Source organism: Heliconius melpomene, chromosome 4, assembly GCF_056956725.1.
Source record: "Heliconius melpomene rosina isolate 202511_hmr_F chromosome 4, ASM5695672v1, whole genome shotgun sequence".
NCBI lineage: Eukaryota > Metazoa > Arthropoda > Insecta > Lepidoptera > Nymphalidae > Heliconius > Heliconius melpomene.
In genome coordinates this window covers 5,466,707-5,538,795 of record NC_140392.1, presented here as the reverse complement: position 1 = coordinate 5,538,795, position 72,089 = coordinate 5,466,707, and the positions used below count along the sequence as shown (strand labels likewise).

At 30.9% G+C, this 72,089-nt stretch overlaps 1 protein-coding gene across 2 annotated transcripts; it reads right to left on the bottom strand.

Moving 5' to 3' along the window:
• Positions 1 to 34,363: 34,363 nt before the first annotated feature.
• Positions 34,364 to 66,359, bottom strand: dpr18 (defective proboscis extension response 18). 2 transcript variants are annotated; one of them, XM_085208192.1, is made up of 8 exons: positions 66,207 to 66,359; positions 49,515 to 49,618; positions 45,699 to 45,869; positions 39,593 to 39,756; positions 38,930 to 39,143; positions 37,044 to 37,479; positions 36,141 to 36,244; positions 34,364 to 35,768 (listed from the first exon to the last, which is right to left on the bottom strand). In XM_085208192.1, exons 2-8 carry the CDS (start codon positions 49,573 to 49,575, stop codon positions 35,656 to 35,658), a joined length of 1,263 nt encoding a protein of 420 aa, XP_085064318.1. In that variant the 5' UTR covers positions 49,576 to 49,618; positions 66,207 to 66,359; the 3' UTR covers positions 34,364 to 35,655. The 2 variants fall into 2 exon arrangements, with proteins under 2 accessions (XP_085064318.1, XP_085064319.1); XM_085208193.1 differs by lacking the exon at positions 45,699 to 45,869.
• Positions 66,360 to 72,089: the final 5,730 nt, after the last annotated feature.

The following is a 72,089-nucleotide window of genomic DNA, read 5'->3' as shown; positions in this document are numbered from 1 at the left end:
TCATTTAAAAATATTTTAATAAGTACTTGAAAAGATTAGTAGCACAGATTTAAAATTATGGTACCTACTAAAAAATCCTTGCTGTGTAAAACAATTGGAAAATTCTTATTGAAACTACGAAAATGCGGGTTACATTAGGGTTTAATTAATTTTCACATTATCTTAAGTGCTTTGCAAACATACATTATATGAATAATCCAGTAGTAAAAGCGGGCGAAGCCGCAAGGGGGTCGCTAGTTTTATATAAAAAGAAACTAATATAAGTACCTACATGCTCAGTAACATTATAAAGGACGGAGACCTTTCGATTCATTTCAATTCTTATTCATCCAATCCCTATTGATTTGTCTCAGCTACGTTCGGATGAATAAGTGACGGCCGTAATAGAAAAGTGTGATGGCACCAATCATTTCTCGAAGTGCTATTATTTTCTGTCAAAAGTGAGAAATTACACGACTTTTCTCTTACTTAGTTACAGTTATTTATAGATCCTTAGGGTATACTTAAAGATTTATACTTACTCATTATTTCAGTTGTTTTGAATTGTGTAAATCATATTTTACTGAATTGGTAATTTTCATAAACAACCAATGAATCAACAAGAAGTAATTTTCATATCCATGATCTATGAAAATAGGAGTTATATTTATTTATTTGAGTTTTTGTATTAGACAATTATATATTTACACATTAGAAATTAAATTAAATCAGCGGGAAGGGGGAGGGACGGGGTAGGCAGAGGGAATCTAGTGTTAAGACACTCCGTTCCCCACATTAGATAAGATAAATAAAATATCACATTTTTTTTCTTAAGGCAACTAGACTTCTAATATCCTTATCATTTAATATCCTTAGAAAATGTGCGTAACGTTCAACAACGTTTACAAAGGTGTTATATAGTCATATCTTAAGGCTTAGCTAGGTTGCTAGGGTTCTATATAAAAATTTTATATTTTTATGTCATGAGAAAATGCTTATCATGGTACCAGCTTTTGCTTAAAAGCTATATTAATACCTCATATAGATTAGACGGGCTGCTAGAATTTACATTGGGTTTTAGGTTTTATATCGGGAATTCAGAACTTCGAGATAAATTACAGCCTATTTGTTTCCGAGGACATAGATAGACACACTAAAATTGAATAATATTCGAATTATATGTATAGAATTAATCACTGTTACAGTATTATTATATTTATAAATAACTAGCGGCCCGCTCGCGGTTTCACCCGCGTGAACTATGTTATTATTAATTTCTGTCTCCATGACTACGTCATGATGACGTCTATGCAAAATTTGAGACTCCTAGCATTTGTAGTAACGAAACTTCATACAAACTTTCGACCCCAAAAACAACCCCTTAGACACACAAACAAATTCCCGTCTTAGCGACCACCTACGTCCTATAAGTAACTCCTATGCAAAATTTCAGATTCCTAGCACTTGTAGTTTCTGAGATTTCGTGATGAATGAATGACCTTTCGATTTTATATATATATAGATAATAACTATGCTTAACTACATATTACTCATAAACTTATAAAGTGGATTGGTAATAATTCAGTTAAAATACTTAATCCAATTCAGGTCAAACTTTCAAAGAAAAGAGTAAAATTTTAATGTGAATGACTAAAATTCGTTATAATATGCTACCGCCTTACGGTGAACAAAATTTTGTTCACTCCTAATTGCTGGCGCCGTTTATAAAATTAAGAGCTCCAAAGTCAAACGCGTGTTTGAGATTATAAATTCGTGTTCCACTTTCACAAGAAAGTTCGTTTAAATATATATATATGTATATATGTACATACATAAATGTGAGAACCTTTGCTGTGATATGACTTTAACATATTGGGCCATGACGAAGTTAGAACGGAGAAGTTAATAAATTTATTTTGTAAAGACTGATTTAGTAAACACCTAAAGAAAATATTGTAGGGGGTAATTAACAAGTCCTCCATTTATTAGTACGGTAGTAAGTATCTAATAGTTCATATTTTTTTATTTATTTATTTGTCTGCTTGAACATAATTATTGAGATCTACATTACTTTCGTTTTCCAATAATAATATCATGTTAAAAACAATTCTTATATCCATATTGAAAAGTAAAGCTTCCGTGAATTCCATAAAATAGTTATTAATAACTTTTTTTATTTATCAACCGGTTGGAACTAAAAATTGCAATTAAATCGGTTAAGCTATCAATTACCGTGAACAAACACACAAACAAACAAGCAAACAAACCAAAAACATTTTTTCTCTTATATATCTTTTATGTACAAACACCGATCCGTTACGATTTTATTATAAGTATAAATATAGATTGGTAAATATATAATAACATACATATATGTATATACAACGAGTATATACCAAAACAAGTATATACATTGTAGCAGCGGACCGATTTACCCGATGAACTCCCAAGTGGTTTAACCATCATTTACGTTCCGTCGTAACAGCTTGCATTATTTATTTCATTGCATATGTTATCTTTGACGTTCAAAACTCGAATAGATTTTATGAACAAATATTTTTATTCTAAAGCTAGCGAAAAACGAATTAAAAGTGGTATTTAATTTAGTTACCGTAATGTATTGAACTACAACTTCGCCTTTGCCGTGCGTTTCAATACTTTAAAGTAAAAAAATGATATTTTTATCTATTTTCTCCATAGAAAGCAATTGGATTCTATATATCTCTCTATCGATCTTTATTTTACCGGTAGTGCTAGTCCACTAGATCTTGTGTAATCCATCTAAAGCGGTGATAATCACAGGATTTTCAAATCGTTTAATGTGTCGAGACCATTTTTTGGTTCACTGCCAATGTTCTTTGATTGCGTAACACGAATCTTAGTCGACCAAATATTCTAATTCATCAATTAAAAAAAAAGATTTTCCATCACATCTCTCTCTCTCTCTCTCTCTCTCTCTCTCTCTCTCTCTCAACTTTGAAACTACTGATGATACGTTCTTTTACTCGTAATAATCTTAATAATCTATTTTTTTATATAAAACCAATAATAGTGCTGTTATATTATGTTAACAAGATACTAAGATATATTATAAGCAGCTTACAATGTCAAGAAGTCTACTTGTGTTTAGAGGTACAATAGGAAAAAGATAAAAGTAATGAAATAATTTTATATTAAATTGTTAAAGAAAATAGAGAAAATAAATTAATACAATATTTCATCCCCTCTTTTAATATTTAAAGAGGGGATGAAATATTGAACACAGGGTGGTGAAAAGGTTCCTTCAAGAAGAATTTAACCAACTCTAACATCACGCCCATAGCTATTTGCCTTTTAAATAACGTCAAGTTTATATATTAACAAGAAATTTATAGCTAGCCATTGTTAGTAGACAATCGTTTTAACCAATTTACCATAAATTGAATAGAGAGGAACAGTTACCGAATCCCTCGGTGATAGTTTGCTGGCCTTTATCTTATCGGTTTGAAAGATGTCTCAATAGTCTAGTAAATTTGGATCGAATATAGCTACAAGATAATACCCTCTTTTAGTCGTGTTATGTCGATTATAATATAAATTGTGAACCCTAAAACAATTCTTAGAATATGTCTAAACCTTAAAAGGTTTACATATAGGCTTTAGTCTATGAACGTAATATCAAAACTAAAATGTTTACTTAAAAACAGTAATAATACGCATTGGTTATAAGATAAAATATTTTTTTTCATCAGCTTCTGTAGCTCGTGCTGTATCTCGCATGTGGCAACTAAGGCAGAGGGAGACTAGTGTTACGACACTCCGCTCCCCACTGTCCGCCGAGTGCTGGAGATCTTTAAGTGGCGCAACTCAACGCTTTACGACACAAGAGCGAATAAATGATAAAATGAAATATTTCATTTCCTTGAATGGGAATCGAACTCACAACCTGTTCTTTTTACAGTCACATTTTGTGCCCCCGCACATCGACTTTTCTTAACACTAGAAGTGCCGAAGATTGAGACCCCCCTAGAACCGCCGTCGTGACAAATTTGTCCCATTCTACTTATTATGTTGATTGTTGGTATAATACAAAAAAAATATTATTAAAATAAATCGTAAAGTATGTAAACCATCTTTAATAATCAATTCTTATTATTTAACAAACATAAAAGTACCAAAAAACAAAACACAAAGAAAGAATCAAATATTTCAAATACGTTCTAAGGTCGTGACAACTAACTGAATAACTCTTACAAAATTATAAGTTATTGAAATTAGTTAATATTATTATTAGGCCAAGTAATGCATTAATATATTCTTCATCAGTGATACATCACAGATGATGATGATGATGATGAACATTGCGTGGTAATGCCTCCAGAATTTGGCGGAAAATGCCAGCGGAGTGCATAGCACTAGGTTCCCAGGTTCCCTCTACCTACCCTACAATTGTCCACATATGGTATCGAGTGTTTTTTCTGAAATTCAAGCCTAGCTTAGTTATCCTTTCATCTGATACCTCACTTGAACTAGCGGCAAAATTTAGTATTGACACCAATTTTACCCCACTTTTCAGGCTATTATTTTTTAAGATTTATACATAAATGTATAGTTTTCAGATTTTTTCCTGTACTTGTACTACATGTAGATGCTAGCTGCCAAATTTCATAATTCTAAGTTCACTGAAAGTACCTTATTAATTTAATTCCCTTTATAGTGTCAAAATACACGTTTTTTACTATGTAAATGGTCATATCTTTTTTTAAGGGCGCTTTTTCAGGAAATTAAGGGACTGTAGATCGTCATATAGTTGATATTCATATACTCATATGAATATCAACTCGATTTCTCCAAGCATTCCTGAAATAAAGGCACAGACAGACGGATGGACAAAAAAATGATCTTATAAGGGTTTTTTTTTCCTTAAAAGCTACAGAACCCTAAAAACTTAGGCATTCACTGCTAAACCTACTATTCAATTTTTTTCCGCCCCCGCATCGCCCTTTCACCTCCACCTCGTCCCCGAGGCATGAAAATATGTCAAATTATACCCTCAAATAACAAAATAATAATGGCGGGACAAAAATGACCCAGCGGCAGTTCTAGGTAAATCTAATTTTTTTTCAAAAAGTATGACTGCTATAAAATTATTTATATCTTTAATTAAATAAAGGTGTAAAATTGGTAATAGTAAAAAAATTTCATCTACATAAATTAACAAATAAAAAAGTTATATACAATCAAACTTGCGTTTGGGTCAAAAATGGGACGGGGGCGCTTCTAGTGTTAATAGAATATCATAGTTTATTTATTACTCGATTGTGTGAAAAGATATCGTGATTGGCTTCTACTTACTCGATACGCCCATCTCCGGAACAATGAGAAACCTCTGTTAACCTAAGAAAAGAATAAGAAAGAATGATTATTGGCAAGATTGATCGCTTATTAGAAATAATACCACAAGAATGTAAAAGTAATATGGGATACTGTTCCATATTCATTAATCAGTCCCTTTTTGTTCTACAAACTTTTATATTCTCAGCTTCACGCTGTATCACGTGTAGCGGGTTAGGCAAAGGGGGCGGAGTGATAAGACACTCCGCTGCCCAGTGGCGATACTCAACGCTGTGTTTTGTGTACGTGAGCACACAAAATACCTTTTAGTTTTAAAATTGAAGCGTAAATAAAAATTTTTACTTTTATTTAAATTCCCTTTTTTTAAATAAATACAATCTTGTTATATTTACATTGTATATTTTTTGGGCAGTTTTATATTTTTTTCAATACAATATAGTTCCTGATATAACGATATATGTAAATATGTGTTATTTATAAAAAAAATGTGTTTATATAATAAATACTCCCTAATATTAGTAAGTGAAATTGTATTTTATACTTCAGTTAAAATAACCTTATTTTTACAACCTACAAGTAAAACAGCTCGCTCGATAAAGAACCTCAACAGTTTTTTGAGTGCTTTGTGCTATCATCTACGCGTTTTAAACTCGTAATCTCCTTATTTTAATTCTGCGATAAAACTTAATACTTAGCTAAGTAACAAAAGTCCTTAATTAAATCCTCAACTTCTCAACCTACTTATTATATAAAAAACCATTCTACATTTTTAAAATTGTTAAATATTTTAGTTATAGTCTGAGATTTTTGTTTCCCTGGTTTGTTTAAACAAATAGTTTTGTAAGAAGTAGAAAATTGAGTAATCCTTTTCTATATTATTGGCCGTCGTGGCCCAGCGGCACAAGGGTGTGACTGTAACGTGACGGTTGTGGGTTCGATCCCCACTCGAGGAACGTTTATATTTCCATTTTTCGCTCTGTTGTTGAGGCAAAGTACGGCGTTGAGTTCTGCCACTCAACACGCAATGCCTTCAGAATTCGGCAGAAGGTGGGGAACGGAGTGTCTTAACACTAGGTACCTGCCTACCCTGCTGTTTGCGGGATACAGCGTGGAGCTGATTTTTTTCTATATTTTCACTGACACTACTACTACTGACTTACTTTATGTTTTGAATTGAAAATAAATATAATTAGCAATCATCACAAAATCAATTCGAAATCAAGCTTTGAATTTCTTACCAAAATATGTATAACAAAATAAGGTTATGTAAATTGTCCTTATGCTCTATATCTAATGTAACAAACGTACGGCACAGCCACACGCTGTATATACAAGTACGTATATACGTACATATACATATATATTCTACGTTTATTATTCGACCGTACTGCCTATTCCGTGTCGGTGTAGGAAATCGGCATTTTCTTGCCTATATTTCCATTACATATAAATATATTATTTTCATTTTTTTTTTCATTTTCACACTGTATCCCGCATATAGCAGGGTAGGCAGAGGGAACATAGAGTGAGGACACACCATTCCCCATTTCGAAGGTTCGAAACTCAACGCTGTGTTTTTGCATTACTGTCAGAGCGAAGAAATGAAAATATTCATAAATAGTAATTCATTTCCTTCTAGTGGGAATCGAACTCTCGATCGTCGCGTTACAGTCACACTCTTGTACCTCTACGCTACATCTTATAAATAATAAACAATCAGTTTCACGCTAGATAGAGGGATCCTAGTGTTGAGACACCGTTCCCCACTTTCTGCCGAATTCTGGAGGATTCTGTTGAGTGCCAAAACCCAACGCCAGAGCGAAGAAATGAAAATTTAAATGTAAATAAATATTTCACTTCTTCGAGTGGGGATCGAATCCACAACCGTCGTTACAGTCACACAACGGCCTCGAAACTCGAAACCTCGACGTCTCACAAAAATATATTATTCCTAGTTCCAAACCAAAGATAGTTTTATTTACAAACAAAGTTGTGTTTATAAAATTTACGTTTCAAGCTTGCAATAACTAATTAATTGACAACACTAACATTTACCATTTATTTTGTCGAAGAAATGCTTTGAGAGCGAAAAGTAAGAATTTTATTTCTTTCTGAATCTAGTTTGCCTTTTAAGTAAGTATAAAGGGAAAAATATAAATAGAAATCTTTTTATTTGAAACTTTTACAGTCAAAGTAATGTTGCCAACATAAAGCATTGAAGAGACATTTAGGCTTTTAACGTAATGACGCATACCTTTCTCTATTTAATCCTTGTGTATAATAAATTCGTATTAAACGGACGTTACCTAATTTAACATAATATCGTGGTTATGAAGCAAATATATTTTTGTTATTTTATTTAGTACTGAGGCCAGTCATGGCGCAGGGCCAGTGTGACTGTAAACAGACTGGTTGTGAGTTCGATCCCCACTCGAAGAAATGAAATATTTACTTAAATTTATATTTCGACTTCTTAAAATGTAATTTTCGTGATGTGATTTGTGCTCTATTGATCTTCAAATTAGGTCAAATTATATTTTTTATTATTTAAAAGTCGATAATTCTATTCTTTTAATAGTCGATATTCGTAAATATGTATTGAAAAATTGTTAGTCCCTCTGTCTTTCCTGTTACATTCGGTATACAGCGTGGAATTGGAAGAAAAAGGATTAGATCTGAAATTAAGATTACCTAAATCTCTATAATATTAGAAATAGAACGAAGGTGATAAAACTAAAAACATTCTATAGCTATTTTAACAAGAATACTAGACTATTCTAGATAATATTAAAAAAATTAAGTAACCTAAGCTTATATAATCTTACAGCACTCTGGACTCAAATTATCATATTAAACAACTGCTTATTGTTATGAAAGTGCTGGGAAATGGCCGCGTAATTATTGTTATAATAATGCGGGTTTCCGTGAAACAATGTCCAATTGTCCTTAGTTGTGCTTGTACGAGTATGTGCGTATAAGATGTAATGAATCAACACTAGTGTTGACATTTTGGATATATATGGTCATAAAATATTAATAACATCTTGTATTACGTAAGAGGTTTGAATAAGCGTTAATTTTGGGTTCAAATTGTATTAGAAAAATGTTTGTATTACTTTTGTTTCTTATTTTTTATGGTAAGATGTATTCTGATTGAACGAGTTATTTTTAGGTTCAAATTTCACTCGAAAATATTTTTTTAATTGGTTTTTTATTATTTCTACCTGAGGTAGTGTTTCCTTAAAGGCCGGCAGGTGTATATCTTAAAGGCCGGCAGCGCACTTGTAGCTCCTCTGGTGTTACACGGGGTCGTTGGTGATCACTTACCATCAGGTGACCTGTACGCTCGTTTGCCTTGTCTTATTCCATAAAAAAAAGTTTAATTTTATACGTTTAAAACAAATTAAAATAACAAGGGACGATAAAACTTCCCAAAGATATTTAGCACTTCAGAACTGGGATAGAGTAGAACAAGTATTTGCTCGCTGGTCCCTAAGTTTACTTTAAGTTCCGCAGTAGTGCTTTAACAGACAGAGAACCTAATGTTCTAGTTCTATTTCTACGGTTTCGTACTATTGTTGGATGAATTGTATAAAAATTACATGGAATTTTAAGTTAGAATTATATATAAGCTATTGTACGTATTTTAAATTATTTTATGATATAATGGTAGCAAAATATTTATTTAAATCTATATACATAAAATCGAAAGGTCACTCACTCATCACGAAATCTCAGAAACTACAAGTGCTAGGAATCTGAAATTTTGCATAGGAGTTACTTATAGGACGTAGGTGCTCACTAAGACGGGAATTTTCAATATTCGACTTCTAAGGGGTTGTTTTTGGGGTCGAAAGTTTGTATGAAACTTCGTTACTACAAATGCTAAGAGTCTCAAATTTTGCATAGACGTCACTAGGACGTAGTCATGGAGACAGAAATTAATAATAACATAGTTCACGCGGGTGTAACCGCGAGCTGGCCGCTAGTAATAGAATAGAATAAAGTAATGCAAAAGTAAGTAAGATATAAAATACATACAGAAGAGATTATATTCTTTAAATTCCATATAAATTGAACTCAATTACATGGTTCAAGGTTCAATCCCAACAATAAAAAGTTTTTGAGTCATTGCAACTCAAAATGGACTTTTTACACAAATAAAAATATTATTAACAACATAATATAATATTTTTATACATTTAACATATGAAAATATAAGAAAATATTTGACACCTAGATAGTAGGTTTCTCTAAGGTAAACCTGTTTAGCGTTTGTATCTTGTTTAAACTGAAAAGCAATATGAGGCCTAATCAGTATTTGTTTGTGTAGGCGCCTCCAGTGGGCTTTGCGAGATTCGCTGCAATCCAAAGATATAGTAAAGCTTGGGGCGAGCTCAGGGATTCCTAGAAAATCCAACCAGTTCATATTCATTTTATTCCTGCTTGAAATAAACGTTGGCTTTTCTTTAGATAAAATAAATAATTTACATTGAAGGAGATATTCTTTTTCGTCGATTTTCAGTATATATAAATATTTTACAAGCACAATTCGAGAATATAGGTATGAAGGGAACCTTATTATGCAAATTAATATATTATCGATACCCACCACTAACATTCCCACTGCTATAAAACAATCGTTAAGTCGTTTACTAGCCTGTCCTACAGGAGACGCCTTTGCCGCTGTCGACACCCTCTCAAGCAGTCATATAATGCTTGCAATTTCTCAAGGACAGAGAATCACCTAACTCACCTACCCGGAGTCGATGTAAAGGCAAATGGGGCTAATATCATTCAGCTCATGTGAAAAACAAAAGAGCGTCGTTCGGAACAGTGATTGCAGTCTAATTTCTAACAATACAACAAAAAAAATAACACTATACCTACTGCAGAGACATTAGATACTCTTATCCGATCAAATCCCAAAAAATGATGCAGAATGGAGAACTGAGTGTCATACCACTAGGTCCTATATAAAGTTGCATAAAAATGTAAAGAGTTGCTCATTTAATACGAAAATATTATTCAAACACATCGTTTGGATCGTAAATATAATACAAATATTTACATTAAGAAAATATGAGACGATCCAAGTTTTCCGCAAATCTGAATAAATTTACACGCCCAACGCAAAGGAAACTAAAAAGTGCAATTACGATTTAAGGATTGGCATTGGTCGATATCGAAATTCCATTTAGCTTACATTCATTTTTATTTTATAAGAAATTTTATTATTATTTTGTTGAGTAATTAATGCTACTAATATGAAAGTTAACAAGGATGGATATTTGTTCCAGTTTCATGGAAAAAATATTCAACGGACTAGGATAAGCTATAATATTACAAATATTATAATATTGCTTATAAATATAGATATAGTCGCCAGTATTTTGTATATATTTTTATAGCAAGCAACAAATTTTAATATTACGTAAGTGTGATGGATGGAGGAACCTAAACTTGCACTTTGTATTATGAGACTGAAAAAAATACAAAAGATAAGTATATAACAAAAAGAGAAAAATGACATTTAAAACGCGCGGAGCGCGTGCCAAGTTTCTGGGTTTCAGAACTGGCGAGCAGCACCGTGTGTTATTTTACACGAACCATTTGAAGCCACTTTTTACCTATTCGTAACTCAAAAACTATTCCACCTAAAGCTGTCATATTTGGCTCAAATATTTAGACCCCCTACCTGTATACGTCCATAAAATTTCATAAATACAGCTCAAACAGTTATTTAGATAATGACGTCCAAAAATCGTAAATTTTTAGGGGGGTGACTGACCTATAGACCTTAATGTTAACCAAGTTCCAGATGATCTAGAATGGTGAAATTTAGCATCCGGTTAAGTAATTGGGTGTATGTCAAGGGAAAAATCCGAAACTAGTATTTTTTTAAATATTTTCTTATAATTTTTCAATAAATAGATTCAATTAGGAACATTTACTTATAGCACCTGTAATGAAAGCATAGCAATCAAAGTTAATGATAACTGATTTTTAGGCATAGCGCCTGCCAACAAAATAAGAGCAATGCATTATTTATATATATTTGCTTTTATTTATGTCACACGTTAGTAAATATTTTATTTGTTTTGTAGACTAACTTCACTATTACTTACGTAAGCCATCTCAAACAACACGATGCTTTCAAGTATATTTTAAGATAAGATATGTCTCCATTTGTAGCTGAAAATGACTCTAATTTATGTCCTGAGAAAGCCTGTCATCATGTGGACTTCAAGGGCTTCACGTAAAAATATAAAAATATAATAAATGGATTAACATCCTTCATTATTATTTATTACTAGCGGACGCGCGCAGCTTCGCTTGCCTATTTAAGGGTGAATTCTAATAACCCATAAAACATGTGTTCAATGAAATATTTTTAAGTCTAAATTTCAAATTTTATAATAATCGGTGGCGTTTTAAAAATTTTTCTATATAAACTTTCAACCCCTTATTTGCACCCTTAGGGGGTTATTTCTAGAAAACCATACAACATATGTTTAATTATATACGTTTAAGAGTCTGAATTTCAAATTTTATGAATATTTATGAATATTTGCACCCCTAAAGGTTCTCTCTAGGGGGGGAATAATAAGAGGGGAGAATTCTAGAAAACGATGAAACACGTGTTCAATTAAATACCTTTAAAAATCTAAATTTCAAATTTTATAAAAATCGGTGCCGATTTAAATTTTTTTCCATAAATACTTTGAACCGCTATTTCATCTCTTTAAGGTTAAAATTTTTCGAAATCCCTTCTTAGTGGATGTCCAGATTACGAAAGTAAACTTTTGTCCAAATTTAACGTTTCTACCATCAGCGGTTACGGCTGTGCGTGCGTCTTATCTCAGTCAGTGAGGACAAGTCCTTTTATATATATAGATAATTTAAACATTTTAGTACTTATTATACTAAGAGCATTTGCATAGTCGATTAACGTATTTGATATTAAATACCTGAAGAACTTTTATTAAATTAGTGAATCACTTTTACATTTTTAAATATAAATTATTATAAAAAAGATACATTTAAAAATATAAAAAAACCACTCTTCCGAGGGCGGGACAAGGGTCCAAGCCATCGGTGACTAGGGCTCCAGAGAGAGGAACCGCCGCACAATACGTGCCGTCTCAAGTAACACTGCCTTCTGTATCCGGTTCTTGATCCAACAGCTAAGCGATAGCCTCTTAAGGTGTTGGTCGAGGCTTTTCGCTATTAAACCGTTAACCGAAACCACTATCGGCACAATGATAACAAATAACAAATTATTATAACAAATTATTATTACAATATTTAAGTACTAAGTCCTATAAGGGTTCTGTTTTATTGCTTTCGAGGTACAGAATCCTAAAACAGAAAAAAATACACTAAAAAATAAATATAAATAAAAGCTTTTAAAAAGTAATTATATTGATAGAAATATATATAAAATTTAATAATAATATACTATCTGTAAGGTCAGTCGTGGCACAGGGGCATAAAGTGTGACTGTAAAACCTGACTGGTTACTGGTTACTAGTTACTGAGTGTTTTAACACTAGGTTCTCTCTGTCTACTCTTCTGTGTGCGGGATACAGAGTGAAGCTGATTTGATTTTTATTTTGAAACATTGTCAGCCTACCAGCTATCTTAACAGAAGTAATTATAAAGTAATTATTAACAGTAAAAATTTAAGTAATTGTTAATAAAAAAATAAGAGAAAAAAAGAGAAAATTAAAAATTACTTAAACAAAATAATAAAAAAAACCAAAATGTGGTGTCGTGGGACACCAGTTAGGAACGAAGTTCGACGAACGACGAGTCCTTCGGCTAATATAGAATCGACACAAATTGCAAAAAAAGTCGTGCTCAATTTTATGTAGGTTTTCTTGATTTTTCTCTTAAATTATGCTGATTTGTTTTTATTTAAGTACAAGAAAGTATTTAGAAAATTCAGTATTTTAGGAAATAATAAATTACTTAAAATAAAAAAACATCGTAATTCAAATTATCAACTAAAAAAAGAAAGAGGGAGAAAGAGAAAGGTATTATACATTACTCGTCTGTGTATGCGACTGTCGCGCCTGCGCACGTCTCATTTAACGGTTTTATTCCACGCATTTTTCTTACGGTTTTACTATCACATTTTTTTCAGTTCGTTCACGCAGCGAAATCCCTATCCCTTCCAAGCCTGCCGTAAGAAACTTCGTTCCAATAAATAAATCCGCTTTACGGTGTATCCCACACATAGCGGGGTAGACAGAGGGAACCTAGTGTTAAGACACTCAATTCCCCTCTTTCCATCGAACTCTGGAGGCATTGCGTGTTGAGTTATTCCAACAAAATAATAAAATTAGAAAAAAATAATAATAAATTTATCAGATTTCTAAACGCAGCATACATTAATTACTTTATAATCTGACAACTGTCATTTAATCAACAAAATAAAAACTATAGTCGAGATTCATAGATAAATATAATCTAAATTCATATATAATTAAATATCATCTTAAGAGTAATAAAACATAATATTATTGACTATAATAAAAAAAGTAAATACCTAATTATATTAGATACATTTTATTGTACGAAGGCGCTCATATTTTAATGGTTTTTTTGGCCTGGGTTTCATGATTTTACTGGTTTTAGGAACACTTGTGAAAACGGCAGAGAACGAAGTTAACCTTGGGATCATATCAATCAGATTGGTACCGTCAGCACTTAATAAACTTATTGTTTATATTTTTTCCAAGACATGTTGAACAATGAATCGTTCAATAGAATTGCTTGTGGGTGAAACAAGAACCTTACACCGAATTGTTCCAATGCCTCCCGATGGGAGCTGTCTCTTCCATGCTATTGCATATTCTTTGTTTGAGTGTATTGATATACAACAAACTAATAAATTGCGCGAGACTATAGTAGAGTACGTATGTCGTAACTGGAATGATTTAAGTATCTACACTAGCGCTCGAAACGGGAATCCTTACTCTTCTAAAGAAGACATGCTTTGCTTAACTACGTACGGAGCTACTTCCGAAATAAAGGCTGCAGTAGATTTGTACAATATTAAGATAGAAGTGTATTATCACAATGGTGTCCTACTTGGTTTATTCGGCGAAGAGAAATGTCCTATGAAGCGCTTACTCTAAACTATGTTTTAAAAAGAACAACTCTTGAGTTTCTTGCTATAGTAGCTTCCTATAGGAAAAGTACTTGTAATGGCCAAATTGAATAAAGAATATTTTGATTTTGATAACATTATGAACCTTCCTACTTATAATTTCTGTACAAAAAGTAATGATATCCCATCAAAAACATAAATGTAAAAAGAAAGCCAAGTTCTGTAATAAAACGTATGCTTTCAGCGATAAAAGAAGTGAGATGTAAACGTATGCCAAGTTCAATGGTCAGTCCTGAAATTTATTTTTAACAATATAAAATATTTTATAACAACTGAAAATGCCCATTCTTCTTACAACTTGGAGACTTCATTTATGTGTAATATCTGACTTGGCTAGTTTTCAAATTAATTTACATCGATATTAATGAATGTATTCAAATTCTATTCTATTCTATTCAGATTCTATTGTTAATTCATATGAAAACTAGCCAAGTCAGATATTACACATAAATGAAGTCTCCAAGTTGTAAGAAGAATGGGCATTTTCAGTTGTTATAAAATATTTTATATTGTTAAAAATAAATTTCAGGACTGACCATTGAACTTGGCATACATTTACATCTCACTTCTTTTATCGCTGAAAGCATACGTTTTATTACAGAACTTGGCTTTCTTTTTACATTTATGTTTTTGATGGGATCTTTCTTTTTTACTAAACTTCACATATTTTAAGTTTAAATTTAAAACGATTCATACGAGGTGTTCTTTTAGAGTGTTTGAACCACTAATGGCAGGTGTATCTAGATCTAGATCAATGTTGTATTGAGATAAAATTGGTAAAACAAAATGGAATTATATAAACCTATCAATTTTATTTATTTACAATGTTTTTCTATCTGCGCCAACATATCCAGATATAACGCTCGCACTTTTGTATAAATGTACTATTATATTTGCAATAACATTCATATTAAAAAAATATCGTTAGCTGCTCGCTATATACCTAATATATATTAATATAGTTTTTTTTATTACATTTAAAACTCCCTAACCATTAGAGCACGTTCTTTTTTAGACTTACAATCCATACAGCCAGCCGTTGTACTCTTTCTTTCTTTTGTCTCCTATACTTTTATTTCCTTTTTTCTTTCCTTTACTTTTACGCAGTTCCCAATGCTGCATTTCTCACCATTCATTACACGCTACTCTGGGGGACGCTCAAATATTATGATTGATTATGGTGCCTGTCGTTTTATCTATGAAGTATCGCAGTTTTAATATTATAAGGACCAAGAGGAAGTTTAATATTGAAGAAATGTATAATGAGCCAATAAGGATTTTAAAATTGAAAAATAGTATAATGTAAAAGAATATTTATTTTTAATACTATACTTCAATCAAGGTTCGAAAATATGCACAGCATCCAATAACAAGTTCGGGAAGCAAACAGCTGCTGGAGTGGAAAATTCGCGAGAAAAATCTTGCCGCGCCTTTAATAAAATAACTGCAAAACAGGCAACGCCCGAGGCTAGTCTACATTTCAATTATTATATTTTGATTAAACTTTAAGGAGAAAAATTTCAATAATATTGTTCAGTTATGGTATTTTCTCATATCTCAATTTGAATTTTTGCGATATTTACGAGTATATTTAATACTTTTCATAATCCTTAAAAAAATGTTCCTTTGTTGTCTAGAATTAAGTGAATTTGAAGAAATATGAACTTGTTTATTTAGATTTTATTATTACGTTACGTAACGGCTTAGATTATTATATCTTGGTATATATTATATTATTTTTTAACCCATCGATCGTATTACTACGGCGGCTTAGTAAGAGATAGGTCCTATGTACTCGTATATAATTATTGAGAGAACAAAGAAGAGCTTATTGGATTCATTTAAGTGGAAATTGAACTCATAATAGATTCAAATTAAAAATACAATTTTATACATATTAGATACAAAAAAAAAACGATCAAATGCGAGTCGGACGGTTGCGTCGGGTTGCGTGGAAATTTGCAGCATAAATGACTGTATCTTTTAATTGCGTTGGATTAGAAGTTTAATATTTTCACAGCTCCAAGGGATAGTAGACTTGAGTACTTAATAGAAATTCAATTTGATACCTCCGGGCGTTCCTGAGAAAAAGAGTCTTGACAGACGGACGGACAAAAAAGATTTAGTTTTTCGTAACCCTAAAAATAACGAAAAATGGCCTAAAACACCCTATGAGAAAAAAAAAGCAACATACGGGAATAAGTTAGTCGTTGTCGGCATTTTAAACATCGTTTTTATAAATGTGCCTATAATTTACAGAAACGTTTATGTAATCCTCCGCAGGGTATGCGAGTGGCCTCCCCTAATTGTTTAGCGGTCACATGATACATTTTACCGTGTCATTTTACCCTTATCACGTTACCCGCAGTTAAAAATATACCTGTATTATTACGTCATTGTCAAGTAAATATGACGTGATAATTTCAAAACAATGCATTTGAAGCTACAGATTAAGAAAATTAATAATAATTAGCTTCACGCTGCATCCCGCACACATTAGGGTAGGCAAAGGGAATCTAGTGTTAAGATTCTGTTCCCCACTTTCTGCGGAATTCTGGAGGCATTGCCTGTTGAGTGGCAGATATCAACGCCGCGCTCTACTTCGACACTAGAGCGAACAATTGGAAGTACAAATTTAATTAAATAAACTAATCGCAAAAATAAACAACATCCCATCGAATAGGAATCGAATCTACAATCGTTGCGTTTACATTTACCCCTAGTATCCTACCGCCACCACTTTTAAATGTAACAACACAAAATTATTTGATATCTAACCAGTGGGTCATTAGTAAACATTTGTCATTTTCAACTCAGTTTGACATTTCATCCAACTGATGAGCAGATGCCGGCGCGTAATCAATTGTCAGATAAGAATAATTTGTGTTTCCCGAGTAGGGGAGTACCTACCTACTTCATAATATTATAATATTTATTCTGTAGATAATTTGGGAAATGAGTGTATTTTACGTAACAATCTAAGAATTTATTCTAAACATATTATATTATGTTCAGTAGGATTTCAAACTAACCTTTACATAAAGTTAAGGCGGCTAGTGTGACTGTAACGCGACGGTTGTAGATTCGATCCTCACTCGAGGAAGTGAAATATTTATTTACATTTATATTTTCATTTCTTCGCTTTGGTGTCGAGGCGAAGAGCGGCGTTGAGTTCCGCCAATCAACACGCAATGCTTCCAGAACTCGGCGAAAAGTGGAGAACATAGAGTATTTTGCAATACCTCTTTTTATTTGTAGTACTCTTGTTTGTAACGATAACATATCTTGCCATATATAAATGTATAGAGTTATGACCTCAGTGCAGTACCTGGAACGTATATATTACTTTGTAAATACGTGTGTATATATGTCATGCCTAATTTGACCTTAGTGCCTGGAACTATGATGCTTTTAGTTTCATCTTATATTCCGTACATAGCGGGGTAGGCAGAAGGAACCTGGGAACATAGTATCAAGATACTTTGTTTTCATTAGGAAACTTCTGTTTTCCATTTTCCGCCGAATTCTTACGCCCCGTTGCGAGCGAGCAAATAAAAAATATGAAGTATTTAATTTTCTCGAGTGGGAATCAAACCTATATCCGTTCCACGATTGGCTTGAAAAATAAATAAAAAAAGAAACTAAAAAAGAATTTTATGTTAACTAACGTAATAGAATCTATCAACCATAATATATATGTAAATTTTAATTGAAATAATTTTGATCACTTTAAAATGTAACAGCATTAAAGCTGTGAAATAATAACAGGCAAACGTGAGTTCTGGTATTAGCAACTCAACACAATTATGTTGATTACACCGAACTGAGGTAAATTGTTGATTGCGGAAGTGGTTCATCATTATCTAATTAGTGATGTGTATTGAAACGTAAATATATAATCGTAGTAATTGAATATAATGTCATTAGGGCTTTTGAACTAGATTATAACAAATATTTTTGTGCTATGTTACATAATATTTTGGTTTAGATATTGAAGAAAAAATCGTCTTTGACCATTTTTTTTAATAAATTCCAAAATAAATTCCATTTCAGTCCTCTAAGACTGATTGAATATACTAAGATTAGAAAAAAATGGTATAAAATCGTACGTATCTAATAAAATAGCTGCTATAATAGTGGCCATTTATTGGACGACGACAGAAAAATATTAGTTTTTAGTTCATTCCAATTGTAAAAAAATAATGTACGTAATTTGAATCAGGTCTTACTTAATTATATATTGCCTATATTAAATATATATTGCCTTAAGTGGGGACAGGGGCCCCTTAAATCTATGGTGCTATCTATCCCTGCTCAAAAACTAGAACTCTAATATCGAACGGATCTACAAGCTATTTCAACTGAAGTAAATCAAAATTGAAGGAAAATTTCAAGGTTTTTTTTTTATTTAGCTGCAACCTTCATAATTTACGGAAAATCCACTAATACTTAAATATGTATGTTATATATATGTATGTTTTCACAAAGTTACATGAATTTCCAAATTTATAATGTTTGATTAACAAAAGCTTGTGTAATTTCATTTACTATAAAATTTTAATATGCTGTCCCAAATTTCCATAGTACAACAAAATGTTTAATAAATGAGGTTAAATATATACTTGTGCTTGTAAATTTAAACTATTATATTAATATGGATCGATAACATAAGAATTATGACAGTTTATGTAAGGATTTTTTTCTAGCTTCACGTTATATCCCGCTTAGCAGGATAGGGAACCTAGTATTTCGACATTCGCGACATTCCGCCATGTAAATATATTTTTATTTTTTTAACTCGTATTCGTAAACTATTGTTACTTAATTTAAATATTATAAGGAAGTTTAAATTAAGCTCATAGTGAAATTATAACGAAATGTGTAATTATAACAAAAAGCGAACTTTCCTGGCATATTTAAAACTTGCAGCACTAGTAGGTACGTGTATCTAGCGCCACCTGTAAAATTTGAAGTTTCACTACATTTACATACTTTGTACGTCTATTAAATTCAAAAACTATAACTTTTAAAATAAATTACACATCATTATCAAAATCTAGAGCAATTTTGTTTAATTTAGATTTTTTTAATTATGTTTTTATTCTTGGCAGAGAATTCACTTCATCTAAATATGTTAAATAATTATTAGAGCTACGATAATATTTTAGTGAAATTAATGGTCCCAATTAGCTTAATGGAAAATGTTTGTATCAAAACAAAAATTATTACAAAAACCAAAATAAATCAAAAACAACAATTAAGTTTATTCATCAAGGATTTCGAACATTCTTTTGATTTTAGTAGGAAAAAAAAATTGCGAACGAGATTAACATAAAAAGACATCTTCGATATTAATGAATGCTTTTATCACAAAACGTCGTTCAGTTCAATTTTCTTTGAAGATTTGAGTAAATTGACTATAATCCATACCTATATTATAAATTCGAAAGTAACTCTGTCTGTCTGTCTGTCTGTCTTTTCCGCAATCAGGGCCAAACCGCTAATTTAATTGTGATAAAATACTCATATAGAGATACTTGAGGGTCCCGGGATGAACATAGGATACTTTTTTTTTCTCATATTTGTAATATTTTCGTTATATACCAATATATTAAAATAATTAATTTGACAAGGAATTTATTCCGCCATGTTAATAACAATCGTCGCTACGCGTTGCTAAGCAACGGCTTGCAAAGTTTGCTGTTTTAAGAAAACGTCACCCAAAGTGAGTTTGCTTAATGCATACATGGCGCGCGCCGATATAGATTTGTATACATTAACAAAAATTAGATGATTTCTATAATTTGATATTCATCCTTATGAAAATAAATATAATAGTCACTTTTAGCATTTCATCTAGATGGAAATTATAATTTACTGTATAACATTCTAATAAATAATTAAGATGTGACTGATTCCAAATGACCTAGCCTTCGGGCGGCATAATATGAGTATGACCGACGCGAACGGGCGGATGACTTTGATGATTTTGTAAATTTTTATAGATTTTCGAATTACTATTATTTTTTATGTAATTATTTGCTGCTTATAATTAATTTATCTCAGTTCGGTTATCTATACCGATGTTATACACTTAAAATATCGTAATTTTAATCATTTGAGATTTTATTTAATATTGTTCGCAAAAATTAATAATTATTTAATATAGAAAAATGTTTAGTACGCGCGCACAGCAAACTTTAGGTTTTTTTTCTAATATTAAGAATTTCCTTTAGTTACTTTTACTTCTTTGGTTTGTTCATTTCGGTTACTCAGATATTTTTTCTAATAATAATTTCTAATCTCCACTTATTATTATTTTTTAACTTATTTTAATGATTTAGGCTTATATTTTCGCGGGCGTAGCCGCGTCCGGGCCCACCAGTTTATATATAAATGTTATTTTAAACTGATTTAGAAATGGTGAGTTCTCTTTTAGTTGCGTGGATGGATGGATTATAATATCTCTGTTTCTACTCGAGGAAGTGAAATATTTAATGGACACTTTAAATAGCGAAACAAAATCCAAAAACCACTTAAAAACCCTACTTTCACCAATAATAATCACACATATTCCAATATTGTAGAATACCAGATATAGCCATATAACATGTAAATATTTTTCCTCATATAACAATTTCCAGAGTAAACAACGTATATTATAACCTGCATTGTTTACTCTGGCGTCCACACCGCACTGGAACACTGTAAAGCAATTAGAAAGGTTAAGCTAAATAAATTTGAAAGCACGTCCCTAGGTAACGCCAGAGGCGATGCAAGTGTTTTATACCTCACTAACTGAATACCGGTATACTGTCTGAACTGTTGGCTAAATGTAAATTGAGGCTGGTCTTTTACTGGATGTACTACGAGTACAATAGAATTTCAAATTGGTTATTTTGGTTATGTATACCGTTTATTAGCATAATATGTATGTGACGTTGAGGTCGTTTGGGGGGGTAGGGGCACAAATTGTCAATGTAAAAGCTAAAGGTTTGGGTGGGTTTGATTTCCACTTGAACAAATTAAATATTTAATATTTTCATTTCTTGGCTCTAGTGACGAGGCAAAGCACATAGAGGCAAATTACGTTATACTAGCAAACCTCAATTTTAAACATTATTTACAGGACTATTTCAAGACCCCTAATAAGCACCCAGATCAATCCATAGGCTCAATCATCCTCCCAGACAGAGACATACATTTAGCTGGCGTTACCTGTCTAGGGCTTCACTTCCAAGTTAGTAAGTACTCATACTATCTTAACTAGATTTTTAACTAATAATCCTCAAAATATCAGCTTTGTTAAAATGATGTAGGTCTGGGAGGCCTGGGATCTTGGGCTAATAAAAAGTTTTTAATAGTTTTTAAAGGGCTCATACGCGACCATTACTACTATATGTAAATTTAATTAATGTAAAATTTTAAAGCTTTATACAAATTTTAGATTTTATAGTTTTACAATTTCCCCATATAGGTTTCGAATGGCGCAAACCAATATAACGAAGAAACGTAATTAATGCAAAATCTCTAGTAATAAAATTTTATATTAACTGTTGAGCTCTGCTACAGATTTTAATACCTTTCCAATTTTACATCGTAATATGTATTTCTAACAACCACTTACATAAGATACGTAGCTGCCGTACCGCATATTAAGTTAAGAGCACAAGCGACGAAATTAAAGAGCGTCTCCATTCAAAACTAACGTCGCGGAAGAAGCTGAAATATTATTTTTATGGAAATTATCGTTATAATTTTATTCAATTAGATCTATTCTTGAATCAAAATATTACATGTTGGGAATTTTTTTGAAATAATGTTAATCGATGGATATTTTTTTTTCAATTTCACTCTGTATTCCGTATTTAGAAGGTAGAAGGAACCTAGTTTTGCGACACTCCGCTCTCCACTTTCCTCCTGATTGTTCTTCAAATTCTTCAAAAAAGCGTGTTGAGTGGCCGTTATCAACGCCGCGTTTTGACACTAGAGCGAATAAATATTAAATTATAATATATATATATTAAATTTCATTTCCTCGAGTGGAAATCGAATCCACAACATGTCGAATCTACAGTCACAATACACGTTTATAGTGTACATTTTACACTATATACATACAGACGCTATAGTGACAACGATTTTCCTCTTATCGATATATATAAACTATAGCTTTAACTATTTTTACCTAACAAGCAAAATCTCAATAATTTTTTTTCCACCTAAAACGCAGGAATTATATGAAGATAAAAGAATATTTTTCAGAATAGTTACAAAAGTGTACTTTAAATTCGAAACCACAGAGAGTCGTAAAAATCTGGCTATTATTTGTCCACTCCACAGTATCCTAAAATCCTACCACTCTTAATTTAGAGGCTGCTATAAATGACCGGGGTAAAGTAAGTAAAAATACAGTTTTTATAGCAAAATATACAACTGTGAAAATATTCTGTGAGACACTAAAATTAAGTGAAGTTCAGATTTTGAAACGGATATAATATTTCTATTTATGTTTATTTATCTCTAACCTAGAGTTTTACGTTATCTTTCAAAACAACTGCTGTAGTGATAGCATCATGCCAGGCAGAGACCTAGTGTTGAGGCACTCCATTTTTTACCGCTTTTCGTCTATAAGAACAGAAAAATTATAATGATGTCGAATTTGAATCAATCAATAAAGGCCACTTATATTTTTTTAGCATTTTCATGTAAAATAATGATCAAAGGCAGTATTTTCAACAAAAAAAACATACATTTACAACCTACGCAACACTTGAGTTCGTACCGTGTTTTGAAAACATGTTAATTTCCTCCAATCTCACAGTAAATTTATGCTGAAGAAGTATTTAGCGACGACAAAATTATTACAAGACAAAGATCAAAGGCGGTAGGATTAATCAGAGTTTTATGGTGCGAATAAAATATCAGGGACCTTTGAAGAAAGTCTCGTTAGCACGCCCCTGTGTACTTGGGATAAGTATCTAATCAATTCACAACAAAAGGAATGAGATCGCGCTTAAAATAAGCTATGAAATTTCTAATTAGCTTATTATGTTGTAAATATTTCTTATTAAAGGTTCTGTTTGTGGAATAGCAACTGGTGGTGAACAAATTTAGTGTAAAATTGATGGTAGTTGGTTCGATTCCCATGCGTTTGTATTGAAATAGTTTTAGTCTCTCCGTATTTTGTAAGTAAAGTTGAGAATAGATTGTTTAACATTAAATTTTCCTCCTTTAAGGAAATTTATGGAACTAAAAAATAAATTACAAATAGTAATGCAAATACCACGCACTTTTTACATATAGATAAAGAGAACGTAGTGTCACTGCACTCCATTATCGGTCTAAACTTTGAATTTTCGAACTTTCTTTAATAACAGTGCTTAAAGACAAAATTAACTTAATAATAATTAAATATTTAGGCTCTCAATACACAATGCTTCCAGAATTCGGTGAAATGTGAGGGGCGGAGTGTCTTAACAACTAAGCTCATTTTGTATCAAAATATAAGGCAATATATGTAAGCACAAACATAATATCAACTTTTAAAATATCACAGGTCACAGAATATATTCATATTAAAACATTTTAAGCGGGAATTCGAGCTATAAATAGTATGTAATTCATACCTGAAATAATGAGAGTGCTACTTTCTTTCCGGCCTTTACTCTTTAACAAAGACTTATTTCTTGCTACGGAAGTCTAAAAGCTGAATTGAAAAAAGGAAGCTATTATATCATATAGTATACTCACATTTTAGTTGAAATAGTAAACGCCATAACAAAATTATATGCTTTTCAGATACGCTTTTGTGAAAAATGTATGCTCTAATTTTATATAAAGCATTTTTCATGTTATCTTTGTACTATATTTTATAATATTATCATGTGATATTCTTTTACTCAGTAGACAAAGAGGACGTAGAGATATGGCTCTCTGTTATGAAGTGCAGTGTAAAGATAGCTAAAAATATACACTAACTATAACGTTATATTAAAAACGTATTAAAACGGTTGAAGCCAGTCATGGTGTAGAAGCACAAGCATGCGACAGGCTGTAGGTTCGATTCTCATTCGAGGAATTGAAATATTTATTATATTTTCATTTTCTTCGCTCTGGTGTCAAGACAGATCAACATGCAATGCTTCTAGAATTCACTTGAAAGTAAGGAACGGAGTGTCTTAACACTAGGCTCCTTCTGCTACATGCGAAATACAACTTGAAACTGAAAAAAGGAAATTAAAACAATTAAATGAACCTGAAAATTGTAAATTCTCATCAAAAGAATAGAGCAACTATTCACAAATTCAAATGAACACTTTCTTGAATTTAACTGTACAACCGAAATGTAACATTTATTCATGGAATTTAAAATTTTCTCTGTTGTTAAAAAAAACGATTAGACGCCACACAATTACCAACTAGACTTTTCTTTATCATGAAATTAAAGATAGGTAGTACATAATTTATTTCGTATAAATGTTTGTAAAGAGGGTAGTTGTGTATTTTAATGCAAGACTTTATAAAATTGTTTGTTAAACTATTATTATCATATTGGTTTGGCATAAGAAAAAAATGTAGCAATGAAATACATTGTTTTTCAGTTCACCCAATAAAAATAGCAAATAAACCCGTATTACAAAATATAGATATCAAAATAGATAAAGTGATAGTCAAATTTCATTTTCAACGAAATTGGGCATTTCTCACGTGAAAAACTACGTGATGCTACTGTAGAATGTTTCGCTTTTGGCAACTTCATAATTTACCACTTACACGAGTAAACTTATGTATATTAAATTATGTTAACGATCCTTGGTGTCAAGTTGGTGTTGAAATTTTAGTTAGCAGTATTTTTTTCACGTTCATGTCGTGATAGGAATATGAAAAACGATAAAAATAGAACAGTGATTATCCAACTTTATTGCGAGCGATATATCCGAGTAAGCTGAAGAAAGCTTTAACTTTTTATTGTTATGATAACACCAAGATTCTAGAAATCTTACACCAATGTGAAAAGTGACTAGATGAGACTCACACTGGTTATCTCATTATACTTACAGTCATGTAGGGAAAGAGTGCGCAGCGGGTATGCAAAATATTTCCAAAACAACTTCTAGCTAAATGATGGCATCTAACCTCTTCAGTACTCCTACGATTTCCAGACAAGTCCTATAAACAAGTATCATTTTATTTTATATAATATCTGGCGCGTGTTATCGAGTGCTACATATATTATCTCGTTAGATAACTTCCAGTTTTTGAATTTTTATAAAAACGATATTTAAAATACTTGTAAGCATTTTGAAATCATAACGTCGGATATTATATAGTTTAAATAATTATCATACTTTTCAATCATTAAATATTATTCTATTTTATGACGTTACAAAGTTTAAGCGCGCACACTTGCCCCACATGACTCTTAAGTTTTTAATTTAAACTGAACATACCAAGAAAATAAAGTAATATTATCATTTACTATTTAACATCAGTTTTTAAAGTAAGTTAGTTTAAACAACGGAAACGTAATAAATAACAACTTTTCCGAAGAAAAGTCAATATAACATGTCTCGTTCCTGTTATAAAAGATACATTATGAGTATATAAAATTTTTGTTCACGTACAATACTGAAACAATGAAACGTCTATTTCTACAAAGCAATATTTTTCAACAAAAACAAACAACACATACATAGGTCTAAACAAAAAAGAAAACATTTAGTACCATTTACTGTAAGGTTGTTATTTTTCTGTTTAAGTTTCTATTTATTATGTTATATTCAACAAAAGCTTTTTTTCATAAGAAAAACATATATCAACAATTTCATAAATATTATATTTATGAGGAATTAACAAAAAGTAAAGTGATATAGCTCTCAAACAACTCAAAATGCAGATTTTTTTTTATTATTTCATTTTTTATTTTATTATATTTTATTATTTCATTTACCTGATATGTGGTTTTGAGTGGTTTACTCATTTCATTATTATATTTTAAGAACATAAGTTTTTTATCTTATTACAAATCTCACCTCGAAAATATTTGTTTAATTTCGCATAGAAATATTGTCTGTATAGCTATAATAATTAACCTATAAAAATGTTTTTATCTAAAACGAAAATTGTGTTTAGATTTTAACTAAAAAATATTATGCGAGTGGAATTAGAGTCCACGACTATACAATACTCTTTCCACAATCACGTTAGTCAATTATATTGAATTCTTCAATATAATAATTTTGTACTACAAAAACAGTTTCAACCGAAATAATATTTTTCAAAACTAAATCTAGCTTTTGTGGAGTTCCCGAAAAGAATTTTTCGTTGAACTATTTTTCTTGTATACACCTGCATTCATTTCCGCCCAACTCATACGAATTTCTATGAAATGTAACAGTTCTTTTTAAATTTGTTTCATTTATGCAGGTGTGTGAACTTTATTGGAATAAATATTTATAATCTTATTTTATTGGGACTAATTGATTAATATAAATATGTTTTACAATTCTCAAGGTTAAATTTATTCTGTACAATAAATAACGTCAATAGGTTGCACTAAATACACAAATAATATAGAATGTGAAAAATAAAGAAAAATAATTATAAAACATTTATTGCCATGAAATATACATTTAACAATTAACAATTTAACAATAGGACATTATGGCAAAAGGTGTAACTTAGCTAAATGATGCTTGAGTTTTGACTCTCAAGCATCGTTGTTTTACAGTTACAATAACTTAAATATTTAATAACTTTACTTTACTTTACTTCGTCACTCTTGTGTCGAGACAAAGTACGGTGTTGAGTTCGGCCACTGCAGTTCCAGAATTGGGCGGAAAATGGAGAACGGAGTGTCTTAGCACTAGGTTCTCTCTGCGTACTGTGGTGTGTGCGGGATAACCGTGGGTGAGGGTGGTGTAACCATTACCTACATTATATGAGTTATGTAAAAACATTGCAGTCCATCATTTTACAACCATATTGATTGTATGTAATTTCATTATCATCGGAACTGAAATCGTAATCCAAATTTCACCTCAATTAAACACTGGGAAGTAGGCCAAGATTTCACATTCACTAAGCACACTACCTCGGCAGCTTAAATAAAAGCTTGTAAAAAGAGGTAACTGCTATAACATTATAAGCAAAGGTACATTATAGTACTGAAAGAATGGATAGAATATTCATTGTTTCTGGTTATCTGGTTATTTAGTGTTGTATCTCTCCAGGTCTAGCTTTAGATTATGGTCATTTTGTGCAATCTGATATGAGAACCGAGCGTTTTAATAAAACTTTAACGTTTATATTTCCATTTCTTCGCTCTGGTGTCGAGGCTAAAGCGGGGCGTTAAATTCTGCCACTCGATATTCAATACCTCCAGAATTCGGCAGAAACTGGGGGACGGATCTTAACACTGGGTTCCCTCTGCCTACTCTGCTGCGTGTGGGATACAGCGTGAAGCTGATTTTAATTTAATTTCTACCAAGTGAAGTTTGAACTTACAAACAGTACTCTCGTAGGTGAAATTAAGTACGCTTCGATCAGGCTTTAAAAGATTAAAAGTTTTATATTTAAATCTTAAAATTATTTGTATTAATATAGGTAATAATAGGTAATAACATAGATAATAAATATAGAAAAAATATATATAATATAACTACCTTTATATATAACAATATCATGGCAACACCGAATAATCCTTATGACCTCTTGCTCTACCTTGCAATTAACTAACCTAATTTCTATTATACTTTTTAATACAGCACTATAAATGTGCCAGGGCCGTCCGTAGAGAATACATGACCTGGCTTCGTATTTTTCGTAAACACACTATAGAATATGATATTAAAAGCTGTAATTCTATAATTACGATATTTGTTCGTTCACGTATAGGTGTAGTGATAGGAAGATTTGATTGTAATGTCAGAAAGCGTGGGTTTGATTTTTACCTCTAGAAAATTTAGGGTGAAATTGAATTTATTGATTTACAGATAATGATTTTTTGGATAAAGTATATAAAAATCTGGAAAAGTTGCTTAATTTTTTTTTGTAATATTATTTTTGTTCAAATTCAAAGTAAAGTGAGTTTAAATAATGATTAATTATTGATAATTAATTAAATAATTCATTAATGTTTTAAAAGTTGTATTTAAAATCTTAAGCTATAATTATTATGTATACCTATAATAAAAATATTTATAAAAGAAAAGTATTTATAAAATATAATTTACCCAGACGAGATCGGTCGGTCATTTCGTAATTAATTGATATACTATTAAGGTTCTATATTAAAATATTATGACCAAGCAGCTGTGTAAGCAAAAAGTATAGAAAGAAATTGATGAGTCGGTCGTAAAACGTCCATTCATCTTGTTTATTCATTAACTTCTTAATAGTGTTAAATTTAATTATCTATTTGGAAAACTCTAAAATTTATAGAAGTAAAACTTGTGAATAATTTTAAGAAAAATAAAAATTTTAGTTTGTAGCAATAAACTATAAATTAATTTTAATTTTTTGGCACCGACTTCAAAATTATAAAATCTTTATATAATTATTTTTCACTTTTTAGTTCGTTGTTAGAAGTCGGTTTTTGTTTTTGTTAAAAATTAATTTATTTTACGATTTTTAGTGATGGGTAGATCTTAAAATGATGCTTCTTGAACGAGTGGTGATGGTGGTGGTAGTGGTTGTCAACGAGTGGTTGTGATTGTTCTATGTAAAACTTCATTTAATTAGCTATTATTTTTGTGCAAAGTTACATTTTGGTATATTGACAAGAACAAACATAAAAAGTATTCGGGTGAATCGGAATCTCCCTTTTTTGAAGTTGGTTGAAAATGAGAACATCCTCTTTTTTGAGATTGGTTGAAAAGAAATGCAACGATCAGGAATCTCACTTCTGACATCAATTTAACAAGTTTTTGCTTGTAACTATTACAGTATAATTAATTTTTGACCAAAAAAAACAAACTTTCTCAATTTTCTCCGGATTCCATAATCGAAACCTAACCAAACTTTCACCAAATTATCCTTGAAGTGTATCCTTTCAAATAAAAAAAGAATCATCAAAATCGGTTGGCGCGACATTGAGTTATTCGGTTATTAGTCGCGCACATGCATAATGCAAATTTAAGACTTATGTGATTTTCTCATGGATACCATTGTCAGACATAGACCAAAAAAAAATGGGACCATTCGGGAAGCTATACCTTTCAAATAAAAAAAAAATTATCAAAATCGGTCCACCCAGTTAAAAGTTATGAGGTAACAAACATAAAAAAAAAAAAAATACAGTCGAATTGATAACCTCCTTTTCTTAAAGAAGTCGGTTAAAAAGAGCATACCCCAGAGGTCGATCTATTCTTTATATCTAAGTAGTATTAAATCGGCGCTGCTTTACTTTGAAATTTTGAAAAATCTATAAGCGAAAATTTCAAAAAATACACCCGTAGGTACTTAAAATTACTTAGGTATAATTCCCAATAGGTCGTGGGTTTAATTCCCATTCGAAATATTAAATCAATCTTTTGAATTCAGAATGGAAACGGAATAATGGAGAACGTAGTGTCTAGGTGTCCTCTGCCTTTCCTATGTGTGGAAAATAACGTGAAGCAAAAAAAATATTATAAAATGTAAAACGAAATCCTTAAACGAGGCCTCGTTACCGAAATTGTGCGGCGGCTTTGGGATAAATAATCAACTCATAACAAAAGTAATGAAACCAGCTATTTCTTAGCTTTAAAAGTTTTGAATTGGAACTGAAATATTTGTTATTGTTGTTTCTCGACATTTACTAACTTTAACTTTACATTGGGGAAAGATTACATTTTTTTGTTTTTTTTTTTTGCAGAAAAAGTTTATTTTGCTACAATTATATAAACCTAGAATGTTTGATACATAAATATGGGTATATTTTATAAATTTTACGTTAAAGAAATCGACGCAGTCTGACACCACTAGAGGTAGTGAATTATTTTAATTTTATATTCTCCGTTTTGGATATTCAAATTCAGACAGAAAGCGAAGATAAGACATGGAACTCAAAAAAATAATAGAATAATTTAGAAAAGAAATAATCATTCTAAGTCATCCTGGCAATAGAGGACAAAATGTTGATTCAAAATATTTGGTCGAAAAATATATTTCAGTTATTTGTATCAGTTTGTCTATCGATGTGCAAATCATCCTCTATTTATCCTATCCTATATCTTATAAAACAAAGTCGCTTTTCGTGTCTGTCTGTTGTTTCTAACTCTTCTTCTTCTAAACCACCCAACGGATTTTTATGCGGTTTTCACCATTAGGTCGAGTATTTTTCGTAGAAGGTTTATATATAGTTTATTATTTGTACATTCTTATGTAAATTAACATAAATACGATAAATGTGTCTAAAGTCCTACCCGTTGAGACACTTTCGCGCATGCGCTGCTTTAATGGTAAGTACTACATGAAAAAAATGTACTGGAGTATTGTTCCTCTTAATAAGATCTACAAAAAAATCCGCGACGGCATATTCGTATCTTTTAAGAATAACGTGTAGTGATCATATTTCTGTCTAAAAATAATAATTTCAATATATTTTTTATTGTGAGTCATATTTTTCCATAATGGTATTAATCCTTATGCTTTAAAATACTTTATTAATTTTCTACGTTACACGAAGATAAAATTAGCTTTTTACACTATTTCGAAATTGCGAATAGTTTTACAGAAAAACGCATTTAATTGTTGACACATCAGCTGTATGTTACTCAAGTTTCACTTATCCCTTACTCTCAGCATATAAATAAGTACATTAGTTACGTTGGCCATTTAATGTAGATCAAAACTGTCTTTTACTGTTTTTCATTTTAATAAGTACTTTAGAAGTTGTTGCAATATCAAAAAAATCGAAATCGAAACGGCTCGCCACTCGCCATGCATCCGCCGCGCCCGCTTGCCTTACACGCATCGGTGGTTCAGTGGTAGAATGCTGGTCTGCCCCGCGGTCGGCCCGGGTTCGATTCCCGGCCGATGCATTCTATTTAATTTTCCTCACAGGCAGCCACGTCGTGCTTGCTTTTCATCAGGGACAGAATACCCCCTTCAGCATTAACCACAAGCTCAAAAAAAAACCCGGCTGCCTCTAAAGCAACGAAGATTTAGTTAGATGCGTTTGCACGTATTGGATAATTGGAGTTGAATGTATTATTTATGCGCGATATATTTGGTTTCACATTTTTTGTAGTAGTTATTAGTAGGTAAGTTTTTGTTTATAATTTCTACCGTTTAAAAATAGTCATTTAACTATCTAAAAATAGTCATTTAAATATATTTTAATAAGTACTTGAAAAGATTAGTAGCACAGATTTAAAATTACGGTACCTACTAAAAAATCCTTGCTGTGTAATACAATTGGAAAATTCTTATTGAAACTACAAAAATGCGGGTTGCATTAGGGTTTAATTAATTTTCACATTATCTTAAGTGCTTTGCAAACATACATTACATGAATAATCCAGTAGTTAAAGCGGGCGAAGCCGCAAGAGGGTCGCTAGTCTATTACTAAATAACTCAAAACTAAATCCTATCTAAAACTACAAGTCACTAAAAAATTAAACAATATGTTTTTTAAAAGATTTTTTGTAAAAATTATGCTTAAAGCCTGACATCTAATACTTTTTTAAAATATTACATAACACTTGATGAAAAACCTTCACTGGCTTCAATTTCAAAATGAAGACTAGAAACTGAACAGTCGAACAGCGGATTTCTTTTATCCCGATTAAAACCAATATTTGATTTATGTGAGGATGGGAATCAACTAACGAATCGACTACCATACAAGAGAATAGAGTTAGTTCTAAAAAATATACATCAAATCTTCTCTGTAGGTATATTGTGATATTTTTCATACAGAAAAATAACAATGACACTAAATTAATGTTTTCGTTTCACCCCGTAACGTAAATTTCAATATTATAACAGCTTCACGCCGTATCCCGCACACAGCAGGATAGGCAGAGAACCTAGTGTTAAGACATTCCGTTCCTGACTTTTTTATATAAATAAAAATATTCATAATTTTTTTTAAGCTCTATTGAGTAAGCAATTGTAATTAAGTTAAGCTATATTGTAATGTATATTTAAGCAGACATTACATTTTGAAATATTAACACATAGAATTTTATTGTTTCATATTTTTACAAAAAAAATAGCTATTGGAATTTAGCGCATTGCACAAAAAAACTGCAAGTAAATATTCGGTTAGATATTTTCTACGTGCATTTTTATATATATTTCATTTTCCTATTATCCATCCACGTCCATAGTTATCCAGCTTAGCTTTGTGTTTCCGGAATTTTCATATCAAATGATAGAACGTCATCCTTTTCAAAACTGTTACGTTTTCAGTAGCTTTATCCAAGTCTCTTTAAATATTTAACTTTAGGTCCGTCCAGATTCAAGCTTGGTATTTCGTAAGCTTGGTATTTCACATGAACACGTGATTTACCTTTTGTAATTTTAATTCAATTGAAAATAAATAAATAATAATTTGACTAATATATTTTTAATTTATTCTACATAATAATATACAAGAAAAATATGAACATATACATTCTTTTTATATTAAAAATCCATCAACATTTTACACATAAGCCTGTTATATGATCAAAATATTTCTCGTCTAAACTGGCACATTTTAGGCGCTGAACTAAATGAAATACGGTACACCGCAAAGTAAATCCAAAATTTTCTTGTGCCCTCACGTGCGGGCTTAGAACAAAATTTATATATAGAAAATCGTTCATATATTTGATACTATATTTTTTATAAGCATACAGTACGATCGTTGTCTGTTTGTTAACTATTAATTCAAATGAGTGCTATCCTAATATAAAGATATATAACTCTTATTTTTTAACTCAAAATTTATCCTTTTAGATATGAAATTAACTATTTTTTACTTCAAATTAATCATTTTACACTCAAAATTCGCCGTTGAAAAGTTTAAATTCATTTTTTTTACTTTAATTTTTTATTTTTCCACTTAAAATTCACATTTTGCTTTTTATTTGAATAAATAAAAAAAAATGAGTCTCATATTGATATCAATTTAATATGTCTAAAAAAAATATACGATATATAAAATATTTAATTTAAAGATGTTAATGTCAACAACATCGATTACAACGCTTATTTGAAAATTCTATGATAAATTAAAGCTTATTTTCAGTTACAAGCGCCTTTTATTAGTATATTTGTATTTTCAACATGACAGACAATTAAGGCCTTTTGAATTCGTGTTTTCTATGAAACATTTTATTTGCTAATATTTTATATTATACTTATATAATTAATTTATTACTTTTCATGTTTGTGACGGCTTTCATTTTAGTTTGTCCTCTATATTTCTATTATGGAACGCTATATAGACGTTTGAGATATTAGTTTCGAGCGAATTCCATAGGTAGGTAGGTATGTAAGAGGTAAATTAATTATTGGTGAAATTATGTATACATTTGAATCAAATTTTGTAATAGAACCTATTTCAATAGGTACATTATATTTTGTTATAGAACTTATTATAGACAGACTAGGTCTAGTGTTAAGATATTCCGCTTCCCACTTTCCGCCCAATTCTGAAGCCATTACGTATTGAATGGTAGAAGTTAACAGATCGAAGAAACGAAAATGCTAAATATTTAATTTCCATGAGTGGGAGTTGAAACCACAACCACAAGCCTGTCATGACGCTCGTGCCACTACGCCACGACTGGCCTCAACTACTGCTATGTACAACATTGATACTTCGTCTAAAGCGGGCAAAGCCGCGTGTTGATTACTAGTATATTATAAGGAAATTATGAAAATAAAACAAAATTAGATTATATTATTTATATATTAGCTTGTTTGTTATTTGACAATAAACAATCAAATTACTCTGTTCATTGGTTACAAATAAAATTGTTGAATCAACAAACATAAGACATTACAATAAGACATTACCATGAGACATTTTGATGCAACGGCCATGGTTTATACTTAATTAATATTCCATAATATAGATAATGATAAGAACTGTCTGTACATTTATTTGTATTAAATACAGTATAGTACGTAAATACATCTAATATTGTATGAATATTTTATCTTACTTCACTAACGTTGAATAAACAATAATATCTATTATGTACAACTTGTAGCCTAAATGATTAACACTTAGAAATTTATTACTAGATCTTATAAATATTATATTATTTTATATTGAAAGGATGCTAGCCAAATATTAAATTATTTTTGTGGTTTCCACATATATAATTTATAGGGTAGATTAAAAATTAAATCAGCTTCACGCTATATCCCGCATACAGCGGGATAGGCAGAGGGAACCTAGAATTAAGACTCCCCACTATTCACCGAATTTTTGAGTGGCGGAACTCAATGCTGGACTTTATTGCCAGAGCGAACGAATGAAAGTATTAATAAATAATTATTAATTTCCTCGAGTGGGGATCGAACCCACAACCATCGTGTTACAGTCAAGCCTTTGTGCCTGCCTGTAGCGTGGATTTTTACTATTAATGTCTTAATATCGGTTTTATATATTATGTATGGAAAATGTACTTTAAATTCAAATAGTAAATATTTGATATTTAATACTCTTTAATAAATACCACTTGATTTTTGGTCCTTGTGGCGTATTTGTCTGTGGCAATGGTTGTTTTATATATATGAAATTATTATATTGTACTAAAAAGTTATATTTTATTTTTATTTAGATATAGAATAACATAAATAACTAATAGACCAAAAAACAGAATTGAAAAAATGAACGTAGCTTCTGAAGTTATTATAACTTAAATTCTATTTATTTTTGGCAGGAAATCAAAAACAAAGTGTTTTTTTTTAAATAAAGTATTGTTTATGAATAAAATTTGGAAATGCAAATATATTTTCATAGTATTTTTGTTTGGTTATTAAAAACAATATTTGATTGCGAACGAGTTACTATTGAAAACATAACGAATATTAAATCATTTATGAAAGATTCAATCATTCTCAACGTACAAATTACATAATTTTTGTACAAAATATATCCTTAATAAAATTAATAATTATTAATTAATTAATTATAATAAACTAAAAATATCAGGTACAAGATTTGTATTAATTCAGATAAATAACAGTAATAATATTATAAAGATAAATAAATTTAAGCTGTGAATATTCAAGAACATGGATCCCTTATTCCAGGTGTCATGGTGGACAGCGGCTTGATTTTCACCTACGAAACAGTAAATGCAATGAATTTGTGTTAAAACACTCCGTAAACAGTTCGTTCTCCACTTTCTGCCGATTTTTTCAAGGCTTGTTACCCGAGCGAGGAAATGATAATATTAAATTGCAAATCCCACTTGGAAGTTTCAGAATTACTACTAAATTAATGAAAAAACAAATAAAATAAACGCTAATATTAATAGCTAATGTTATAACAGCATACATGGGCAGATTTGACAATGAAAATGAGGAATGAAAGTGTTCAGGTTCCCTCTGCCTAACCTGGAGCAGGATAGAGCATGAAGCTAAAAAAAAGAGTAGAAATAGGACACTATTATTTAGATAAGTAATCACTTTCCCACGAAAGACCTTTACGTACCTATTAAAACGTGCACGTTGACAGTAACTTGAGAATGATTCCGCAAATAGCACGTGTAAGTGCCGCTATCATTTTGGGACGCCGAACTAACACTGATTGTGGCACTGGAATAGAATTATTAATTAAATTTCTAAATAAACAACAAAAATGTCCTTTTTAGAAAACGTATAATAGTTTTAACGTAGCGAGATTTGTACTCGCGCCTCTTTGGAAACTGTCTAAGCGCTTTGACCACTACGCTATACGTTCAAATCCAGCTACGTCGAAATTTTGCAAGTGTGGAATAAAACTTTAGAATGATAACTATTTCCCTATTAAAAATCCTTGTAATATTTGCCGAGAATTATCTAAATATTAATAAAATACATTTATTCATATTAATAATGAAATTTTAACAAAAAGAGCGATTACAATAAAATATTATCCGTTCATAAGACTGCTATTGTTGTGCCTTATTGATTTCAGCGGCCTCTCTCTCGCTTCCATATCGAATGACTTTCACAACCTAGATTCCTTTGATATTATTCATCGATTCCTTTATCTTCAAGTCAGAGCGTGATTCTTGTGTTTATTACAGGATCCAACAATTGTTATCACTTAGCTGTTATTATGCTAAAAATATGTATATAATCTATTATTGAAAAAATCGAAAATGATGGCTGGAGGAAATTATGGATGAATTTCTATGTTATAAGCATTTTCTTGAGCAGTCCCAGGAACTGGATACTGAACTGAACTGAACTGGAACTGATAATATTTTACTATCAAATATTTTACCGTGTAGAATTTGAATTCACAACCACTATCAAATGGCATCTACATTTCTAAACACATCCCTTATACTAAAGTTAATTATAAATATGCAAAAGTTAGACTAAACTATTAACTTAAAGTAAAATTTACCTCATATTACGCCAAGAAATAGATTCATTAAATTCAACTCCTTGTTTCTTCCAAGAAATACCGTAAACGTTGTTAAGAACAATTTTCTCAGCAGGTTTTACAGTAGACGCTTCTGTTGTACTTTTCCACTCCTTACTTTTTGTTGTCGTACTTATACTAACTGTTGATGTGATGGTCGTAGTTTCAACACTCCAACTCTTATTTAACATTAAATCTATTCTATTGAATATCGTACTCATTTTGGTGGTTAATTCTGTGGTAGTGGTCAAAGGAGTGGTGGTAGTTGGGGTCGGTGTGGCAGTTACTGTTGCTTTAGTGGGCAAAGATGACACGTATTCATCAGATATGACACAGGAAAGCTTTATGGAACTTCCAGCTTTATAGAATCTATCTTTTACGTCGTGTGTTTTATCGCCATTTATTGTTAATACGGGAGCTGTAAAAAATTATAGCATAAATATAAAATGAACCTAAATAAGTCGTATAAACTGGTTTAACCGCATTATCTGTTTTTTATTACTTTAAAAGTAGGTTATAGCTAAGTATTATATAGGAAAGCACATTATAGAAAACGTCCTTGTATGGAAGTGGAGTGGGATGTGAAGTGTGAAGATTATCATTCAATACACTCTTTTAACACCTGGTGCTCTCTTCACATGTAAGTTCTTGATGTTTAGAAACCATATAATATTATGTATTTTAAAATAACACTTTAGGATGAATTGTTTCTTATTAATATTTACATTTCTGAACTCTGGTAACAAGGTAAACCGCGGCGTTAAGTTCCGATACTCAATACGCAACTCAATGACTCGATAATTCGGTGGAAAGCGGAGAACGGAGTGTCTTATTATTAGGTCATCTGTTTTAAACGAGACATATAATTTAAAACAATTTTATATACACATCAATTAAAAATTAACACAAATATACGAGTAGATGTACTATGTACATACATATCAAGAATATATGTTGCTGTACTACATACAACTATAATTAATTATATAATTTAAATTATTTTAAATATTAATTTAATAAAACAAGGCCATTTAACATACATCATGTTTAAGCCTTTGTATATAACCTCAACCTAATTAAAAATGTTTTACAGGAGAAGACCAAAAGCAATATCGGTATTTAACGTTCGTTCCTTTGCAATATTATTTGGCTTTAGCAGTATTAATCATTTTCTTTTTCATTTTGTATTACGCAATCCTCTTGTATCGATTGCCAGTCCATTTAACCTCAATAAAAAGCGAATAAGCGCTCAGCAAACGCTTAAAACGCTTAAAAGTCAATCTACTTTCTGTGATATTTTCATATGCCGTAACTACCTGTTGCCCATAGAAATCGGATTTTGTCTAAAGTAAAAGGGCGGAAAAAAATGAGATTAGTTCCTTTTTCATCAAAGCCAACTTTGATATTGAATTTTTGTTTTCTAGTTTAAAAAGAAATTAAATATTTAGCTTCGTGGAAAGAATTCGATTTGTATGAAAATATTATTTTTCTGTAAAGACTAATTCGAAACTAGTATTAAAAAAATGTTTACTTTACTGAAGTGGGAAAGAAAAAATCTTTGTATATGAATATTTAAATCGTGTAAAAAAAAACTTAGTGTTTCACGCTGTGTTCTGGATGTTGAGTGGTGGAACCCAACGCCGCACTTTGCCTCGACACCAGAGCTAAATTATGAAAATATAAAATATTTCATTATTACTATAGTTATGACTTAGTAAATAGAACCCAAAATACATAACCACATTTAGAAAATGAATATGAACAACATTTCCTAAACGTACAGAAGAGAATTCGAAAATTTGCATTAATTTCGTCCCGAGTTTGGAGAACACAGTATTATAATCTAAGATCTACATTAATCTACTTACGAAGTACTGAGAAATTTGCATATATGGTTCTCGGGGGGTGTGTGGATATTTGGCACATATACAATCCAGCGTCAGACCACTTTACTGGATTGATGCTGAGCCTCCAGTTGTTTGGATATTGAAACTTCACAGCGACTCGGTTATCACCGGCGTAGGGTGCTGGTCCTACGGTCAGCAGTTGGGCCGTGTCTGTCGTGTTTCTGAGCCACATGACCTGTTCCAATAAGAAATTACTGTATGGAAAATTATTGTGATTTTTTAAATTATAAAGTAGATTGTGAAAGATTGTGAAATTTTTAATTTTAAAGTAGATTTTAAACTAGATGTGTTTAAATGCTATAAAATAATTTTATAGTAAAAACAAATGTTAGGTTAGTATGACAAATGTTAGTAATGTAATGTATGTCCAACTTGTATAGGTAATTAACATGACTGAGAAATATTATTAAAAGGAATAAAGATAACAACCTCACTCTAAAAAAATACTTTATAAGTCTTTCTTCTGATAGAAAATTAACAGAATATCAATTTTCATATATCAGTTTTTAATATGCCTATTTTTTTAATTTTAAAAATTTGATAATAGTATCTAATTAGTAAAAAAATTGTTTGTAACTAACCAACTCTTTAAACATTAGTTACTTATATAATACTCTAACTTACTGTTTTATCTTTAAGCATCACAACGCGACAGTGTAGGAGGGCTTCAGATCCCACATGCGCCGTGACCTGAGTGATGTTTCTCTCCTCAAAATACGGACCCCAGTGTCTCTCATAGTGGTGATACTCTTGATACGGCGCGTAGTGACGAGACTCTTCGCCTTTGTCTTTACAAAAATAAAATATATTTTTTATTTTTATTTAAAAATATAGCAACATAATTTACAATAATATTTACTTTGTAAAATATTTATATACGATTTTTTAACTTATAAAATAAAAGGAGTTAATTTTGTGGTGAGAGATTTAGGGCCAGTAGTGGCGCAGGGACACACAGTGTGATTGTAAACGCGACAGATTTGGGTTCGATTCCCACTCGACGAAATGAAATATTTATTATTTCGCGGGAAAATGAGGAACGGAGTGTCTAAACACTAGTTTCCTTCTGTCTAATCTGCTGTGTGTGGGATACAGTGAACTGCTAAGTGAGTGACATGAGTAAAAATCTTATGTCTTTATATTACAGTGTGTGGAAAGAATTTTACATAAATTAACGTTAAATACAAAAACATTATTATTTTTTTTTTCACATTAAAAATATTTGAAAATTTACAAAGATTTAAAGCTTGAGTCAAGCACGTACGAGTTCTAATCTCGCTACATCTTAAACTATACATTTCTAAATATTAACATATAATATTTTTCTTATACATATATCACCAAGAAGACGACTAGAAGTAAATAACTAAATAAAATATTCTAATACTATAATTAAATAACCATGTTTTTGTTGTGCTTATTTTAAATAGAGGAAGTAATTAAGCTCTCCCTGGAATTAAGTTTTCAACAGAATTAAGTTACTTAAGTAGACGAAGCTGCGTAAGTAAATATTTTATTGCAGAACTACTCGACTCTAAGATGTAGTTTTGCTATATGAGGGCGTCATTTACATTTAATATACCCTCTAACTTTCGCAGTAGGTTAATTTCTTAAATGAACAAGTGTGGAAGTTAAGTATAACGATATTTATATTTAGATCGTAATACTTAAAACAGGAACACTTATGGTATAATTTCTGAGACATTGCTTGTTAATTGACGGAACTAAACACTGCAATTTGATCCAATCTGGAGATATAAAAAAAATATTTCAATAATTGTTAGCATTTACTTAAGTATATGCTATATAGTATTTACAGATATAATATTGACTAATGACATATAGTAAAAGTTTTGAGTAACAGTAAGAAGACAGTATAAGGGCTTCTCGCTGAACTCTCTTATTTACCCTGAAAGATATGTAAATATTTTACATAAATAGTAAATAAAGTGAAATTTAACTATTATAATAATATAGCAATAGTTTAAAACGCGCGGAGCGCGTGGCCAAGTTTTTTTACGAACAGAACTGGCGAGCAGCACCGTGTGTTATTTTACACGAACCATTTGAAGCCACTTTTTACCTATTCGTAACTCAAAAACTATTCCACCTAAACCTATCATATTTGGCTCAAATATTTAGACCCCCTACCTGTATACGTGCATTAAATTTCATAAACACAGCTCAAATAGTTATTTAGATAATGACGTCCAAAAATCGTAAATTTTTAGGGGGGTGACTGACCTATAGACCTTAATGTTAACCAAGTTCCAGATGACCTGGAATGGTGAAATTTAGCATCCGGTTAAGTAATTGGGTGTATGTAAAGGAAAAAATCCGAAACTAGTATTTTTTTAACATTTTCTTATAATTTTTCAATAAATAGATTCAATTAGGAACATTTACTTATAGTGTAGCGCCTGGCATAATATAAGAGCAATGCATTATTTATATATTGTTGCTTTTATTTATGTCACACGTTAGTAAATATTTTATTTGTTTTGTAGACTAACTTCACTATTACTTACGTAAGCCATCTACAACAACATGATGCTTTCAAGTATATTTTAAGATAAGATATGTCTCCATTTGTAGCTGAAAATGACTCTAATTTATGTCCTGAGAAAGCCTGTCATCATGTGGACTTCAAGGGCTTCACGTAAAAATATAAAAATATAATAAATGGATTAACATCCTTCATTATTATTTATTCCTAGCGGACGCGCGCAGCTTCGATTGCGTATTTAGGGGTGAATTCTAATAACCCATGAAACATGTGTTCAATGAAATATTTTTAAGAGTCTAAACTTAAAAAGTTTATTAAAATCGGTGGCGGTTTAAAGATTTTTCCATACAAACTTTCAACCCCTTATTTGCACCCTTAGCGGGAGAATTCTAGAAAACTATGAAACACGTATTCAATTAAATACTTTTAAAAATCTAAATTTCAAATTTTATAAAAATCGGTGCCGATTTAAAAAAAAATCCATACAAACTTTCAACCCCTATTTCACCCCTTTAGAGTAAAAATTTTTCAAAATCCCTTCTTAGTGGATGTCCAAATTACGAAAGTAAACGTCTGTCCAAACTTTACGTTTCTACCATCAGCGGTTACGGCTGTGAGTGCGTCTTACCTCAGTCAGCGAGGACAAGTCCTTTTATATATATAAATAATAAATGGATTAACATCCTTCATTATTATTTATTATAATTTAAACATATGGTTTAGTACTTATTATACTAAGAGTATTTGCATAGTCGGTTAACGTATTTGATATTAAATTATTATTACAATATTTAAGTACTAAGTCCTATATAAGATCCTATAAGGGTTCTGTTTTATTGCTTTCGAGGTACAGAACCCTAAAACAGAAAAAAAACACACTAAAAAATAAATATAAAAAATATATATATATTGATAGAAATATATATAAAATTTAATAATAATATACGATAGTATATTATCTGTAAGGCCAGTCGTGGCACCGGGGCACAAAGTGTGTCTGTAAAACGGACTGGTTGTGAGTTCGATTCTCACTCGAGGAATTGAAATATTTATTTAAAATTATATTTCCACCAAGGCAAAGCGCGGCGTAGAGTTCCGCCACTCAACACGCAATGCCTCCAGAATTCGATGGAAAGTGGAGTTACTGAGTGTCTTAACACTAGATTCTCTCTGTCTACTCTGCTGTGTGCGGGATACAGCGTGAAGCTGGTTTGATTTTTAATTTGATATATGCAGCCTACCATCTATCTTAACAGAAGTAATTATAAAGTAATTATTAAAAGTAAAAATTTAAGTAATTGTTAATAAAAAAAATAAGAGAAAAAAAGAGAAAATTAAAAATTACTTAAACAAAATAATAAAAAGTAAATAAATCTGCTTTACGATGTATCCCACACATAGCGGGGTAGACAGAGGGAACCTAGTGTTAAGACACTCAGTTCCCCTCTTTCCATCGAACTCTGGAGGCATTGCGAGTTGAGTTATTCCAACAAAATAATAAAATTAGAAAAAAATAATTATTATTATTTCAGATTTCTAAACGCAGCATACATTAATTACTTTCTAATCTGACAACTGTCATTTAATCAACAAAATAAAAACTATAGTCGAGATTCATAGATAAATATAATAAATTTTCATATATAGGGGAATTGTGCTCAAGATGGCATACTATGATAAGATGACACACTACCAATATTGATGAAACTATTAGCGCTAAGTGCGATCTTGTGACGTTTTAGAGAGTGTCTGTAGATGCAGCTAGTGCTCAAATTCAGTATGGGTGCAAATGAATGCAGATGGGCAAATAATTCATGTTTTCGTTTTTTTCAATTGCAACAAATTTTTCTTTCGCTTTTGCTTGATGGTGAAAAGATATGTAAGATAAAGATTTTCTATTTGAACTTATTATAAATGTAAAATAGGATTATTATATGACACAACTAACGCTAAAAGCGCATCCTAACCTATAAACTTTTGTCACAACGGTTAAAATTAAATTCATATATCTATTGGGTAAGATGACATACAAAATGTGAGTATAAGATGGCATACTATCTTACCCTTATAAATAGAATCGATATATTTTTTTTGCTTTACGTACAAAATGCCTGGCAATTACAAACGAATATATATTGGTCACAAGAAGACATGGATAAGGCTGCTAGAGCAAAGGCATTCAATAGCCGCAGGTGACGAAGTTTATTTCCCTTTTGGAAAAGGAAGTGACTGATAACGGAATCCAACCTCATAAAATTTGCAACATGTATGAATCTGGCGTTAATACTGTTTAAAAGCCCCTCAGCAAAGAAGAAACTATTTATTTGTGAACTATGCTCGACATATAATGATGGCGTTTTTATGCCACATACTAAGTGGCATACTAAAAAAAAAAAGTATGTCATTTTACCCTGTAGATATGTCGTCTTACACTGGTCGACCTAAGTGCGATTTTTGTTTGTTTTTATGATGTTTGAAAGATGATTGTTCTGAAACTAAAATAATTTCGTTGATTATGAAATATATAATAATACGCAATATGCTGTTCTCAGATGACTTTATTTATTTGAAATATTTGTCTTCAAACAAAAAGTATGTCATCTTAAGCACAATTCCCCTAATTAAATATCGTCTTAAGAGTAATAAAACATAATATTATTGACCATAATAAAAAAGTAAATACCTAATTATATTACATATATTTTATTGTACGAAGGCGCTCATATTTTAATGGTTTTTTTGGCCTGAGTTTCATGATTTTACTGGTTTTAGGAACACTTGGGAAAACGGCAGAGAACGAAGTCGACCTTGGGATCATATCAATTCAGATTGGTACCGTCAGCACTTAATAAACTTATTGTTTATATTTTTTCCAAGACATGTTGAACAATGAGTCGTTCAATAGAATTGCTTGTGGTTGAAACAAGAACTTACACCGAATTGTTCCAATGCCTCCCGATGGGAGCTGTCTCTTCCATGCTATTGCATATTCTTTGTTTGAGCGTATTGATATACAACAAACTAATAAATTGCGCGAGACTATAGTAGAGTACGTATGGCGTAACTGGAATGATTTAAGTATCTACACTAGCGCTCGAAACGGGAATCCTTACTCTTCTAAAGAAGACATGCTTTGCTTAACTACGTACGGAGCTACTTCCGAAATAAAGGCTGCAGTAGATTTGTACAATATTAAGATAGAAGTGTATTATCACAATGGTGTCCTACTTGGTTTATTCGGCGAAGAGAAATGTCCTATGAAGCGCTTACTCTAAACTATGTTTTAAAAAGAGCAACTCTTGAGTTTCTTGCCGTAGTAGCTTCCTATAGGAAAAGTACTTGTAATCTTCCTACTTATAATTTCTGAACAAAAAGTAATGATATCCCATCAAAAACATAAATGTAAAATGAAAGCCAAGTTTTGTAATAAAACGTATCCTTTCAGCGATAAAAGAAGTGAGATGTAAATGTATGCCAAGTTCAATGGTCAGTCCTGAAATTTATTTTTAACAATATAAAATATTTTATAACAACTGAAAATGCCCATTCTTCTTACAACTTGGAGACTTTATTTATGTGTAATATCTGACTTGGCTAGTTTTCAAATTAATTTACATCGATATAAATGAATGTATTCAAATTCTATTCTACTCAGATTCTACTGTAAATTCTTATGAAAACTAGCCAAGTCAGATATTACACATAAATAAAGTTTCCAAGTTGTAAGAAGAATGGGCATTTTCAGTTGTTATAAAATATTTTATATTGTTAAAAATAAATTTCAGGACTGACCATTGAACTTGGCATACATTTACATCTCACTTCTTTTATCGCTGAAAGGATACGTTTTATTACAAAACTTGGCTTTCATTTTACATTTATGTTTTTGATGGGATAGTATTTACAGATATAATATTGACTAATGACATATAGTAAAAGTTTTGAGTAACAGTAAGAAGACAGTATAAGGGCTTCTCGCTGAACTCTCTTATTTACCCTGAAAGATATGTAAATATTTTACATAAATAGTAAATAAAGTGAAATTTAACTATTATAATAATATAGCAATAGAATAATAAACTGTCACCTATAACCACTATATAATTTAATATGTCCTAACTAAATCTATCACAATACAAACAATTTCAAAAGGACATAACGTTCTCTCACGTCTATCTCACATTTAATACATTAGCGTTCACAAAGGCTGAAATCGATACTCACTCTGTAACAAATGATCGTTCTCGTCTGTAGCGCCTTCCCGTTTGATATTTTCCCGGAGTTTCTTGGTAATATTCCTGAATATCTCCCTGGACAGGGCGAGCCCGTCCTTCTCATCGCTCCGACGCCTTCGTACGCCGTTCGTGTGATAATCCTCCGGGATACGTAGTGGTTCTATAATATATATTATTTGGTATATCTGTTTTAATATGGCAAGTATATGGAATCAGTATATAATAAATACATGTCAAACTATATTTGTGTATAGAAAATATTATTTTTATACAACTTATATATATTTTTTTATTAGCTTAAAGCTGTATCCCGCAAATAGCAGAGGAAACCTAGTTCAAAACACTCTGTTCCCCACTGTGTTGAGTGACGGAACCCAACGCCTGGCTCTTGCCTGATGTCAGAGCGAAAAAAAATATATTAATTAATTCCCCCGAGTTGGGATCCACAACAATCGCGTTAAAGTCATATCCTCCACGATGACTTCCACGGCCACGACAGCCCCATATACCAGGTGTAGCTTATATATTTAATTAAAATTAATATTAACAAGCTAGCGAATAGTCTCAATTCATCAAGTAGGTATTGTGTTCAGTTATACGTCAAACTATCCTAGGCTAGATGAATAGCCACAGTGTGGTTATTCATCGTACAACTTAGTATATTTAATTATACAATTTATCAATTATTAACTAAATATAAAAGTTAAATAATATTATTTTTTTTTAGCGTCCCGTACACATACACCGCAGGGTAGGTAGAGGGAACCTAGTGTTAAAACACTCCATTCCCCATTTTCCGTCTAATTTTATAATCATTGCATGTTCAGTGGTTCTTTGTCCCGAAACTAGAAAGATTAAATATTTCATTATCTCGAGTGGTAATCGAACCCACAACATGTCGCGTTTACAATCACACTGTATGACCCTGCGCTACGATTAACATTACATAAAGCGATAAAATCTAAAAATCAAACCTCCCCCTCTCATCTATCTATACCTATATATAAAATCGAAAGGTCACTCACTCATCACGAAATCTCAGAAACTACATGTGCTAGGAATCTCAAATTTTGCATAGGAGTTACTTATAGGACGTAGGTGCACGCTAAGACGGGAATTTGCAATATTCGACTTCTAAGGGGTTGTTTTAGGGGTCGAAAGTTTGTATGAAATTTCTTTACTACAAATGCTACGAGTCTCAAATTTTGCATAGACGTCACTAGAACGTAGTCATGGAGACAGAAATTAATAATAACATAGTTCACGCGGGTGAAACCGCGAGCGGGCCGCTAGTATAAAAATATTTTTAGGCCCATTAAAATATTTAATTTCCACTGAGACAGATGGCACGTAATAGTAATTGATTGTAAAACTTCATTCCATTATATGAATTTGAGCGGCCGAATTTCCTTTATGAACGGTTCCCTAAATACCTTAATGTCTTCAGGATATTTGAAAATGAAACCTGATTGAATTTCACTAAAGCGAATAAATATAGATTTCATATTTCTCATAGTAAATATAGCCTCTCCGTAATTTATTGATAAGAAAGAAAATCTATTAATACTAAATCAATTTGATCTTTTTTATTAGATTAGAAAGATTAAAGTGAGAAGAACTTAGTGTTAAGAAATCATGATTCCATTAAGATACATCCGCTCTCCACTTTCCGCCGATTTCTGAAGGTATTGCGTGTTGAGTGGCGGAACTAAACGCAGCGCTTTACCTCGTTATCAGAGCAAAGTAATGAAAAATATTGAATATTAAATTTCCTCAGATGGAGATCGAACTCACAACCTGCATTTAAAGTCGCACGCTTATGTCCCTGCTTCGACTGCCCCAATATATTAAAAAATCTTAATTTTAATGTTAATAGGTAAAATAGTTCAATTAACTCGTTAATATATTTTCATTAAAAGCGAAAACATAATGATCATATAAATATTCATAGCAAAACACTCACCATTAACTAACCAAGCTGCACTTTAAAAACTTACTCGGTTATGCATACTTAATTTGTACAGTAATAAAATTTTAAATAACTTTTAATGAGGAAAATTCAATTTTTGTATTTATAATTGAATTAAAAAATGTGTAAAAAGTATTATTTTTTGAAGTACTTATATATATTTTTATTCCATATTGGAATGGATTTAACATTTTACTTAAACGTAGACTATGTATTATAATTTATTTTTTAAATTGATATTATTATTATTATTTAAAAATCCAATTAGAGACCATTCGTGGTACATGAGCACAAACGTGCGACTGCAAACTCCACAGGTTATAGATTCGATTTCCATTTGAGGAAATATATTTTTTATATTTTTATTCTCTTCGCTTTGTTAACGATAACGCAAAGCCTCCAAAAATTGGCAGAAAGTGGAGAACAGAAGTGTCTAAATGAGAGTGCCTTAACACTAGGCTCACAGGTTCCTTCTGCCTACCTTACCATACAGCGTGAAGTTAAACCTAGTTTAAATATCAATTTGAAGGCTTATTATATTTAGTTTTAAAATTTACAGGAAAACAATAAAAATATAAACCAATTTTAAGTAACGTTGTCCAACAAACGTTCTTAATTACATCAGTCTACATGTCTGACCACGGATATCACTTCTATTATTTCTTTTCAGAACTTCCCCGGCTCTAAATAGGTTCCGTTGATAGTGCTCCTTTACCCGTAACAGGGTTTCGCTATTAACCGACGAAAGCTACTTGCTTTATTTTCTATTATTTTACAATTGGGTTTTGCTTTTATCAGATATCCTCCACTTGATAAATTAAAAGTAAATTGGGTGGGGACAAAATTTTTTTAGGATTAGGAAATATTTACGGATTTTTTAGTATAGACAGACAATGTATAGGGCAAAAAAGATTTATATAATTATAGAGACTTGGTTTTTTCATTAAAATATCTTGGAATTTTAATTATAGTGGTGAAAGTTAACAAAAAAGAATCATACATCTTATTGCAAAATCGAATCTGTTACCATCGCTTTTGGTAATGATAGGTATATAAATTAACTTCACGCTATATCCCACATCTAGCAGAGTAGGCAGTGTTAAAACACTCCGTCCCCAATTTCCACAGAATTTTTCGATTTGGCGTCTTGATAGGAATATATCAAGTGAAATTATAAATACTCTTATTTTGTATTCTAGGCTAAACTATAAACATTTGTATAAGTAATAGATATATTTGCCAATTTCAGACAAGCTTTTAAGTGGATAAAAGCTTTGTTTCTCAGACTACACTCACAAGGTTATAAATTGTCTACATTTGCATATATAAATACGCTAGTTAGAATATTAGTTGAAATAACACTTCGTTAGGATCAAAAGTGCGTGTTTATAGAAGCTTTTTTTTGTTTCACGCTGTATCCCGCAGATGGCAGGGTAGGTAGATGGTGCCTAGGAACCAAGTGTTAAGACTCCATTTCCGTTAAGCCACTTTCGTCCCCCACTTTCCATCAAATTTTCCAGACATTGCGTATTAAGACCAGACCAGAGCGAGGAAAATGAAAACACGAACTCTTTCATTTCTTTCGAACAAACAGCCGCGTTTACAGTCGCACGTATACGCCTCAGTTCCACGACTGTTAAAAAGAATTAATATTACACTAGAAGAATACATGTTAAACATAAATAACTTAAGAAGTTCTAGACTTCTTCCTCCATTCATACCAGGAGGAAGAAGTCGGTCATATGTTAAGACATATTTTAAATGATATTAATACCTATAGATATTAATTCCAAGGTGTAACTGAAGGTCATCCCCCCCCCCTTTTAATAGCCTCACCTGATGCAGTGTGAAAGCAGCATAACGCTAAACACACAATGTAGAGGCCTCCCCACTGCATATTAGACCGCACATCACAGGCGCTGACGCATCACGCCGTTCACCTGGAAAATATCACTTATTAATACATTATTGCGGGATAAATCGTTTGGAAATATTGCCATACTGGAACGTAAAACGTTTACAGCGGTTTTAGCTACAATGCTACTAGGTCTTTTTTTCTTATATCAGGGTATCGCATATAGCAGGGTAGGTTAGGTTAGGTTAGATAGAAATATTACAATTAAAAAAATAAGTATACTATAAGAATTATTTAATAGCGCTAGTTAGAGGCAGTCGTGGTGCAAGAAGGTGGGAAACGGAATGTTTTAACACTAGGTTCCCTCTGTCAACCCTGTGTGTTTCTGATTTACTTTAATTGTCATACAATTACAATAGCCCTGTGATTGTTATATTATGTTTATTTTGGGTATCTAAATTGTGGTGGTAGAACATCACACACGTATTTAACTAAGTCGAAAATGAAAAAGTAGTGGAATATTAGGAAATTATTTCTACCTATTTGTTTTATTTTTATTTTTATTTATTTAATAGGAAGCCAACGTTGTATACAATAATAATTCAAAACGCTAAAAAAACAATCTTAAGCGAGAACGACATTATTTGTATACCGCAGTTACAGGCTAACTTGACATGCATAAATTAAAAATAAATGAAAACAAACACAATAGAAATTCTTCTACACTAACATTACTTACACTTCAGCAAAAAAATAAAAATAAAAAACTTATACTATAAAAGAAACAGAAACACTAAAATGTTATAATAATTTTAACTATTATAAAACATAAATAATAATTTCTTATTTATCGATAATTATTTAAGAGGAAAGGAGACTACGAAAAAAAAAACAATAACACATTTTTAAACTTTCGCTAAAATAAATAAGATCCAATTAGTCTTGTGATTTTAGTGGAAGTATTGGATTATAGGATGAAGTGAATATTACGAGTTTGTTTACATATTAATTAGAGGTAAAATGGAATTTGAGCCAGAACAAATATACAAGCTTGTTCGACACATCTAATATCAATATTTACTAAGCCTTGTGTTCGTTAATTTTCTCATATCAAATATCAAACAATGGCTATATTACGGAAACTATAATGGAACTCGATGAAAACGACGAATTGTTTTTAATACGCTTTTATTATGTCGACTTGTAATTAAAGAACTTTTAATAATTATATTATCATGAAAAATGGTCTGATAAGGGAGACAGCCCCTATTGTAGGACTCCACAGCTCGTCAACCGTTTCGTGTCGGTCAACGGGAAGCAGAAGGTATATAAATGTGTAAAGTGAAATGAAATGATGTGAATTTTTAAGAAATACCTAAAAAAAAATCACTTTTCGATGTTTCCTTTATTTGTAATTCGTGCCAAATTTCATAACTCTAGATACACGAGGAGGTTTTGATTATGCGGCGACTTTCATACAAAATGTAGCAAAATGGATGCATAAATGATTGTATCTTTTAATTGCGTTGACTTAGAAGCTTTAATTTTTCTGTGCTTTAAAAAGATCATAGATATTTAGTATTCATTTCAGCTTTTTACCTACATATGATCTCGAGATAAATGGTCTTGACCTTTTACCTTTTGAGGTACGGAACCCTAAAAATATTTAAAATATTTAGGGTTCTGTACCTACATTTTTTTTATTTATGTTATAGTATAAAGAACAGGACATACCTATTTCAATTCTAGGTTAGTTTTAAAAAATTTATATTGACCATAATTTAGACATTTGCTACAGCTTAGATTAATGAGAGCTCGGCCTTAGCTATAAAAGAGTTTATTCCGTTGTTCTGTGCAAGATGTACATATATAGGTTAATTATGTAAGAACTAAATTAAAATTCCTTGAAGCGATTTTTAATTCTTTTCTATAACAATTCTTTGCTATACAAATAATTCTTATAGCGAAATTTGAAAGACCTTCATGGCAATGTGAGGCAGCGTGTAAATGTATAATGTATTATACAAATGGGTGTAGGATTGACCACATTCGAAAAATAATTATATTTAATTTATATTTATTTTCTCGCTCTGGTAAGTGCGGCGTCGATTTAAGTTATCAATTAATTCATACACCGTGTCTTGCAGTTGAGTGAAAAGCAGAGAATACAGTGTCTTGATATTACTTCCTTGAATCTGGCGTTAAGGCATTTTATTCTATTCTATATGTCTCATAAAGCGCGAAACAAAAAAAGAAAAATATAATAAAGTTTATGAGAAATATTTTTTTGATTCCTATTTTGGTTTCATTTCATCGCTCGCATCCCAAATTTTTAAATATTGTTTATAATAACTACACAATAACACATTGAAAGTAAAAAAAGGTAGGCAGAGGGAACCTAGGGTTAAGGCACTCCGACCCCCACTTTCGAGTGACGGAATTCAACGGCTTTTTAACTCTAGAGCGAAGAAATAGAAATATAATATTTTAATAAACATTTCACTTCCTCGAGTGGGGATCGAATTCACAACCGTCGCATTACAGTCACATCTTTGTGCCACAACACCAATGACTTTCCACAGTGATGTTATATTTAATTTAGGATCCTCAAGTTTATTATCCTTCGTTCGCTTGATTTAAGCGTATTTTAGTTTGAAGATAAAGTAAATATCTTATAACTTCATCTACGTTGCTTCGAATATGCAAAAGGTCTCTTTCAGCTCCGAGCCCCGTCTTATTTTATTATAGAAAGTTCGTCTAAGTAAACGAAACAAATTCATAGCAACTCATTTTGAATTCCGCCTTTGATTTCAATCTGAACAGGTTATATTGGCAATGGTGAGTGCACTGTTTTCACCGTTTTTTGGCAAAAAATATGAGATTTTTTAGACAAAAATTGGATACCATCTAAAAATATACTATAGATTTTATATTTTTATATTAAAAAAAAAATGTCATCGTTCTTCCATAAATATTTATTCTATAAAAATCTATGTTACACATCCAGTAAGCTTCAGGTTTTTAGATATATAATAAATTTATTAATTTTGCCTTCTAAAACTTTTCTTTTCTTGCCATAAAATATTTTAAAAAGTACTATTCTTATATTTAGATAGCCCAATGATACTTCCATTACTCTAAAAGATTAGTTGGGTTAAGCCCACTTCAATCAGAACTTGATGAGATGGGATGGGTATGCAGACGACCTTTCACTCCTCACTCCTCAGTCCTTTCGAGGGCACGTAAAAAGTCTTCCATATTTCGTTAGCTGGTCTAAATATCACGTTAGGTAGACTCGCTCTGTATCTAAGATCAGATGGCAGTTCTTTTTTGTAAATATCTTAAATATAATTAGAAAAAAACTGGCTAAAAAATATCTCAACTTTAGGTTGCTTAAAAATTCTTATATTTTCACAAAATATGTTTTCAGTTTTAAATATTTTTAAGATAAATGTACATATAATGGGCAATAAAATATCATATTACATAATAGTAACCATCTTGTTGTAATAGTACTTATTAAATAAGTAAAATAAGTTAAATAAGTAAAGCCGTCGTGGCACAGTTGCACAAGCGTGCGATGGTTGTGGGTTTAATTCCCACTCGGGAAAATAAAATATTTAATATTTTCATTTCCTTGTTCTGGTAATAAAGCAAAGCGCAACGTTTTGTTTCTCAACACATAAAATTGGCCGGCAAGTGGGGAACGGAAATATCTCAATGAGAACGGAGTGTCTTAACACTAGGTTCCCTCTGCCTACCCCTCTACATGTGGGATTCATCGTAAAGCTTAACAAATAAATAAAAGGTTAACGAATTAATTTATGTAGTATAAATATATTTTTGTCTGTGTAGTCATGCTCGAAATGTCATCAACTTAGTCTTACTGTATAATATTAAATATTTAAAAAGTATTAAATCTTATCATAAAGATTATTATAATTAAAGTAATTTTGAATATCATATAAACAAGTATTTATAATATACGAAACGTGCCTGTAACCCTGCTTGAATACTAAATTACACGAGGTGTACGTGCCTAAGAGAGCTACTAATGCATATATTATTAAATTTTCCTATTAAAGCTATCGCTATTGTCACTTTAAAAGCTAATAAACTGTGGCTCAGTTCGAATGGATTCTATAATAGCAAAAGCAACGATTATTAGTATTTACGGATTTATTGTTTTTACGATACTAGGTAGGAGGCGTGTCTTATATAAAGATAAAAATGCAAACCTTTAAAAAATAACTATATATATTTTTGCTTCTCGGTAATTATTTCTCGGTTAATAACTATATATATTTTTGTATCTCAATTAATACTCGTAGTTTAGGCAGAGGGAACCAAGTATTAAACACTTACTTTTTCCGCCGAATTCTGAAGGTATTGCGTTTTGAGTGGCAGAACTCAAACCCACGTTTTGCCTCGACACCAGAGTGAAAAAAATATATATTAAAAGTTAAATTTCCACTTTTTGGATTTTTCTTTTACTTGTATTGATTTAATTTATAATACTCAGTTCGTGCCAAATTTGATATTTGTAAGTGTACGGAAAGTATCCTATAGGATTATAATACACGGGGAATTTAAAAAAATATGCCGCGAAAACGATACACAAATACCTCGTATGTTTTGATTGCGTCGACTTAAAAGCTTATTTTTGTGGTGTTTTAAAATTGGTTTAGAAAATTTTTACCAAAACACTTAGTTAAAATTATAATTATCTAAAATTAAAGTGACAGTTTACCAATTAAGTTTTTGCTTATATAAAATAATTTAAAAATAACAAAATTAAAAAATATATATATAAACAGACTAGAAAAAATAATATACGCTTTTACATTCTGGCAACAACATGCCTAACGATTACTTGAGGTATACCTTGAGTTCCCTTTACTCCTTTATTATCTTAACAGTCCAACCATTTGCCAAAATAATATTATTTAATGCTCTAACCAGAGCCTAGCTATAATAGTTGAATATAACTTTGGTTGTTTCACCAAAAGATTGTTATGGCTTAGTAGAGAAGGATAATAAAACAATGATGGTATATTTCATGGAGTACTCTTAGAACCCTTATTTAACTTACGGTATAAATATAGTGAATAAGTTTTTGTTTTCCCTTTAAGGCTATTTTTGCTTTTAAAATGTATTCTGGAAAGTTTTCCCGTTGAAATATAGCGAAATAATACAAGAGAGTCGAAAATAAGTTCGTGAAAAGTGTTAATTGGGGCTTAAGTTGAGACTCTGACTAAAAGAAAGTAATTTTAAATATAACCTTTCAGAAGGAAAAATTCTATGTTTAAAATAAAAGAAATTGTGTCACTGAAGTTATTATTTTTAGAAGCCTAAGAAGAATAGAGCCTAATTTTCATTTTTTTTTCTTATATAAATATTATGTAAAAAGTTTTTTCCTTTAAAAACCTGTTTTTTTGTGTAATTGTACAATATAAATGCTAAATATATTTTTATGGTAATAAGGGACAATATCAAACATAGTCAAATTATACAATTTTACACAAATTTACCCATTTTAAATGGCTCCAGTCCACTTAGAGGTATTTATGCTGAAAAGACCGTTATGATGAATATTTAAAAGATTTTCTTTGACAAATAAATTAAATAAGTTGATTGGGTTTCTAAAAGTAGCTTATTTAAATTTGATTACAATTATTTGCTTAGAATAAATTATATTTTATATTTGATACTTTTAGCCTTTGAAAATATTTATTTACATAAGTACCAACCTATGTACTACCAATATTTTAATAGGTACATTTATTATTTATCGGTTTTATGGCGATGTTGAGCATCGCAAATATATATACGAGTAGAACGGTTAATCTCAAAATTGTCACAATTGCAAATTTTAAAACTTCTACCAATTTTGCATTTCTAATTTATATTAAAAGTAATAATAAAATGTTATTAAACAAGGAAATTTAAATTTGCTTTTACAAAGCTAATCTCTCGGCGCTACCATTAAGAAAATTCTGAGAGTCCTTAAATTCACGATGTATGTGTTTTTCAAGATAACAACGTCTCGTTCGAATATTTAAGTGTCGACAAACGAAGAGCTCTCAAAGTTGATAATGGAAGGTACGTCGCTTCAAATTCAATTATATTTACATGTAAGTACCATGGTGTTGACGCCATTATGGCGCAGTTCAAATATGTAACTATACGCTGTTATATTTAAATTCCAGTCAGGGTAAAGAGAAATTAAATTTATTTTAATGTGTTGACGCAGTCGTAGCGCAGAGGCAAAAGAGTATGACTGTTAACACGACAGGATATGGGTTTTAATTCCCACTTGAGATTTTTTTTTAATTTCTTCGCCACGGAGTCGAAACAAAGAGCGGCGTTGAATTCCGCCAATCAACATGCAATAACTTCAGAATTTGGAGGAAAACGGAACGTAATGCTTTAACGCTAGGTTCCCTCTGTCTGGTGAAGCTAAAAAAAGACAAATGGCAACGATAAATACTGCCATATTACAAAGGCAGTTAAAAAAGGACAACAACGTGTTTAAATGGAATTACTTCCTGTCTACCCTAAAAAATGAAAAGAACATACAAATACGAAAATATGTAAGCTAAATGATATAATTTTGTTTCATAGGAAGCAATGCAAAAAAATCCCACAATACAGCCATTTGGGTTTTATTTATAAAAGCTAAAACATTAAAAATTGCTCGACCATTGTTCCCAAATTGGCGAATTTCACTCGCCGTTTTAACACTCGCCGAGTTTTTCCATATTGTTCACAAAACATTTAAGTTTCAACAATAACAGCCAGTCAATTACAATTGAAATATTTCTAGCCTTTATTCCCTTTGGACATATATTTCACTAAAGTTTTAATGATACCGATTTTCCCGACGTTTAAATTTATATGATTATTAGAGTTTTATATTGTTTTCAATTATTGTTAAATTTATATTTTAATTGTACGTATTTAATGATTTTTTGCTGCTCGCCTATTGCAAATCTATTATAAAGAAAATGAATGTTCGTAACATAATCTTAGGCAATAATTTTTACTATATTGGGTCATATAAGACAGACATTGCGTTCATAAATTACAATTTTATTAAAAAAATCATGTATATTATAGTTTCGAAAGTAATATTTTAGTTAACAGATTCTTAAAATTAAATAAAATATCAACCTTATTCGAAAATACACCTACTCCAGATAAAAAATAAAATTCTACAAAACAGAAGTGGAGATAAAAAGCCTTTCATACTTTAGGACATTTTTTCAGTAAAAAGGAAATTACCTTATTTGTATTTACATTCGATCATTTGTTGATTTATTTGCGCGAAATTGAAATCCGTCTATTCGTCTTAGATTTTTACCGAATATTCCTTTGTTTTAGGCGTATAATGAAAACAGTGACCTGAAATTCAGCTTCTTTGTCCACTACCCTATCGTTCTTTGTCGCGTTTATTGCTTGCGTTCCGATGTTTTTTAAAATCTCTTTTAGCGCACAAAGTCGATATATTCGCCGTTACTATGCCACATAAAAAGAATAAAATGTAAGCTGCAAGGATCGTTTGACATAAATAAAAATATTTAGGTTAACGTTTTTACTATAAATTTTTTGGAGCATTGAATAGAAGAGCTTTTTGGCTGGAGCTTAAATATGTCTAATGGGATATCGTTAGGATGATTGTATAAATCAAAATATCTTATTATTTTTTTTACTATTAAAGATATATTTTTAAAGTTTTAGTCCATGCTCATAACAGTTAGAAATGCACAATCTTTGGTCTTATTCTAATACAAGCTCTTTTTAAAGTAAATATAATTCTCTTTTACCATATACGAACATGAAATTTATGAAAAAATGAAACACTTAAAAATATTAGTTAGTTTAGTAATTTTGTAACGATGTTGTTTTTTATTGAATCTCATGTGTATTTTATAAAATACACTTTCACTCATTACCCCGCACATAGCAGGATAGGCAGACAATGAGGAACGAAGTGTCTTATAAAATAATTGAGTTATTTTCTTATTTAAATTACGATTTCTTGTAGGTATAATATATTTAATTGCTGAACCATATAATTAAACCCTACACAGTTAACTTATAACTATTTACTTTTTAACCAAAATTCCAGTCTGAATGTAAATTACGACAAAAGTACGACAATTCGCCTATTTAAATATAAACAAAAGCTATTTACTACTGTTTCTTGTGTAAATTAACGAAATGATTGTTAAATTTCTCAAAAGGTTAAACTGAAACACCATTAACGGGGTGGTTTTAACCCCTAAAAAACTTAATAAACAATCATCAATCAACATTTTGAGGGAGTTGAAACTGGAATCATTTATAAACGAAACGCGCTTAAAGCTCACGCCTCAACTGGTTCCATAACCACAAGAGCTCTTTACTTTTGCTCTTGGAATCGTTAATCTGTTATTTATGCGTCATAAGTTTGGCGACGTAATGACGCAGTGGGAACGCATAGTTGGCGTTAGCTACTACACCCAAAAAACATAAATTTTTGCTTATATCTTAATGGAAACACGCCTACTACATAGTAAATTACAGATATATACGATCCCCACTCGGGTTAATGAATTATTATTTTAAATTTTTCGCTCTGGTACCAAGGCAAAAGCCCGGCGTTGAATTCCACTACTCAACAGGCAATGAAAAATTCACCGGAAAATGGGCAACGGAGTGTATTAGCACTATGTTTCCTTGGCCTATCCTGCTGTGTGCGGGATAAAGCGTGAAACTGATATAATTTATGTTTATACTGAACATTTAGATATATGTAGATGTAATTGAAACATCGTTAAGAACTTTGAGTGTAGACAAAGTGCTGCGTCGTATTGTGCCACTTAACGTAAAATGCTTCGATAAGGGTGAAAGTTTCGGTCTTCTGATCGCAAAATTTATTTAAGTACAATATATATATACGAGTACGATACATAAAGGCGATGCTTTCGCGTGACGGGTGTGTGTTCGATTCCCAATAGGGGAAATGCTCATTTTCTCGCTCTAACAACATGGCAAAACGCAGCGATGCCATTTAATACGCAATTTCTTGAACATAGTTTTTTTTTTATCGTTGATAGGCAAGCATTTGTCCGCTCTCTCACCTGGTGGTAAGTGACGATGCGGACGAAGGTGAAGCATGCTTGCCTAGGTAATGTCTATTCACTCGTTCTTTAAGGAGGGCCAGGTTATACTTGTCGGGGAATAGTTCAGCAGGCAGGGAGTTCCACTCCTGCCGTTCGCATTAGGAAAGTAACAAGGTTAGTCTTAACAGATAGGTTCCCCTTGCCTACCCTGCTATATGAACGACGTGAAGCTATAAAAATAAGAACAGTACAATATAATTGTAACAAGTACACGTAATGTGAGAAGGAAGAAAGGCCTTCCAAAAATGATTGCGCAGACTAATAACAGAAAATGTAGGAATGCAGTTTAAAATGTTAACAAAATGTAATTGTTTTAAATATACGAGTAGTATACTGCAACGGCTATTAGATGCGACGAGTTTATAATACTATTAGGAAATAACGTTTTCCAGACTTTATTTTCTGTAAATGCCATGTGAACATTATTTTCCTATTCATTGTACTTAAATTCATTGTTAAAATTTTGAAAATTACCTATATAATGTTGTCTTTTCTGTTGTTGTCTTTAATGTTTGAATTGATATTGATCTATAAACACCTTAATTTTACATGTAAATATTATAAAAATCATTTCTGCTACTCCAGATATACAGACAGCTCAAAAGGCAGTCAGACAGACAGACAAAACTTTAAAAAATCTTTATTTGTGTTTAATATCATATCTTTAAAAAACACGAATATATTGAAATCACAGACAGACATATCAATTGTATTTCGACTAATAGATAAGTATATTCATATACAATACAACTACAATAATAATCCAATAATAAATACTCATACTAATTTATTATAATAACATAAATCAATCCTGGTTATATTATCCAGGCGTCCCTAAAACTCTCATATAATATCCACAAACTGCTTACTAAGCCTTGCCAAATGTCATTTATTCCATTTCGATATAAGCAAGTAGATTACAGCCGGCCTGTTTCTGTTTTTCATGACACTATATACGAGCGCTAGTATAAAGTAGTCCAGAGAACAGTCGTAGTGCAGAGGTCCAAGGGTGTGTAGAAACGAGAATGGTGGGTTCGATTCCAATTCAAGGTAATAAAATATTTATTCCAATTTATATATTCACTTCCTTGAGTCCCGTCACTCAACACAGAATGCCTTGCCTTGCCTGCTGGAAAATGAGGCTCAGAGTGTTTTAACATTAGGTTCCATCTGCCAATCCTGCTATTTGCGGGATACAGCGTGAAGCTGATGTATTTTAGTATAAAGTAAGGCTATTGTAATGCGTTTTCCGAATATTTAGTTACATTTTTGAAAGCCTATCTCGTATTTTGTGTGGCAATCAACCGAATGGGATCACTGTGTTTGACACGATTAAAATTTATTTTATTTATTTATTTGAATTGACACGCGTGTTACAAAGGGCTTACAATACAATGTATAAATTGTGTAAGTAATTTATTTTAATATACAAAAGCATAATTTTAAAACTATCTGTAGAGTATCTGTATTTAGATTAAATACTGAAAACCTTAATAAGGTGTAATAAATATTAAAAGGAAAAGAGAAAAATTTCAAAATATAAATTTCTAATTAACTAAGTCGACTTGGGTAAATATCCGCTTCAGATTGTTACTATTTTTTTAAATATGTGCTAATATTCCTACAAATATTGTTGTAAATTCAGTCGTTATTGCGTGAAACATCCGTCTTCACAAACTTTTACATATAATATAATATTAGTAGGATATAATCATTTCCTAGAACCATATTCCTATTGAATTTGTGCCCTTTTTTAATACTAAACTATTACTGGACATCTTTTTGTAGTGCAAAGTTGGACTTAATTAACAAACTTTACATCAAGAGGCCATCTAGACAAACAACATTAATTTCTCTTAACTTGTGCAATATAAATGTCGTTAACTTTATCGATAATAATTGGAAAGTTCAAAATCACTTGATATTCATCTTCATAATATAAATCTAAAACCATTAAATAGACTGCCACATGGCTAGAGCTGAAGTCATTCATTACAGCTAAGTATTATTGCTTAATTATTCACTTATTTCTGCGCGACTGTTTGTGAGTTCGATTCCCACTAGAGGAAGTGAAAAATATTTATTTAAATTAATATTTTAATTTCTTCAATCTGGTGTCGAAGCAAATAGCGACGATGAGTTCTGCTCCTCATCAGGAAATGCCTCCGGAATTCGGTGGAAAATGGGGAACGGAGTGTCTTAACACTAGGTTCTCCCTGCCTACTCTGCCATGTACGGGATATAGCGTAAAGCTGAATTTATCATCCACTTATAGTTTCGGATATTGATAAAGTTTAATAGACACTAGAAGGAATTCTATTTGTTTTTGGCATGTTATGTCAATAACTATTCATTAAATAACTATTAATTAAATATACGGCTTAGGTATCTAATAACACAAAATTTGTCGAGTGTTTTGTTTTTGATAAGTAAAGTAGAAAATATCTAGTAAGTACTTTAATATATTAAACTACTATACTATAATATATTATACTATATAATATATTAAACTACTATACTATATTAAACTAATAATACACAGATAATGGCGCAGGGGCTCAAGTGTATGACCTTAAACGCGATAGGGTGTGGGTTCTATTCCCACTCATTTCTTCACAATGGTAACGAGATTTTGAACTTTGAGTTCCACTACTCAACACACGATATCTCCAGAATTCGGCGAAAACTGGAGAACGGAATTGTTTACATACTGTCTTGACTCTAGGTTCCCAGGTATACTGTAGGCTATACTGTAATGTTCATCCCGCACCGCATAATTGAAAAAGCATACAAAAACTTTGTCATATTTAGAATCATATTTATTTTTATGTCACTTTTGCAAGTACATATTATTTGTATGTATGTACATATTTTATTCATACGTATTCTAAATAAAACACAGCGAGCCATGTGTTCGTAAATAATATTTTTTCTTTACAGCCATTGTTTGCCATGTTTTATATTTCCGAGAGAGCCGGGCTGGTTGCAACAACGTTCATTATTTTTAAAGAGTGTTTGATTTTGCGTGATATTCGAAACACGCTGTATCCCGCACACTGCAGGGTTGGCAGAGGGTAAGACACGTAAGTGGTAATACACTACGTTCCCCACTTTCTGCCACTTCCTATATATCTATCTATAGTAAATACTATCTATAGTACTATCTATAGTATCATTATTTTCAGTTTCTATCTTCACGTGGGCAGATAGAACCTGGCGTGAAAATATTTCTCTACCTACTTTTCTAGATTTACGTGTTTTTTTTACAAGAACAATATTTTCTAATGATTCCCCCGGTGAAAATCGATCCCACAACCACCTTTATAATCAAACGCTCTCCACTGTGCCACTTTGGCCTCAATATATTTATACTAGCGGACGCGCGCAGCTTCGCTTGTTTATTTAGGGGTGAATTCTAATAAACCACGAAACATGTGTTCAATGAAATATTTTTAAGAGTCTAAATTTAAAATTTTATAAAAATCGGTGGCGATTTAAAGGTTTTTCCATACAAATTTTCAACCCCTTATTTGCCCTCTTAGGGGGTGAATTCTAGAAAATCATGAAACACATGTTCAATTAAATATTTTTAAGAGTCTAAATTTCAAATTTTATAATAATCGGTGGCGATTTAAAGATTTTTCCATACAAACTTTCAACCCCTTATTTGCACCCTTAGGGGAAAAATTATAGAAAACCATGAAATATGTGTTCATCTAAATACTTTTAAAAGTCTAAATTTAAAATTTTATAAAAATTGGTGCCGATTTAAAAAAAATGTATACAAACTTTCAACCCCTTATTTGCACACTTAGGGGGAGAATTCTAGAAAACGATGAAATACGTGTTCAATTAAATACTTTTAAGAGTCTGAATTTCAAATTTTATAAAAATCGGTACCGATTTAATTTTTTTTCCATACAAACTTTCAACCCCTATTTCACCCCTTTAGGGTTAAAATTTTTCAAAATCCAGATTACGAAAGTAAACATCTGTCCAAATTTTACGTTTTTACCATCAGCAGTTACAGCTGTGCGCGCGTCTTACCTCAGTCAGTGAGGACAAGTCCTTTGATAACTGATTCTTTAAATATTCGAATCTAATTATCAAGAATATCTTTCTTTACTGAAATATCTAAGAAATGTCAAAAAGTTATTTATTTCTAACGTAACATATTTGCGAGATTGAAATAAAATATTTGCTGAATAAAAATATTTTGAATCTACAATTTTATAATAGAATAAATTTAATATAGGTAGCAAAGTTTTCACGTAATACCTACCATTCGGAACAGAAAATGTCAGTGACGGTAAAAATTTTTAAAATGTTAAAATAACTTTTGGTTTAGTGGGCTTAGAATACTTTTACGAATAAATTTAGTTTTATAGAGAAAAATAAACATAGAAACAAAATAAAATGAGTGAAAAATATTGTTTTAAAATTTCAAGCTCTGTTTATATTATTATTCATTAGCTATTATGACTTCTTTAATTAAAATCTAAATAAGTATTCTAAAATGGTAGAACATTTTTATATTCATTGAAACTAGGGCACTAACCACAATGTTTCCTTCATTACGTCGCAAAAAATAGACAAGTAGCTTTTTATATAATCTCCAAAGCAATTTACAAACAAAGTAAAATTTGGCTTCCACTGTTAAATACTTTAAGTGGCTATATAGTATAGTTAGTTCAATTGGGTCAAGCTTAAAACTTATCTCAATGACAAGTTTTATATGATTTTTTTAGCTATAATCCGTACAAGTCATGGGAAGGTAGAGGGAACCTGGGAGCCTTCTTCACTCAGACTTCTTCTCCTCTCTTTTCCATTGAGATATTTCATTTCCCCACTTTCCGCCGAATCCTCAAGTAGAACTCAAAGCTGTGCTTTACCTTATTAAGTCAATACCAGAGCGAAATTAAAATATTAAATATTTCATTCCTCCAATGAGAATCAAACCCTCAATCGTCCCATATATAGTCGCACATTTATGACTCATAGGAAATTATAGAGAAAATTTGGTATTTTATACGATAAAATTTTATTCAAAAGTCCAAATATTTGCAAAAGGTGAATTGAAAAATGTAAAATGACGTGTATGACGAAAAGAGAGTGAAAATTGAAGTAATTTCTAGTTTCGGTTTTTAAGGAATTTCAATCGATTAGTAACCTGTTAAAAGTTAAAAATTTTATTATAATACTAGTATATTGTTGTATATTTTATCTTTTAATGAAAATAAAAACATATTTTTGATTAAATTTAAACTAGTTTTTATTTAAAACTCTAGAGGTCTTGGTAAATGGTCCAGGAAATAGAAAAATATTTTTTCAATTTCAACCATTGAAATGTTTCTGAGGTAAGTGACTTCGATCATACAAATCCTTCAGCTTTATAATATTAATATAGATACTCACAAATTTCTTATATATTTGCATCGCAGGTTCTAAATAAATAGATATACTTCGCTATAAATAAATATATAGTTAATCTACTTTATAATGTAAATAATATCCTATTTTAAAATTTATTGCAGAAAGGCTGGACATTATAAAATAATTTTATTTAGCTTGAACTACGGTATTATAGTTTTTATTGGTTATTTTTAATAGCTCAACCGTTTTTGCTATTTTATTATCAGTGACATTTAAAATACTATATAAGTTGGCTATAATAATGATTGAGAGGCTGCAAAATATAAATATTAAAAGCATAAGATATTTAATATGTATCAATTTTAACTATATATTTATTATGCGATAAATTACATACAAATATATAAAAAATATATATAAATATAGTATATTTTGTTAAGGCCAGTCGTAGCATAGGGGCACAAGCAGGAAAAGTTGTGGGTTCGTTTACCAGTCGAGGAATTTAAATATTTAATTTCCTAGCTGTGTAATGAGGCCAGCGCGGCGTTGATTTCCGCCACTCAACACGCAATTCTTCCAGATTTCAGTGGAAAATAGTGAACAGAAGTGTCTTAATGCGAACGGAGTGTATGAACACCACGTTCCCGGGTTCCCTCTGAATATCCTATCACGTGCGAGCAAAAAATGAATATAGTAAGAAAGGCAGTGTAATTAAGTGTGCTTTTTACATTTTCACCTGAAAATATTATAATGGAAAAGTAAATTGACACTAAAAATCATTTCAGTTTGATTTTATATTATTTACTATTTTAACAAACCCATAGATCATGGAAATTACTAAAATGTAGCACCTTAATAAAGACCCAAGTGAGATCAACTATTATTATAACATTAAGTAGTTTCTGTAACGGCATCTGTGCTCGTACTTTAGTAGTTTTGGTAATTGATTGATGTATCATATAAGGGAAATGCTGGTTGAACTAGTTTTAGTTCTCTATCGCCAACTTCTACTTTCACTTATATCGTTTTAATAACACAATATATCAATATATCAATATATATTGTGTTGATGTGTTTACCTTAATGTTCTATCACATGAGAGATGAGGGGGAACATGGGAACCTAATGTTTAGAAACTCCGTTGCCCTTAAGATACTTCCATTTCCCATTAGTCCCAGAGCTTAACGCTGTGCTTTTCCTCTTTACCAGAGCGAGGAAATGAAAATTTCTCGAGTGGGAATCGAACACACAACCTGTCGCGTTTAAAACTGCACGTTTGTTGTTTAAGTAAAGATAAAGATATAAATTTAATCAAGAAATTCTGTTTAAATATCGAACTCAATTTTACTTAATTTAATCACAAATTTTCCTATAAATAATCAAGTAAAATACCAATGATATTAAATTATTAATGGAGCAGATTTATGAGGAAAAAATTTGCATTCCTCTGTTTAGAAGAATTTTCCTGTCGTTTAATAATTTTGAATAACTGAATCATAATGTTAATCTTTATATTATTAAAACAATTAGGTGTGGAATTTGAAATTTAAAAATAATTCTTGGAAAGGAAATTAAAAGGAATTTGGAATTTAAATTTAAAAATAATTCTTGACATCTATAAGATAAATATTTTTAAAAATCATAATTTAAGACATCGCTGATCGTTCTAATATATTTAACAGGTTTTTAATTAAAAATTTAATTAAAAACTTGTTAAAACTTTAGTACGAAATTATAAAATTTGGTACAAACAAATTTAGGTCCGAGCTTTCAGTGAAACTGCCAACTAATTGGCAGCTTACATCACACAGCAAAAAATAACGTTAGAATATTTCTCATGTTATTTGCAAATGTTTTAGAACTCACAAACTTTTTTTTTAATAAAATAATATTCAAAATCAGTTGATAAAGTCATAGATTTTCTTTTATATTTATGTATAACTAACTTTTGTCTTATATGTTTATTATACATGGAGTATAGCTTAAAAAATAATTAATCGATTTACTTGATTTTTGTCTTTATTAAAAACGTTTATTAACATATAAAATACATATATAAAACAATTAAATTCAATATAAAATTTAACTAATTCCCAACTAACTCAAATCGTTTTAAAAATAATATATACTCACATTTTTGAGCACAACACTATTAAAAAACACTCGCACTCACTGCACTCCGTAGATATAATATCTGTGGACGTGGAACGCCAGGATCGAGTCACCCCGGCAAGAGGCTGCGTGGTACTAACTGAGCGCACCGGCACCCGATTGACGTATACGTCAAATGCGTAAGTCTACGGTTTTTACTGTATATTATACTGGTTTTTTTTTATTATATTATTATGTTTATTTTCTTTTAAAGTAATATTTATATTTTGGTTTAAGTAATATATTAGTTTTCATATAGCGAGGGTTGAGATCATTGGCAACGTTAGTGGCTTGGCTTAGTGTCTCAATTCGAGTGACGTATGTAGCTATGTACGGAGAACAGTTGATGATGATGATGAATATATGAGTTGAAAAATATATATGAGCGATATTTAAATGTAAATGTTGATTTTGTTTTTGGAAACTTAAATATGGAAAATTTCGTATCGTACTTTTTAGGGGTCCGTACTTCGAAAGGAAAAAACGGAATCCTTATAGGTTCATTTTGCTGTATGTCCGTCCGTCCGTTTGTTAAGACTTTTATCTTGATATCGCGTGGAGGTTTCATGCTGAAATTAATGTCGAATATTTAGGTTGATAAAATTTAAGAATGTTAGGAGATTTGGCATAAAGTGCGAACTTTCAACACAAATAAAGAAAAAAATCCAAAAAGATCATAGAAAAAATCATTATAAGCGTATATTCGTAGTTCATTTCATACAAAAAAAATGTCCAATCCTGAAATAGGTACGAAACCCTCAGTGGGCGAGTCCGACTCGCACTTGACTGCTGTTTAATATACACATTACTTAAATTCGTACCGTCTAAATATGATATTACATAGGCTTATATTTCACATCGGAGATATTCAAAAATGTTAAGGAAATGAAAATTCCTTTAGACCGCAAAATTTTAAGCTAAATTAAACACATTTTTAATTAGCGAAGCCGAATAAGAACGTGCATCGGTAGCACTGAAAATAAATGTAAAGTACAAGGTGAGTCCACGAAGGTTTAAGACGCTATTAATTAATTTTAACTAACAGAATGTTATAACATTTTGTAGAACGTGGATTTTTTTAATAAATTAAAAATAAATGTCTTAGGTACCGAGTAGAGATTATTATTATTATTTTTAGTGTTACGCTGTATTTCGCAAATAGAAGGGTAAGCAGAGGTAGCCTGGGAACCTAGTGTTGAGACACCATTAAGGTCCATTCCACTTCCGATCCCAATTTCCCGCCGAATTCTGGAGGCATCGTATGTTGAGTCGTAACTCAACGCCGTGATTTGCCTTGACACAGAGCGGAAAAATTAAAATTTAAAAAACTTCATTTCCTCGAGTGGGCATCGAACCTACAACCTTTCATGTTTACTCGCTAAAGTCCCCGCGCCACCTCTGGCCTCTAGAAATTACTAGATGTAAATGAACCTATAATTTTATTTATTTTTTAACAAGTGTTCATAATAATAGGGATATTGTAATAGCACAGTAGTAGTATGTAGTTAACTATTTAAGTAAACTAATTTTTTTTGATATTTTGAACCAGTTGGTAATTTTAGGAAGCGTCGATACCATTAATTTGTATGACCAGTTAAAACTTTTATATTTTTCCTGTCAACTTCAGTAGTTGACTAAGAATGGATTCTCGGCGGCAGCAGACCATAGGTTATGCGGAAGGCATTTTTATTTAAACGATTAAAATTTGCAGGTGTGACAATGTACAATCAATATTTCGATTAAAAATGAAAAAAAAAAACTACAAAACAATATCAAAAGGATCCTAGTGTACTAGTAGGTTAGTATAGCTTAAAATTTCATGCAAAATAACTTTAAAGTTAAAACGTTAGTTTTATTACCGTATAGCAAATATTATTTACGAAACAAGGGGCTTACTTATTAGTTTATATAAATAAAACAAAAAAAGTGGTGGAAAAGAAAAATTAAAAATCTAAGATTAATATAGATTCTTCGTAGGAGTGACAATGGCACTGCAAGAAAAGGAGCTCGTAGCAATGTCCTGGGACTTGCGTAGCTTTAAGATGACTGCTTTAACGCTTGTATTTACTGTCCGGCTTCTATACTATAAATTCTAGTTTTAACTATAGAGCAAGGAGTATATTTAAAGTATCACTTTCTCACAAAAAAATGATAACATATTATCAATAAAGAGTAAAATAAATAAGTAATATAACAAATTCAAAGTAATCAAGAAGTTAGCTGGCGAAAGACATATTTTCGATAATTGGTGGAGTCGGACTACGAAGCTACGTGACGAGGAAGTTGGATAATTAGATACTTTCTTATACTGATCATATTTTGTTGATTCTCCATATTATGGAGAAGCATTATATCTGTGATTAACGAAAAAACACTTATAGATTTTAATTGGAAATTATAATAACTTTTTACAAGTTATAATTAATTTTAAAATGCCAATTTAAAACAGTTAAATATTTTTTTAAGTTTAAAAAATATTTTGACTCTATAGACTGGTTCCCCGTCTAAAGTTATGAATTAAATAAAAAAAAAAACTTATGAAGAACCTATATAAAAGTATGAGAGGTAATGTAGGTAAATAAATATTGCTCAAATCGTGATTTAGCTTCCAATACCGTACATAATATTAATAATAATAATAACTCTTTATTGTACACCCAAGAAAAGACACAAGATACAATAACATTATCTAAATGTACAAAAGGCGGCCTTATTGCTTAATAGCAATTTCTGCCAGGCAACCTTAAGGCAGAGGACATAGCAAATTAAGATTGGGGTAGGGTGCAAAAAATATAATTGAGGGTATAAAATAAATAAGAATATATTTACCATACATAACACATACAAAGCATACATAAATAAATATAACCGTATCAATATACATACATACAAATACATACACATACACATATATATACTACATACATACATAGATAAAGATAAGAACTAAATGGTAAGAATAAAATGTAAAATGGCAGAAAAAAAAAAAAAGGAAAAGAACCTAAGTCTTAAAGTGACATAAAGTGTAACTTTAAACGACGTTTGAAGGTTAGAAATGTTTTGGCATTTCTGACCACTAAAGGAAGGGCGTTCCACAACCTACACGCAGTTACAGTAAATGAACTGCTGTAAAAGGAAGAAGTGTGAGAAGGTATTATGAGGATAAGATTACGTTCAGAGCGAAGAGAACGAGAATGTGTCTCGCCCAAAAACTCAAAACGTTCTTTAAGGTAAGGAGGGGAAATTGGATTGAACAGAATACAGTAAAGAAGATGAAGGATGTGAGTACATAATGTAATTTGTTAAGTATTTACGATTTTTTTTTTCCAAATATATAGATATAAACAGTTATTCAATTATCCCACGGAAAGTTCTCAATTAGATGAAAAGCTTTATGTCCTCCAAAGCTTTTGAGAGCCAAATTTTATCACGACTAGTTGAAAAATAAAAAAAAAATTGTTACATTTCAAACAAATTCGAAATATTTTTTACTATTCATATTCATACATTCCATCTACCGTTAGAGGCTATGTGGTTTTTAAATATATTTTTTTTGTTTTTTAAATAATAAAATAAATGATTTGTAGGATAAACTAAAATAAAGGGAGAGATCAATCATAAAGACAGATTGATTTTAGAAAGAATAGTTTAAAATTTCTGCTATTATTAACTTTTTAGTATTTTATTTTTTATTATTTTATTTTTTAGTATTTTAGGTCCATCGAATATTAGTATTTGCTTGGTAACTTGATAGCTTGTCACAACCATGTACACACTGCAATGCGAAATCTGACGTTGACGTTTCATAATGCTCGAAACGGCTGTTTTTGTTTGATCTACAGTCACGATTTTATGAAAGAAATGTGACATGTAAAGCTGGCTATGGTTCGTGTATTGAATTTTGTGAAGTTTTTCTTAATTTATTTTGGCAATGACAAGAAGAAGTAAAGGTGACATTCAATCAACCAACGATCACCTATAAAATTCTCTTCGATTTGATTATTCTTCCCTTTGAACTGAATTCACAATTGAGAATGCTAAACATTTGGCAGTGAAATCGTCAATTCGGGTCGTAAATCTCTAAGTGCGTTATTTGTGGCTTCGCTAATTTAAAATCAAAAATCAAATTTAATCAGCTTCACCCTGTATCCCGCACACAGCAGGGTAGGCAGAGGGAACGTAGTGTTAAGACACTCCGTTTCCCACTTTCTGCCGAATTCTGGAGACATTGCGTGTTGAGTGGCAGAACTCAACGCCGCGCTTTGCCTCGACACCAGAGTGAAGAAATGGAAATATAAACGTAAATAAATATTTCACTTCCTCGAGTGGGGATCGAACTCACAACCTTCGCGTTATAATCTCAAAAATTCTTCACATTTAACAATACTAGTAAAATGGATAAAACTTCATCAGGAAGCCCTTCGTTTAAATTACAGCGATGTTAAAAATACCCAAAAAGTCTTAAGGATAAGCTGTAAACAAGGGTAACCCATATATTTCATTGAGAATGGGCCTCGTTTTTCTATGTGACTAACAGTTCGATGGTTACAGTCGCATATATTTTATTTACTATTATTTGAAAGTTAAAACAAAATGCTGCCACCGTGACGCAGAGGTGTGAGTGTAGCGCGAGGGTTGCGGGTTCGATACCCACTCGAGGGAATGAATTATTATTTATCAATATTTACATATCTTCGCTCTGGGTTCTCTAGGGATGGGTAACATATCTTCGCTCTAGGTTCCCTCTGCCTACCCTGTTGCGTGCGGGATACAATGTTAACCTGATTTATTATTTTATCTTATAAATATTATTTATTGGTGACATAAAAAAAGTGAGTATATTTGTCGAGACTATCTCAATTATATATTATAGATATATTTCATTGAGAATGGTCTTTTCTCTATGACTAACAATTCGGTGGTCACGGTATTTTAGCAAGCGTAAAATAAACGAATATTTTCATAAGTTCAATTGAAATATAATTCAAATATTAGAGCAATAATTCTATGCTGTAAGGTTTTATTGTGACACATTTTAAAACTTTATTCCAATTTCCACTTATATTTCAGGCAGCAAGGGGACCTTATTTTTATTCAGTTTGCGCTTGCGAAGTAAATTCGCAGCATCTTGGGAATCTCGAAAGTATAACATTTTTTGATCTGTCTTGTTTCAAAAAGATTTATTGCAACAGTTTGTATAATTTGTTTTTTAACGACTACGAAAAATATTATTGAATATTACATTTTTTAAAATATATAATAATAAAATGTATAATTATAATATGTATAAATAATAAAAAAAATATACAAAAACCTATTTATTACGAGTAAGAAAATATATCCTTAGTATCATAAATATTCGTATTTCTTTACTTCCGTTTTTCTTCCAATTATACACATTGCACGTTCTGGATCTGTAAACAATCATTCAAATTAAATATTAATACTTTAAGAATCGCAATCAATTTCGCAATCTGTTTTTAAGCGGGTTTTATATATTTTATTGCACTTATTTAAAATAAACTAAATTTTGTATCGAGCAATTTAATGTAAAATTCATTTACATATTTATATATGTAAAGCTACTTCTTAATATCATCTAATAATCTTAATTACTGTTATATAAATGCTATAAGTATGTATTTTTTATTATTTGTTAGATTTAACACAGTTAAATAAAATCATTCCTCCGAGTGAGAATCGAACCCATAATCAGCATTTTTACGGTCAGATACCGGGTTGGCAAATAACAAGATATTATTAATTAAAATAATATAGATACTGCCTTGCACGAATATAACAAAGGTTTTTAAATTTAACAGATCGATATCACGTGGTAGAGATATCCTGTGGTAACGCCATCGA

Excerpts from the sequence above, each read along its gene's own strand:
- dpr18 (XM_085208192.1), bottom strand. The coding sequence starts at position 49,575 with ATGCAGTGGGGAGGCCTCTACATTGTGTGTTTAGCGTTATGCTGCTTT. Across the intron at positions 39,757-45,698 it reads GAACGATCATTTGTTACAGA|ACAAAGGCGAAGAGTCTCGT; the intron begins GTGAGTATCGAT and ends ATTTTTGTAAAG. Across the intron at positions 35,769-36,140 it reads CAACGTGCACGTTTTAATAG|GTGAAAATCAAGCCGCTGTC; the intron begins GTACGTAAAGGT and ends ACTGTTTCGTAG.